Source organism: Gavia stellata, chromosome 13 (assembly GCF_030936135.1).
Source record: "Gavia stellata isolate bGavSte3 chromosome 13, bGavSte3.hap2, whole genome shotgun sequence".
NCBI classification, from domain to species: domain Eukaryota; kingdom Metazoa; phylum Chordata; class Aves; order Gaviiformes; family Gaviidae; genus Gavia; species Gavia stellata.
In genome coordinates, this window is record NC_082606.1 from 22,552,299 (window position 1) to 22,622,125 (window position 69,827).

General features: G+C 52.9%; 1 protein-coding gene across 1 annotated transcript; it reads left to right on the forward strand.

Moving 5' to 3' along the window:
- The first annotated feature begins 8,713 nt into the window (after nt 1–8,713).
- On the forward strand, nt 8,714–55,195 carry SMAD6 (SMAD family member 6). Its single transcript, XM_059823993.1, has 4 exons — nt 8,714–9,554; nt 11,943–11,999; nt 13,814–13,924; nt 54,331–55,195. The coding sequence occupies exons 1-4, from the start codon at nt 8,735–8,737 to the stop codon at nt 54,870–54,872; spliced, it is 1,530 nt and encodes a 509-aa protein (XP_059679976.1). The 5' UTR covers nt 8,714–8,734; the 3' UTR covers nt 54,873–55,195.
- Nucleotides 55,196–69,827: the final 14,632 nt, after the last annotated feature.

Here is a 69,827-nt window from a genome sequence, read left to right on the forward strand (position 1 = left end):
CTGGGGAACCTCCTCAGAGGACAGTCCTGTCCCCATGGGCCATTTGGCCTCTCCTTGATGCTGACACCAGGGGCCAAACTGGAACCATCAGCTCTGGTTCACTGAGCATCCAACCAACAAAACCAACTCGCAGCTACTGGGCCCAGGACTGGCAAGCCCGCTGAAACCTGGGAGTGGCGTTCCCTTGGCTGATACCAACCTCCTGAGCGAGCAGCAGTTCGCAGCAGTTGTCAGCCTGAATCCAGTGTACTCGGCTGGGGAAAAATGGAAAAGAAAGGAATGGTTTCAGGCAGGGGCTCCCCGGCTGGTGGGCGCACGTGGCTGCTTGCAGGTGCTCTGCAAGCAGTGAAGACCCACGGCAGCTCCTGTGTCCCAGCATAGTCCTCTTCAGGTGGAGAAGGTTTCCCGTCCTGGACTTTCACATGAGCTCTGCTCCCTTCTCTAGCACAGACACTCCCTGTTACATCAGGCAAATCACTTTCTCCTGGACCAGCAAAGGTAATTAGATCTCTGCGTCCCACGGGACTCCACGGGAGCTGGGCACCGACGTGCCTCCGAGGGTGCTTCCCACTGCAAGCCCTCCAGATGAATACAGGGGACGTTAACAGCAATTCCTGGCCTCCCCAGAGTGTTGTAAGAAAAAATACGGTGCAGGTAAATTAATAGTGCTTGCACGGGATCGAGAGGGAGAGCGTAAGGAGGTGGTACAGGGAAACTCTGGAGGTTTGAGAGTTGGGTTTGATTAGGCAGCGGGAACTGGCTGATACATCAGATCTCGTCCAGTTTGAGAATCTGCCCGGCTGGCCAGAGAACGGGCTCGCGCGGGAGATGGCAGTGCGCACTGCTGGTGCTGCTCACGCTCAGGAAACCTACTGGCTGCTGGAGGAGGAATAAAAGTTATTGACATGAAATTTGCTGAACCTCCTAAGAAGTTTGGCTTGGGTTCAGTTCAAGTCCAACGGCTTCTCCTTTTTCCCTGGCTGGTTTGCGCCTGCCTGGTCGGACCTGCCACGCGCCTGAGACGCAGCCACACGCAGGCGGCCAGCAGAAAGCCGGATGGGCTGCCGGCAGCACGCACTCACCCATCGCCTCCCCCGTAACGCCGGCGAAGGGAAGCCTCCGCACGCTTCGTGGAGCTCTTCATCCTTTTCAGTGTATGGATAGCTCTGCTTTGCTGAGGTTACACTGGATTTTACGAAGGTGGCTGCCTGAGCCTGCTCGGAGAGAAGTGGTCTTCTCGGATGGGATTTTCAGCACCATTGGGAAAGATGGGAGAAGATGCTCCTCCTGCTTCATGTTTCACCGTGTGCCCTACAACTGACACAAGAGCCGAGGTGTTCCTTTGGCTTGTTCTCTCATCAGAAAGATTGCAGTTTAGCCTAGAAGAAACAGCAGATGCAAACGGTTTGGAAATTGTAAGAGGTCTGTGTCCATTGCTGTGATATTTGCCGCTGTTTCTCCTCCGTGGATTGGATCCGGTGGCAAGCTGCGCCCCGCAGCTCTTTCTGCTTCAGCATCCTTTGCCCTCACTGAGGCTGGCAGCGGATGACTTCAGGCTGCGAAGCCACTGCCGGTCCAGCCCAGCCAGCTTCTCCCTGGGAGCGAGACGCACCTTCTGCCGTACTCCCCAAAGTTTCTCTTTTCACTTTGCACTGCCTGCAATATATAATAACGAGCCTTCGTAGCAAGGATACCTTTCGAGTTGTTCTGTATTTTTCAAATGGAGAAAGTGTGTGAATCTTTGTCTCTGGCTGAATGTGAAATGGTAATGGTGAAATTGTGAATGGTCCCACAAGGCAGTGGGACTAAACAGGGTCCCTCTGGCCGTGTTTCGGGAGAGGGGCAGCTCAAGAGAGATGGAATTACAGCTTTTATCAAGGGGAAAAAAGCCACCTTTCTCTGCGGTGGAGGCTGGCATTAGGTTTGGATGAAGGCAGCCTTTCTGTCCTGCAAAACCAGAGACACCAGTGCTTTCCTTGGATTGCAGCAGGACTTTACTGGGATGGCTTGAGTTTGTTTTCTTACAAAATGAAAGCAGCAGCGCGGGGGATAATCCTGTACTCATGGCACTGGCCTGACTTGTGGTTCAATCCCTGTTTGTCCTGACCCAAAGCAGGGAACTGAACCTAATACCCTGTATCTCAGACGGGTGCTTTCATCTCTGGACTTACAGTCAGACTCTTCCTCCCTGGATAACTTTTTAATTATTTATACAAATTGGCCCAGCTCCACCCAGAAAAGATTTCAAGAAATGGGGCTGCAACGGCCCACAGAGCCGGGTCTTCCCCTGGGACGTGAGAGTCCGCATCCCTGCTCCAAGGAAGGGGCCTCTCCTGGGGTGGGGACCACCATCGGTGGGTGCCATCACCCACTGGTGAGGACCTGTTGGGAGATAATTTTACCTCTGTGGGCTTGACTAGAAATCCAGGCTTGAGCCCAGGCAACCCTTCCAAGCAGCGCTTTGTGGAAACTAGTGGGTGGCTACCAAAAAAGAAGAAAAAAAAAAAAGTTTTGGTTTTGCCAAAGTGACATTTTCTGACACAACAAAATGCGTTGTCAAAAAACTTCCCAACCACTCTGCTGGGAATGTGCTCTTTGCCATCAGTCCCCAAGGCTGGAGCGCTGGGGTGTTGAAATGTTACTACAGCCCTGGAAACTGTGAGTCAGCTTGTCCCCACCCACAGCAGATACTCGTGGGAAGGGCCTTGAAAAGCCTGGAAGCTCAGCAGCTCTTGCCTTGTGGAGTTTCCATTAACCCATTAACATTAATTTCAGGTCCGGTGAAATGCAGTGATTGGCGAATTTCTGTCAGATTTTGTCCCTTTTTTCCTCTGTCCCCTTCCTGATTCTGATAAATTTTGGAGGATATTTAATGTCGACTCGTCCCTAAGCAATTTGGCTGCCGTGGCCCCGGTTCACCCCCCAAGCCCTGCGGGACAGGCTGGACCTGGGCAGCAAATGCAGCACCTGCCGCGGTGCCACCAGATCCGGTGGGGTTTTGGAAGGGGTCACTGGATGGCAAAACTTCCATCCCACTTGGAGGAAGGGTGCCAGTGCGAACCCTCCTGGCTGTATCTCCGTGCTGGGATATAAATGCGTTCACTTGGGCATCTCCTGGCGGGGAGGAGGGTCGTGCAGCGATGTCCCAGCCGCATCGGGAGAAGCCGTGCGGCTGCTTTGCTCCCCGTGGGGATGCAGGCGAAAGCCGCGTGGGTGCCTGCCACCCCTGCCAGCAGCTGGGCAGCCTGTTCTGCCCACACCGCCGGCGGCCACGGTGCGTTGTCGCACACACCAGGGTTGCCTCGAGCGGGTGAGGGTCCGGGTGCCACGCTGCCACGTGCACGCAGGCTCTGTGTGCAAGCCCCGCTGCAGTGGGACATGCAAACCCACTTTTGGGGTGCGAGGTCGATAGGACGTGAGCCGTGCTTTCCGCGGGCGAATCCACCGCGCTCAAGCTAAGCCCTGTTTTCACGCGCACGCGCTTCAGAGCAGCCTGTGCAAACCACTGACCTCAGGCTATCTCAGAGCCATCTGCAAACTGCATTTATTGCCGACTGGAAAACACGTGAAGGTAGCAAATCCCAAGTCTTAACTCAACGTACGGTGACGTTAAACCACCCGTGCGTTCTCCTGACGCGTGCCCTCCCCTGTGTCCCAGGAGTGGTGGCAAAGGGCGGCTACGACTCGAGCCCGGAGGGGCCGGGATGGGCTTTGCCGCGGCTGCAGCCCACCCGGGACAGGGGCACGCGCCGAGGTGGCGGGGTGAGATCACATCCTCCGCACCAAGGGTTTCAAGATGCCGAGGTTTGGGAGCATGGAGTCCAGCGGTTGTGGAATTCTCCATAAAGGAAAAGTCTTCAAACTTTTTTTTTTTAAACTTTGGATTTATCAAAATGCCTTGTTCTGATTGTAGCTTTTTCCATTTTGAAGACGGTCCAAAGTCCTATCGCAGTGTGTTACCGCACAGAATATAACATTTGCAAGAGTAAAATGAAAAGTCGGTTTGAACTGGAAAATCATGGCAATGTCATTAAAACAAAGGAAACGGGACATTCTGATGTTGTCAAAACTTTTTTCTCTGGTTTCTTTCAAAATCAGCTTCCAGCAAAACCAGCCTGATTTTATGAGGCATTTTAGTTTTTGGCAGAGCCCCTCGCTCTGCCGCAGCAGTTTTGTCGTGGGTTCTCTGGCCGGGCTCATACGCCCCGTGCCCCCGTTCCCAGGCGGTGAAACGGGGGTGCAGTGTGTCCCCCAGCATCGGCATCGAGTCAACGGGGTCCCCATCTCAACCCCATTTTCAAGGCATTAAAATAATCTACAATCTGAGCTGTTAAAACATCACTTAAATGGCAATTGTGTTTTAACCTCTGCATCCTTCTCTTTGACTGGAAACGTGTAAGATACCAGTGATAAAAAAAAAAAAGCAGAAAATGATGAGATTATTTTTCCTTACTGAAAACCTGGGGCGCAGCGGTCCATGCCTGCAGGGTTGGGCTCTGCCCGTGCCTTCGACCGTGCTGGCGTGGTCGCGAAGGCAGCGCTGGCCCCTCTCCCCCCTCGCCCCCCCATCCCGGCTGCAGTTTGGCTTTGGGAAGAGGCTGATGCCGCTGCCCTCCCGGCCACCCACCATCCTCCTGGGCCCAAGAGGATTTGGCTTTATATAGTACCTGGGAGATCTGTGTCAGATAAGACTGGCAGGCTTTCAAAAGCTTCTCTCCAGCTTTTGTGCCAAGACCTATAGGATGTGTTCCAGAGCATCTCCCAGGAACGTTTGTTATTATGACAGGCCAAAAAAAAAAAAGGGAGGGGGGAGAAAAAAAGGCAGTGAAAGAGCACATCGCTGTTAATTACTAGAAATCCTTTAATAACCAGCATTACTATAAGTGATACGTGCATTACGACAAGCTCAACTGAGCGCTCTGTTTGTCTTGCCCACGTTAGCGTACGGAACAATGTACTCTTGTTGCAAGAGCTGAAGCGGATGGCACTGCGGGTGAAATCGGGGCTTCCCCCTCGCATACCTGTGCCCGCAGAGATGGTCGGCCGCCCCGGGTCCCATGAAAGCTCCATTGTTCGTCGTGCCGTACTGCACGCACCATGATTATATAGCGTTGGATAAGCAGTAATACATTGCTGGCTGAAATAATAACCTATCCTTAGCTGAAACAGTGCTATATTTAAGATTTATATATATTTAAATGTTGGTAATTGCACATTTGCGACATATTATAATTTGATGACAGTTTGTAAATACGATATTGGAAAGAAAAGCATCAGCTGCATTTCGGGAGGTAAATCTTGGGGTCACGCAGGACAGGTCCATCAATGCAGATTTTAAACAAGCGTTGGAACCTGGGGATGGGCAGGGATCTTGGCTGGCTCCGAGGTCCGGGAAATCCCAATTTCTGCTTCCACGGCTGAAGCTGAATCTTTTTTGCAGCCCTTCCATGCCTTTTACCTGGTCTTTATTCCCTGCCGTGAAAAAGAAGGCTAACAGCGTTTTCTGACCCCAGTTGGACGTTGGCTGACTCGTAAATCGCTCTAAACCGCGATACAGGTGTAACACGTTGCTGCTGCGCGGGTGGGTGAGAGCGCTGGCGTTTAACATGGCCATCCCGGGACATTTCCACGCAGAGTGAGTCGGTACCCAAGTAACATCATCTGGTTTTACTCCCGGTTTGGTTTCTACATAGGGAGGCAGCCGACGGGAGGAGGACACGGGACCATCGATCCCCCGTCCGTAGCAGTTAGGAAACCCAGCGGCAGAGGCAGCAGGTCCCTGACAGGATTTATATGATTTTTTGACATTTTTTAACAAGGCAAACCACCCGTTTCCTAAAACCCACCCAATAAGGGGAGGGAAAAAGGAGCTTTGCCCCCGGTCCTACGGGTCGGTAGGGGCAGAAGTAACCCCAGAGTCAAAGGACCTATTTACACACGGAATTCTGCTGGTGCAAACCTCAGCGGCACACACGGATCGATGGTATAAAGGGAGTATTTTGGAATCCCTCATGTTAAGCTGATGCGCGGAAATTAAGTTTGCCATAAAAAAATTGTACTGACCTAACCGAGTGCGTTTAAATCATGTGCGTAGGTGCGTTGGTGCGGGTTGGGGGAAACGTGACCGTAAGCCTTTGGTTACGGTTAGCCAAAGGTGTGAAGAGGAAAGCGATGAACATTCAGGTTGCCTACAATTTGTTGGCTGAAATACTTTTAGTGTTTCGGTTATGTCTCCAATGTCTCGTAAGTCTGATGAGGAGCGGCTGAGGGAGCTGGGGGTGTTCAGTCTGGAGAAGAGGAGGATGAGGGGAGACCTCATCGCTCTCTGCAACTGCCTGAAAGGGGGTTGTGGGGAGGGGGGTGTTGGTCTCTTCTCCCGAGTGACAAGTGATAGGACAAGAGGGAATGGCCTCAAGTTGCGCCAGGGGAGGTTCAGGCTGGATATTAGGAAAAACTTCTTTACTGAGAGAGCGGTGAAGCACTGGCAGAGGCTGCCCAGGGAGGTGGTGGAGTCACCATCGCTGGAGGGGTTCAAGGAACGTGTGGCCGTGGCAGTGCGGGACATGGTTTAGTGGGCATGGGGGGGTTGGGGTGGTGGTTGGACTTGATGGTCTTACAGGTCTTTTCCACCCGTAGTGATTCTGTGATTCTGTGGGTTTGGGTTGGTTGTTTCCCAGCTGGTCAACCCCGGGAAATAAATGGCCAAGATGTAGTTTTGCTCATCACTCAAGCCCCCGGCCGGCTGATCCTCCAGACACCGCTCCTTTACCTCCTGGGCTCAGCAGCAGGTTCCCACTGAGTCACACGAAGGCGCCGTCCACGCGTGACGGAAAAGCCCCTCTCCCGCCCGCGGGACGCGGGTGAGCGGAGCCCCCCACCCCCCGCGGACCGGGGCCGGCTCCAGGAGCCGCTTCTTCCGCAGCGTGTCCCTGCCGCGCTCAGTGCCTGAGGTGCCCGTGGACTCTCCACGCGGGGGAGTGGGGCCGCCTGAACTCCCGCTGCGGGGTCGGCAAGAAGAACCGACATTTTAGGGGGTTTCATTCAATTTTTTTGGGGGGGGGGGGCGGTCCCGTCCCCACGGGCACCTCCCCAGGGGCACCCTCCCTCCGCCGCCGCCGGCGTTCCCACCCGGCCGCGTGGGGCGGGACGCGACTCCGCGCCGCCCCCCCCGGGGCCGTCCCCCCTTCCCCCGGGGCCGCCGCCCCCCCCCCCCCCGCGGGGCCGCGCCCGGGGCACGCCGCCCCCCGCCGGCGGCCGCTCCCCGCCGCCGTGGGCCCCCGCGGCGGCGGGCGCAGGGACCCGGCGCGGCGCGGCCCGCGGCGCCCGCGGAATGTCTTTCATTCACGGGCACGCCGCGCCGCGCGAGGCGGGAGGGGCGGTGCCGGCGCGGCGTCCGGGCCAATGGGCGGCGGCCTAGCCGCGCGTCACGCGGCGGCGGGCCAATGGGCGCGCGCCGGGCCTGAACTTTTGCCACGGCGGACAAGTTGATACATCGCGGAGGTGTGTCCCGCCGCGGCGGCTCCGGCGGGGGGGAGCGGCCTTAACCCCTGCGCCGCCGCCGCGCCGCCCTGACCTACTTTTCCCCCGGGCGGCCGCGGCGGGGCGGCCCCCCGCCTCCCCTCGCCGGTCCCCGCGGGGCAGGCCGCCGCCGCCCGCCCGCTGGGAGCGCGGAGCGGTGAGGGGCGGGGGGGGCGCCTCGCCGGCGCGGCGGGGCGGGCGGGGGGCTCCCCCCGTCGGTGAGGGGGACGCGGGGGCGCGTGTCCCTTTAAGAGTTCGGAAACTCGAGCCGGTGTTTGCGCAACGCCCGGTGCCGCGCGGAGCCGCCAAAGTGTCTAGACTGGCACATGATGGGCGGCAGCCAATCGCGCCGCCGCTCGCGAGGGGCCCTGCGCGCGCGCCCCGGCCACACAAAAGCCAGCGAGGGCGGGCGGGCGCGAGCGAGCGAGCGCGGAGGCGGCCCCGGCCCCGGCAGCCGCGCGCGCAGGGGAGCGCGGGGACCCGCCGGCGGCGGGAGCGGACCGCGCTGCGCCCCCGACCGCGGGACCTGCGGCCGCGCCTCTGGGATACGTACAACTCACGTGCTGACACCGGCCTCCGCTCTGGGTTCTGCTGCTGGCTTCCCGCTCCTCTGGTGGCTTTTCCGATTTTGCTCTTCATTTTCCTTTTTTTTTTCTTTTTTTTCTTTTTTTTTTAACTATTTTTGGCCGAAGGGGATCGCTGCCTCCGAGCGCGGACCCGGCGCCGGTTCCCCGCCGGGCGGCACCCCCCCCTCCCCGCCCCGTTGTATGGTGGAGCCGCCGAGGGGCGCAGCCGAGCGCTGCCCCGGGCTCTCCCCGGCCCCGTCCCGCGCCCCCGCCGGCCGCCCCCGCCGCTCCCCGCCTGGCCGCGCGTTGGCAGCCGATGTAGGGCACGGCGCGGCGCGCCCGAGCCCCAGCGCCGCCACGGGAGCGGCCCCGCACCGCCGCGGGCGTCGGCGCAGCCCCCGCGGCGCCGTCTATGCCCGCGCCGCGCTCCCTCCCCGCCGCCTCCCCCATGGTGCGGCCCCGCCGCGGGCCGTCGGCGATTCGCGGGGCAGGGCCGCGGGGAAACGAGCCGCCGCGCCGGGCGCTCCGGGCAGGCTGCGAGGGCGGCGGGTCTGAGATGAGATAAAGCCGGCGGCGGAGCGAGGAGCCCCGCGGAGGAGGGGGGGGGTAGCGGCGGAGAGCGACGCGACCCCCGGCCGCCCGCGTGTCGTATGTTCAGGTCCAAACGCTCAGGGCTGGTGCGGCGACTTTGGAGGAGCCGCGTCATTCCGGACAGGGACGGCGGAGATGGGAGCGCCAGGAGCGGCCGCGACCTCGGAGCCACCGGTAGCTGCAAGACCCCGGAGAAAAACCCCTCGGCGGAGATCCGCGCGGTAGCGCGCAGCCTGCTGCGGGAGGCGGAGGAGCGGCGCGGCGGGGCGGCGGGCGAGGCGGCGCCCCGCGGGGACCCCATGGCGGAGCGGCGCGGGGCCCGGCTCCGCGCCCCGCCGCGGCGGGAGGGCGCCGAGGGGGCGAGCCCGCGGCGGGCGCAGGAGAGCGACGGCCGGACGGTGACCTGCTGCCTCTTCAAGGAGCGGGAGCCGGGCGGCCCCCAGGCCCCCCCCGCCGCCGCTGCCGCCGCCGCCGCCGCCGTCGTGGCCCCGCGCAGCCCCGACGGCGCGACCGACGGCGGCTCCCCGGAGCGGCGGGGCCGGGAGGCGCGGTCGCGGCTGCTGCTGCTGGAGCAGGAGCTGAAGGCCGTCACCTACTCGCTGCTGAAGCGGCTGAAGGAGCGCTCGCTGGACAGCCTGCTGGAGGCGGTGGAGTCCCGCGGGGGCATGCCCAGCGGCTGCGTGCTGGTGGCCCGCACCGAGGTGCGCCTGGGGGGCCAGGCGGCTCCCCCCCACCTGCTCCTGGGCAAACTCTTCCGCTGGCCCGACCTGCAGCACCCCGCCGAGCTGAAGCCCCTCTGCGAGTGCCAGAGCTTCGGCGTCGCCGACGGACCCACCGTCTGCTGCAACCCCTACCACTTCAGCCGCCTCTGTGGGCCAGGTGAGGAGCCGGAGGGGGTCGGGGTCTCGTCTGTGTGTGTGTGTCCCGCCCCGACTGGGGGGTCTGGGGCTTCTGGCCCCTTCCGCGGCTTAGCTGAACCCGCGGGGGCGGCCCGGCCCCGCGCAGCGGCGGGGGTGCGCCTGGCCCGGGCTCTCCCTCCCGGGGGGGCATCCCCGTCCCCCGCCGAGAGCGGTTCCCAGCTGTGCTTAACAACCCCTTTCCCCCCCCGCCCTCCGCAGACCCCCCCCCAGCCCTTCGGGCGCGGAAGGGGCGATAACCCGCGGCCCGCTGGCGCCAGCCTGCCTCGCTGTGTGGCGGAGCGGCCGCGGAGCCGGGCTGTGACCGCCGCCGGCTTAAAGCCGCAGGGCCCCGCCGGGCGCAGCGGGGCCGCGCCGGGAGGGGCCCGCGGGGGATGCCCTGGCCCCGGGGGAAGGCCGCACCCGGGGGGGAGCGGGGGCTCATGCCTTTCTCGGCCTTTTCTCTTTTTTTTTTGATTTTTACCGCGGGCAGAGGCAGCCGGGAGGACACCAACCTCCTGCCGACGGTCCCTTTCTTGGCAAGAGCTTTGGCTTTATTGATTTTTTTCATTTATTTTGCAATCCGGGATCCTGCCTCGCTTTGCATCACTTCTTTGAAAGAAAGTTCTGTGCTGGGCGTGCTTCCCCCGAAGATCTCTAGAGGCTGGCAGCAGCTTTTTTTGCTTCAGTCGGAGTAGATGTGCGTGTGTAGGAACTGCGCATTTATTTTCGAAACGGGCACGGTTTCCCACTTGCTTTCCTGCAGCGGTGGTTGTTTTCCCAGCGGTGTATGGCTACCGGCCCCGTGCAGGGAGTAGCAGAGAGCAGAGCTTTTATCGAGTGCCTCCTTATCGTTTCGATAGTGGGTGTCTGTGCCAGGGCCCCACGCGCTCCGACGGGGTGCTGGGGACGGCGGCGGGAGCCCGGGAAAGGCCTTGGTGCCCTTTTCCACAAGCGTTTGCGTTGGCTCCCCGCAGAGACCGTCCGCTCTCGGGGCTCGGTCGTGTTTGTCGCCCCCTTTACCGTGGGGTGACGTAGCGGAGCGACATGAAGATGCCAAGACGCCACGGTGCTTCGAAGAAGTCGCCTGTGGCAGCAGGTCTGGCTCTAGCGTGGGACCAGCCCGCGGTGCGGGTCGGGCCGTTACATCCCGATTGGGACAGTGGCACCACTGTTTCTTACTTTGGGCCTCTTAAGTGCCCTGTGAGAAGAGCATCTTGCCACTGGGCAGCTTCCTCGGTTAGGGGAGATGAGGAACCTTTTCTCAGAAGCAATAAATGACCACAGGCCATCCCAGAGCTGTCACACGGGGGATGCTGAGGTTGTTCTTAATGAACTAACGCAAGCTGAGCTGCAGTTGCAGGGCCAAGTGCCTCGCTTTCGGCTCCCTGTGGGAACTGAGGAGCACACCCTTGTTTCAGTTGTTTGGGGTCACCGTGATGCCATTGACTTTTCAGGACAATTTGTCACTGAAGTCAGTGTCTGCTCAGTGCCGGTGCCATGGTACGGCCCAGCCGGCTGCACACTCCTCAGTTTTAGCAAGTTACAATTCTAGAAGAAAATCACGGCCTTAATTGAGAAGAAAAAACCCCTCTAACCAATGCCAGAAGATGATGGAGAACCTTCTTCAGCCTTTCGCGTGGTCTTGACTCTTACAAGCCCAGCAAGAGCTGGTTAGATGACCCGGTTGAGCAAAGCACTTCCAAGGACTTGCTTAACCTCAAGTGCGTGACCGCTGATGTGCCGCCGCTTAAAGCCGAGCGTACGCTTGGGAGCTTTGCTGAACGGAGGTCGGGGTGAGCGGGGCGGGAGAGGCTGAACGGGATCACGGGAGGCCTCTGCTGCTGAGGCGCTCATGTGCCGAGGGGTTTGTTGGGATGGACCAACGTTGCTTGGGTGGCTTGTTGGCTGAAGCCAGCCCGGCCCCTGGTGTCAGGCTGCGTGTGCCAAGAGGGGAGTGGCTTTTCATCGCCCGACACCCTTCTTCACTCCCTGTAATGTGTTCGGGGAGCAATCATTAAGTCCATGTGTGTTTGAGCCGTGGTTGGAGGGTTGTCTCCCAGCACCCATGATGAAAGCATCACTCTTTGGGAGCAATGTGCCGTTTTGTGTGCTTTGGGTTGTGGGTGCCCGGGCCGGGGGTGTAGGGGAGGACCGCAGCATTTTCAGTAGCAAAGCCCGCTTTGAAAGGTCAAGGTGGAACCCCTGTTCTTCCAAGATTTGGAAAACTCTTGGTCTCGAGTTGCTTCTGAGTGGGTTTTCTTCCGTTGGGTGTTTATAATCTTGGAAGAGTTCCTACCCTGAAAGAGAAAGCGCGAGGGTTTCGTTGATAAACCGGACGCAGCACTAACATAAAGTTTTGTTTTTCCAGAGTCTCCACCACCTCCCTACTCTCGGCTGTCTCCTAATGATGAGCAAAAGCCACTGGGTACGTGTTTTCTCTCTTTTGATCTCCCAGCAGCTCTTTCATGGTGCAGTCCTGGTGTCGGTTTTAAGAGATCCCTACGTGGCACGTCAGGCAAAAGCCAACAAGTCGGGATTTTATGGCTGCTCATTATTTCTGAGCAAGCATCAGCTGATGGGTTTTAAGAAGTAAATGGATGTCAGTTTATCATACCAAATTACCAGGTAGACACATGCATATTTTCCAAAATAATATGAAGCGCTATTTTTAATGAAGGCGTAATGAAAGGTTACCAGACGCCATGTTTTGTCTGCGTGTGTAATCGGCGGGATGACGGAGCGGAGGGGGAGTCGGAGCTCCTGGGTGCCATTTCCATAAAGCCCTGGCTGCGCAGCGCGGTGGAGGAACCGGCTGTTACCCTTCCTCTTATTAAAATGAGACGTAAACTCTTTGAAACTCCGCGCTATATAATTTCTGAACGGCTTTTCACTTTTCCTCATGAATTAAAAAAGCTTTTTAAAAAAAAAAAAGCTAGCGAAAGCAGCTTGGGTGGGTAGGCTGGGCATGAAGTGAAGGCTGCTGGAGAGCCTGGCGCGGTCCAGCCTTGGAGCCGGAGCCTGCGTGGTGCGCGTTGGCTTGGCGGTGGTTTGAATTGGCGTCGCTGCATCCTCTCCGTCCTTTCTCGGTGCCCGCTTCTTGCTCAAGTAAATGGGAAGCAAGGACATGGGAGGGAAGGGAGGAATCCCTCTTGGGTTCCTTGCTGGGATCGGTGCAACTGTGGCCACGTCGGGAGCCATTCCTGCCTTCGTCCCGTAATCGGTGGCTCTGATTTACGGGGGGGTAATGACCGAGGCGAGCTGCTTTCGCTCCCCGTCGGGCACGGCCAGGGAGGTGGCCAGGGAGACAGGCGGGGTTTGCCGGGGCGATAGGAGCGGGACAGCGTGCCTGCCTGTCCCAGCTGCCACCCAGCCCCGCGGGAAGGCGGGAGCTGCCCCGTGCCAAAGGTGAGTCCCTGCCCTGCCAGGCCCGGGAGCTGCCTGCGACGCAGCCGCTGCTGCACCCAGTGCCCGCGTGCCTGTCGCAGGGACCGGCTCCTTCATCCCGGCAGCCGGTCCGTGCCGTGGGGCAGCGAGCAGAGCGTCCTGCAAAGCAAAATCTGCTGGTCGTGGGTTTTTTCATTTTGGGGGTGTTTTTTTGCTGTCAGGTACAGAAGGAAAAAAAAAGGAGTCGTCCCTCCCTGCGCTCCCCCTTCCGAGTTAATTCCCTTTAGAAACTGCTTGTGCTGCAGGGAGAGATGATAGTGAGTGACACGTGACTTTATTAAAACAACAGCCAGGGATTGAAATTTGCTTCACTGGCTGGTTTGATTGGAAAAATAATAGTTAATCTGTGAGCAAACAGTTGAGCACTTAATTAGAGGGGTGTAAGCAAGGGAGAATAACAAAGACTCTTAACTTGTTAAAACAAAGTTTCCTTCGCTTCAGCAAAGAGGAAGGAAGGAAGGAAGCAAGAATAAACAGCTTCAAGAATTTTAATGGTGATAATTAAGTATAGTAACTATGAATTGTTTAGAGGCTTAATGTAACTTTATCCAGTAAGCACCAAGTTCCTACTTGTTTGATCAACTTAACTGCAGTTATTTTTGTGGTCGAAGCAATTCAAACTTTGCATTTGCATGGTAGAGGTACAAAGTTAATCGCTGCCTTCTGGCCCGGTGGAGAGTTTCTCCTGGGGAGAGGTGGGCTGGTGACGGGAAGCAGAAGAGCCACGGGTGCTCACGTAGCGCTTGGAAACGCAGGAGGACTAAAAATGTGTCTTTTTTTTTTTTTTTTTGGCAGATCTATCAGATTCCACGTTGTCTTACACTGAAACGGAGGCTACAAACTCGCCCAACGTCACGCCCGGAGACTTCTCAGGTTGGCAGATGTCTGCGCCTTCCCGCACGCGTGGTCTGCGCCGGGGAGCTGGTGGCTGGGGCAGGGCAGCCGGAGGAGACGGGGGGGTGCGCTGCTGCCGTTGGCTTATATTCTCGGTGTGAAAAGCAGGAAAGCAAGAGCAGCTGTTCGAGTTGATTGTTCGGAGACGTCTGCCCTCCGTGGGTTGCTATGAGATGCTGTTTGTCCGATGAGCGTGCTGGGACAAGTGGGGACGTGTGGGAGGTGGCCCCGGGGCCGCGCGTGCCCCCCGTGGAAGCCACCTAGACCTCGCCCGAGCGCCGGGGCGGTGGGCAGGCGTGGGGCTGGGCTGTACGCCGTCACCGTTTTCATGGCGGGAGCGGTGAGACCGTTTCAAACGATGCTGCTTTGTGGTGGTTCTTGCCGAGTCCGTCCAGCTTGCGTTACCTGTTGGGTCCTGGCCCTACGGTGCAAACCCTGCTTTCAGGAGCAGAGCTCCCACCTACGATGCCGTTGAAGCTCCTGAACAAAGTTTTGCTTAATTAGGTCCTGGTTTTCTGCTCTGCCCCACCCCTGCAACCTTTCATTCATTTAATGGCGCTCTGTAAGGCCTGGGGTGGCTTTACCTGCAAGCAGGTAGAGAGTTGGGGCTTCCGTTTGCTTGGCGTTGGGCTCTGGCCGCGGTGAGCGTTGCGCGTCCGTCCCCTCTGGTGCCCCGTCCCGGGCTGGGGGCCGACTGCGTGGGGGCAGCAGGGACCTGTCCGTAGGGCCGGGTTTCATTTCTGGGCAAGAAATGACCTGGTTAGTGGTCTGAGAGCTAAGATGAAGACAGACAAACCTTTGTCCTGGTGAAGCCCCATGTTCCTCCTTCAGCGGCTGGGGCGGGTTCTGGAGCGGGGTAGGACTTGGGCACCTCAGTGGCCGGATTGCTGAGCCCGTGGAAGGGGTACCCTCGGGGTACTGGTCCGTTAGCCACGGCTTTTCTCTTCTCCTTCTGCAAGAGTTCATGGCCGGTTTGGTGGGACCGGCGACTTGCTTGGGATGTTTAAGCCCATCCCGACTCCGCAGTACTTTAAAGAGCGTGTAAACAGCACGGCCCGCAGTGTCATGGCATGGTGGCGCGTTTCCCTGTGGGGATTTTCCTTTCTCCGTCTCCTTTAAGGTTCTTTTGCCACGGTGCTGCCGCGTGCCGAATCCGGCGTGCCGGCCTGCCTTGCTTTTGTTGTGCTGCCAAGTGTCCATAGCAGGGGAACAATTGATAGCCAGGAGTTGGATCGTTCAGGGTTGTGCTATAATAAATATGTGTTTGCAATTCCTAGCGAACATTCCACGGGCTGGATACGTGTCCGTAAAGCTCCCCATGCCCATGGCTTTTATTGCCACTTGGTAATTGCCATTAATTACAGCAGCCGCGTTTGAAAACCGGGGTTCTAAGGATGTAATGGTTTTGCTTCTCTCACAGCTGAGTCCTTTATGGGACATCTGGTGGATTTTCTGGAAGAGAAGAGAGATTTTAACTTTTACTTGAACAATATAATGATAACATGTGACCGAGATTGTGCTGAAATCGGATACCTCTTCTCCCCCTGTGTAGTTTCCAATGGTGTAACTTTTAATAAGAGTCTGGGGCTGCGTGATTTATTTTTCCCCAGTGCTCATGATTGCTGAAAGAGGATAAGAGCTTCACTGAAGTTAACCCATACTTGTCATCACGGGGAGGTAAAAGGAAAAAAAGCCACTTAGACGCTAGTCTATCATCTGCCCTATTTCCATTTGTTTATTCTCCATTTCAACTTACTTAATAGGTCTGCTGGAAATGTAGGCTTGTGTAAATGATACACAAAGCACGTGGTCTTCCCCGCCTTTTCTTGTGTGTACCGAAGGAGCTCAATGTGCGTTTAACTCCCGTTCCAAAAATAAGTACATTTTGGATCTAGCATCAAGCCGCTACTATTTATTGCTTCAGCTTTGATCATCAAAAAGGTTTTTCCTACTCAAACCGCAAAATTCAATTTTGGATAACAAAGAGAACCATTCTTCTACTGTTACTCGTTTACTTGATGAACTTCTAAACAGGAAGTTTTAGCAAGAAGTGAAAAGATTGTCTCTGTCATATGTATAAATTTAAAAAAACCCCAAACCCTCTTTTTGAAGTAGACCTTTTCATGGCTGTAATACCGCTCTTCAAAGTAGGAAAAAATGTTCAATGAACTAGCAGGCTCGCTATAAAATTCGGAGTAACAGTCAATGCTAACTGGAAGCACAAGTTGCGAGTAGTTGTGCGGATGCAACCTTCTGTGTCGTGACCGGGATCGATGGGTAATACCCCAGAGTCCTCTTCACCTGTGGTTCGGAGCGTTTGGGTCATGAAATGAAGCTGTCTGCCCAAGGATCAGTGTCCAGCCACCGCATTTCCCTCGGGTTGGGGATGCCTCTCATTTCCCAGTGAGGTACAATGGCTTGGGAAGATCTGGGTTGGTGGGAAAAGACACTTGGAGGTGTTTGATCCCGAAGTTTCCATCTTCCGAGCTCAAGCAGTGTCGGGCTTGCGGGAGCATGAAGAGGGGCTCCGTCTTTTCCTCATTAGATTTGTTGCTGCAGCCATGCATGCCTGGGGAGCGGAGGTGAAGGAAACCGGCCGTTTTGGGAGTTGTATTTCCAGCCCAGGTGGTTCCCCCGGCCGGGGTTGTGCCCGTCCCCCGGGTGCCGGCAGAGCCTTGGCCGGTGTTGGTGTCCCCGCGGCTCCCCCGGCCGGAGCTGGGGAAATACCAGGGAAAGGGCGAAATCCAGCAAGGCAGAAACAAAAGCTCAGCCCCGTGACTCATAATTGGTGGAACATTTGTAGTAGGTTTTTTTTTCCCTTCCCCTCAGACTTGGCTCCTCTACCACATGCCAAGAAGCTGCTGTACCCGTTAGACTTGCCAGGCTTGTAGAGGGCTGCGCTGCTGCTGCGGGAACTGGTTCAGTACGGTGGGGACGTGCCGCAGCAGATGTTGCGGGCCACGGGCTTTGGGATTCCCTGCCTTCCCCGAAATCCCACAGGGCTATCTATGCCTCACCTTTCCTGGGAAGGGCCCTCTCTTAAAGACCATGAAACGGCCCCGGCTCCTCGGCGCTCCCCTTGCACAGGCGTGCTGTCTCAGTCTGTCTTTTCGGCTACAAAAGCCCCGTGAATTCCTACCAGGAGTGATCAGAATACTCGTTAGCGGTGGCATTAAATTCTGGAGGTCCTAAGGACCACGCAGGAGGTGGGGTTGAGCACGGGTAGGAGGGTAAAAGGTGGTGTTGCTGCCCAGGAGCCTCCTGAAGGTCTCCATGCTGACTGGCCCATCGCTCCTGGCCGCTGCGGGTCTGGAGCAGCTTGTCCGTCCTCTAGAGACTGCAGAAATATTGGGGCATCGGGGTTTTTTTGGAGCAATAATAAATAAGGATGAGTAACGAGCTGTAGGAGCAGACAGGTAGTGATGGCTGCAGCTCGCTGCTGCCTCGCAGCAAAGTCTCCGGCCGCCGTGCGGACGTCCCGCACCGGTTGGGTGTCTCCATTGAAAATCCTTAACGAAGACTATGCCCTGTGCAGTTCCCTGCAGCAGGCAGTGCCAAGCTGTTACGATAGCTATTTATTCCTCAAAATGAGCCACTCATCACTAGAGCCTGTCTCATGCGTCCCTACATGCCTGCTCGTTACTCCTCGCTTAATTGGGAGTCATACCAGTGTTTGCGCGGAAAGTTTCATTGTTCGTATGGAAATGCCTTTGTGAACCGATGTTGCCCGCGAGGCTCAAGCCCTGTGTGTGGCAGGGTTTTCCGGAGGGAAAGGGCTCCTTGCTGAGCGTGGGTGTCCGTGTCCAACCCTCCTCCCTTTAGTTCTGCGCCAGAGGACCGCATCCTGCACCCGGTCCTTCTGCCGTGGACCGGCCAAGCCGGTGCATGGAGTTAGGGAATGCTCAGCACCGGGTGGATTCAGATGGGAGAAATGAGAGCAGCTTGGTGCTCGGTAATGCACCCAAGCAGAGAGAAGAGGAGAAATAAGTGTTAGCAGGGGAGAAGCGAGAGCTGGGAATGGGAGAAGGGCAGGAGGAGAGTGGGGACAGCAGGGGCTGGCGAGAGGGGTGGCACCAGCAGCAAGGAGCCAGGGAAGGTCCTGCTTTAGGTTTTTCCAAAATTACTAATTTTTTTTTTTTAGACTATGACATAAATTCACTTCCCGTGCGCTAAAACTCTTCAAGAGTTTCAGCTTTGTGGAAGCCATTTGTCACTGGGAATGCGCATCCAAGATAAGAAATGGTGAGTTGGTGGTTTGCTGGAGGAGCGATTGATTCCTCTCTGTGCTGCGGAGCGGTGGGGAGCCGTACCCAAAAGTGGAAGCAGACGCCTGAGTCTGCTCCAAGCAGCTCTGCTGAAGCCTAGGAGATGATGGGCTCTGTGTAGAGTTGGGGTCTGCTCAGTGACTTATTCTGTGTTATCCCCTCCAAAGTTCACAGAATCACAGAATCACTATGGTTGGAAAAGACCTGTAAGACCATCACGTCCAACCACCACCCCAACCCCCCCCATGCCCACTAAACCATGTCCCGCAGTGCCACGGCCACACGTTCCTTGAACACCTCCAGCGATGGTGACTCCACCACCTCCCTGGGCAGCCTCTGCCAGTGCTCCACCGCTCTCTCGGTGAAGACATTTTTCCTAATATCCAGCCTGAACCTCCCCTGGCGCAACTTGAGGCCATTTCCTCTTGTCCTGTCACTTGTCACTTGGGAGAAGAGACCAACACCCCCCTCACCACAACCCCCTTTCAGGCAGTTGTAGAGAGTGATGAGGTCTCCCCTCAGCCTCCTCTTCTCCAGACTGAACACCCCCAGCTCCCTCAGCCGCTCCTCATCAGACTTGTGCTCCAGACCCCTCACCAGCTCCGTCGCCCTTCTCTGGACACGCTCCAGCACCTCAGTGTCCTTCTTGGAGTGAGGGGCCCAAAACTGAACACAGCATTCGAGGTGCGGCCTCACCAGCGCCGAGTACAGGGGCACGATCCCCTCCCTACTCCCGCTGCCCACACCATTTCTGATACAGGCCAGGATGCCGTTGGCCTTCTTGGCCACCTGGGCACACTGCTCATATCCAGCCGCTGTCGACCAACACCCCCAGGTCCTTTTCTGCAGGGCAGCTTTCCAGCCACTCGTCCCCAAGCCTGTAGCGTTCCATGGGGTTGTTGTGACCCAAGTGCAGGACCCGGCACTTGGCCTTGTTGAACCTCACACTATTGCCCTCAGCCCATCGATCCAGCCTGTCCAGATCCCTCTGCGGAGCCTTCCTGCCCTCCGGCAGATCGACACTCCCACCCAACTTGGTGTCATCTGCAAACTTGCTGAGGGAAGTTGGTGAAGGATAAATGTGGATTAACAGAGAGAGGAGAAAGAAAGAGAGACTGAATGGGCTGGAGCTTATTTAAATTATTCCAGATTTTTTTCAAGGCTTGGGAAGGTGGAGAAGTTGCTTGCGGGGCAGTGGTGGGACTGGGGGTGTGGGATTTGGGGAGCAGGGTCCCCGTACCCCCAAAGGGAGGAGGAAGGCGGGAGCGTGCCCGTCCATCCCGGCTGATGACTCAGTCCCGCTGAAGCAATGCCGCTGCTCCAAAGCGAGAGCCGGAGGGGTTTTTCTGCTTCCAGCCATGTTTAGGATGAACTTAAGGAAGCATATTTTAAAACCCACTGAATGGAGAAAGTGAACGTCTCTCTTCCTCTACCCCCAGAAATAACAGACTGCAAGGATTTATGCTAACAAGGAAATTTATGAAGATCCTGTGTGTTAGGAGTAGGAAAAAAAAAAAAGCCTATAAATATGTAGGGCGGATATGTGTGGAAACTGGGCAAACATTGCCCTTTCCAAATTGGGGGAGAGATTGTGAAATTACCTGTTAATAGGGAAAAAAAAAGGTATTTTTCTCATTAATAGGGTGGCAATTTCTTCTGGGGCTGAGATGTTGGTGTTGCAACTTTGTGATGATCGCCTCTGGCTTCGGCGCGTCTCAGTGCCGGGCTCCCACCGTGGCCCCGGCTGCGGGTGCCGGGTCGGGGTGGCAGCGCCGTGGGCTGGGGGCTGCAGGGTGGGTCTGACCCAGCAGCACCGTGGAGCCTTTCCGTCCTTTCTTCCCCCCGTCCTCTTGCAGAAACATAAATCCATTAAAAAAAAAAAAAAGAAGGCAGAGCATATCTGTGCATCCAGTTTAATCACAGACAGATGTTTATTTGGGCCAGTAATGGTTTTGGTTTCCTTTTTCTTTCGTATTTAACTTTAAGTTCGCTGGCGTGTCTTACCCTGCGCAGTCTATAACAATCAGGGTTTGGCTAAAAACTTTTCTTGTCGGAGGAGTGCGTGTGTTGCCAAGAGCTACTTCTTTGATGCAAAAAAATACATCCTGGAGGTGCTTTGTCAGATGTTTTTATATTAAACATTTTTCCTCCATAGTTTTAGTTTGCCAATGGGAAATAAAGTGCATCTATTTTCCAGTGTGCTTCAGAGAGGAATTCTTTGCTCAGTGTGAAGGTTTTCCCCACGTGGCCGTGGACGGCCGTGAACGTTGGAATCCCGATCGGAGAGCGTGGCCGCGCAGCAGCATCCTTCCCGATGGTTGGGAGAACTTCAAACCAATAACCTGCCTTTGCTTTGGGTTTGTTCACATGCAGCTTCTGGCCCTGCCTGGGGCTGACATCAAAGGCAGCGTTGCAAACTGCAGGGTGAATCACGGAATTAATCCTGAAAGGAAGGTGGGGAAGCTCTCGGAGACGGCGTGCCGGGGCTTTCAGCGCCTGTCCCTTTCAGAGAGATGCAGGTGTGCTGTTCTGTTCGACAGCAAACGTCTTTCTGGGTTGGTGATAAATCCACCGCAGCCTGTAGATTTGCAGGAGGGCTGTGGGGTTTTTTGCATTACGTGTGTGCGTGCCGCGGTGGGTGGCTCAGGTGGCAGCTCCTGGACTTCAAATATTTTTTTTCTTTGGAGCAGAAGGGGAAGGGAAGCGATCATTGATCCTGCGGCCGAGTGGGCTCCTCGTTGTGTCCAAAGCCTGGGGACAGCAGTCCTCCATCCAAGAGCAACGTCACCCAGCAGACAGTACTCCGCTTGGGTTGTTGATACGCAGCTGAAGATGCTGTCCAGAGCATTGAGACTGAGCAAAATACACCCTTATTTACCAACTGAAGCAAAAGCACCTTAGATCAAGGCTGGGGAAGGTACTCCCTGCGGGCGGTCGTTTCTCCATTAAAACGCTGCAGGGCATCTTGTGTTGGGCCACCAAACCCAACAGCGGTAGCGTTGAGGTCTACCAGGAGCTTGCTCTTGTAGAGCTTGTGGGTCATCACGCTTTGGTGACAGTACACCTTCATATTGCCACCTGTACCCAATGTCCCGTCTGGAGAAGCAGGAGAGGTGCCGGTGACCCCATCCGTGCAGAGCGCAGGCCTCCGGAAGGAGGATGGAATTTTGGCAGTGGCCGCGCAGCTGTAGAAGGGTTTCTAAGGCAAGCGACACCTGCTCATAAAAATATCCTGCGGGTTATGAGCTCCCAATACAAGCCTTTTCGTCCCCAAATTAATTCAGAGCTGAGCCAGGTTAGTAACGTCGGGAGGGGAAGTTACTTTCGTGAAGGGTGAGGGACCACTGGGGAATTTGCTGGAGATGGGAAAAGAGACGGTTTGTGCTGAAGGTCTCCCGAGGAGGGAAATGAAGATTCTTCTGATGCTTTGCATCCCACGCAGCGAGAGAGCATCATCATCAGCCTGCAAAAGTACCGCCTTCCAGGAGGGAAGGTATCTTCTGGACTGGGAGATGGAGAAAAGTCCCTTCGTTATTAGCTGTACAAATGCTTTGCAAGAGCAACGCCATTCCCCAGCACGTTGATGGTGCCGAGTGGGAGGACGGGAGGGAGCTCCCACAGCATCCTGCGTTCAACTGGGGCTGCTGCATCCCAAGGACCTGCCTGCCCCAAGGAGCATCTTTAGTTGAGGCAGCTCTGGTGACGTTCTTCATCTGAACTGATGAAACAGCGGTGGACTCCCTTCTTCCCATGTTCTTCCCTGCCAGGGAGTCAGTGATTTTCCCAGGGTAGATGGGGCGGCTGTAGCAGAGCTGCGAATCGAGCCAAAATCTGCCCCGTCGCCGTCCGTTGCTTGCATTGCTTCATGTGCAAGAACATCTTTCCTCTTCGATTATTGTGCTGGCTGATACTTCTGCTTTAGCCCTCCAACTCAGAGAGCGCTTAGAAAAATGCGGACAACCAGAGCTGTCCCTAGCCCAGAAGGAGGAGGAAAAAAAAGCAAAACTGGCTGCCAAGAACCTTAGGATCATTTTTCTGGAGTTACACAGACTGCCCGTCGCACAAGGGGTGGAAGAAGGTTGGTCGTATCAATATTTGGCGCCGTGCCTAACGCATTGACAATGCCTCCGCATTGGTGCGTGCGTGCACAGCTCCCCGGCTCTGAAGGAGGATTTGCCGCGACGGAGCCAGGCAGGGTGATGCCCTGAAATGAACGCACCACGGGCAGTATTTGGGGAGCACCGTTGCGTTGCAGGCAATAATACACCGAATTTCTCAGTACGTTTCTGCAGAGAAGGAGCGAGAGTTGCTCTTTCTCTCCCTCCCTTTACCTGGAACTGGGCTGGCTTTTCGCAGCTAGCCGGGATGTTTTCAGCCTCAAAGTTCTTGGAGTAAGTACAACACCCAGATAAAATATGGTTTTGTCTGTGGTTCATTGAGTAGTTATGATGTTTGGCCTTGAATCACAGAATAATCACATCCCTCACTTCTCCAAGCACCTAAGCATCACACTTAAAAAAAAGCAATATCAGGAAGTAAGCAAGTTACTTAAAAGTAAATTAGTTTAATCTTTGTAGCCAAAACATGACATTCTTGCACCCTATTAGGAGTTGGATATGGCTTTCTAGGTAGTAAAAGTTCTTTTGATGTAACTCCGGTTGTGTCTTTTAAACAGCGCGTATCTGATGGTACGTCTTTGTTTGAACTTTACTTTTTCTCTGTGCCTGTGTTTTGCTTTTTAAACGGATTTGCTGAATACTGGACATAGTGTATTTATGACCTTTGAAAATGGTGAATGTTTTGAAGGAGGAATTTTGGCTTCTTATAGGGACCTGTAGAGAGAGGCTTGTATTCACAGTTACTGTAATAGATTTTTTTTGTGGCACTTTGATGAGTGAGAGGTGTTTATAGGCTTGATTCATAACCGAGTTACTAAGGTTTTCCACGGAAATAACTTATTAAATCTGTGGCGCTCACTGAAACGATTGAAGTCTGTAGATTTGCTATTCATCAAAGGCACCTCCTTTCCTGGACTCCAATGCCTAACTCAGCATTTTACCTCTGGAGGATGCTCAGACCTGAAAGGGCTGTGCGGTGTGGGAGCTCGAGACGTGTTTTAGTATGAAAGAAAAAAAAATACCCCAAGACGAACTGGAAAGGAGGGGGAAGGAAAAAAAAAAACAACAAACCCTTCAGGAAAAACATCCCCCATCGTTCGGAGCCGCTGATGGTTAAACCTGGTTTTCTGGAACACTGCTTATTTGTGTGGATTTTACTTTGCTGCTCGACAGCCGAAAAGTACATCCCTTTACTGCTGCTGGCCAGGCTGCTGCAGGCTTTGAAGTGCCTCGAGCCCCTGGAACCGCAGGTTCAATTTACTGGCAAAGGAGACTCGGCTCTTTGTCCTTCCAAAGTGCTTGGGATCGGAGGGGATTAGGCACGCGGCTGCTGCGATTCCCAGCCCCGTCGAGCGCTGCCCTGTGTCCCGCCGTGCCGTGGGCCCCGGGAGGGAGAAGAGGAGCGTGCTGCCTCCCCGTCCTGCACGGGAATCGAGTCGTTCAGCCGTGCAAAGCGAAGCCACTGCAGCGGGGATCGAGGATGAGGAGGGTTCTCTGCTCGTCGAGGTCCAGCCTTGCTCATGGGGCATCAGATTTGGATGGTGCTTGTCCCAGCAGCGGGCTGCACTCTTTCTCCCTCCTGTTTTACACCTTTCCCTTGGTTGATTCCCCCTGAAACTGGGGGGTTAGCCTGGAAAAGAGCATTGCTACGGGGGCTGAGCGCTCGGAGAGGGGAGGCTGATGAGAGGTTGTGCAGCGCACCGCCAGCCCTGCGCTTGGGATGCTGAGAACCGTTGAATTCCTGTTTGTTTTGTTGGGGTTTTTTCGTAAGAACAAAAACATTTCGCATGGAAATGCCTGTCTTGGCTGACCTCTTCCAGAGTTGCTAAGTGCTGACTTGTAATGGCCTTCGCAGCTCCTGGGGCTGGAGCAGGGATTAAACGGTCTCCAGCGTTGAAGCGCTGGAGCGCGTTGCTGCCCCCCTGCCCCCTTCCCGGAGGTGCTTTTCCTTTGGTGAGAAGCCGAGCATCCCTTTGGTTTGTCATCCCGGGCTTTGGTTATGGGAAAACACCAGCAGCGTCAGCGGATATAAATGCAATTAAAACCAAAACCCTGTTCCTGCCCGAGCATCTCCTTAATCAGCCTTTTTTCGGCCGTTTAAGGCAAGCAGCTCATGCCGGTGACGGCGGTTCGCTTCCGCAGCGGTGCCACGTGGTTGTTTCATCGCCCCCATCGCCGGTGCCCAGGGCACTGGGGTTGAGCCCGTATTGGGGTTCAGGCTCGTGTCTCGTGTTGGCTGGCAGCACAGGGAGGCTGAGCCGGGGCTGGTGCTGAGCTGCATCCATCCCGCGTCATGCCCGGGGCGTGCAGTAACGCCGTCCCGCAGCGGTGATGGCGTGGTGCTCCGGAGCGTCGTGCCTCCGTGTCGGGATGCAGCCGGCTGCTCTCGGATGCCAGCGCAGAGCAGCAGCACCCCGTCCCAGCGGGGCCAGCCCAGCCAGCCACCCTAGAGTAATGTACTGCAGAGGTCCGGCTGCAGTCCCAACTCCTTGTTTAGATGGTGGTGAATAAACATACTTCTTTTTTTTTCTCCAGTGCCTAAGAATTAGCTCAGATGACCAGACCTGAATTCCCTCATACGCTACAACCTGTTCCTACCTCTCCACGGGGATGCAAACTTTGGCTGGGAACAGATAGGCTGCGATGCTTCTCTGTGCACTCGGCATTTTGCATTTCAGGTTATAAAAGCCCATATACGAAACCTGCCAAAAAGTCAAATTCCCAGCAGTGCAAGAGAGAGGGATCAGTAGAGAATCAGTGTTTTTCTTCGCAGCAGTTCTCTGTTCCTGGGGGAGCGGGAGGCCTTTCCTGACGGTGCGAGGGCAGCGCAGCCCGCCTGGTCCTGCCCTGCAGCACCCCCCAGCCCTCCCCGTCCTGCTCCAAGCGCGGTTCAAAGCCCTCCTTCCCTCCCGAATGGCAATTCATGCGAGTGCCCTCGTGTCACATTTGCTCTCCCAGCTGGACACCGATGCTCAGCCGGACCCACTGCAGCTTGGCCATCTCCCCGCCTGGGCTTTGAAGAGCTGTGCTGGTTGCTGCCCTCCCCTTCCTCTGCCTGCGTTCGGGTTTTATGGGTTTGGAGATGTTCCTCTTCAGCGACTGAGGAGGATGAGGCTGCCTCTTCCTCGCGTTGGCTGTTGTAGAGGCTGGAGGAGGAGTCGGAGGCTTCATCCTGCTGCAGGGGCATCTCTCGATGCAGGGAGGACCGCACCGGGGATACCTGGGCAGGATTTCTCCAGCGGCAGCACGCTGCGGAAGGGTTTGAGACACAACTGTGTCGGGTTTATCTATGTATTCCATTAGCAGGAGCAAAACGCGCCAGCAGAAAGGCTGTTTTTCAGCTCTTTCCATTTATTAAGGTTTCATTTGCTAAGATTTTTCCATTCAAGGAGCCAAAGAATGTTAAAGACTTTTAAAAAAAATGCCGGCTGCTTTACGCTTTCACACATAGTGATGCAAACCACTGTTGTCGTCTATTTAATAAAGAAAAAAACCATTGACTGAAGGGTTTGAAATAAAGCCCTGTAGGTACCTGCACGGAGGTGTAGCACTTGGGGGTCTGGTTGGTGGGCGATGGTAGTGCCGTGTTTTCTCTAGATTTATTCTACCTGTCTCCAGAGGGTCCTGGAGGGATGGACGTGCTGTTCAGAGTACATCGCTTCTCTCTCCTTTTATTTCCTTTTTTTTTTTCTTTTGGCTGTTAGAATGCATGGCCTATTCTGGGGCGAGCGCCTGGCGCTGGGCTCAGACAAGGGTCTGTTTGTGAGATCCTGCGCCGGCAAAATGCAAGTTTGTCCACTTGGAAGAATGAGGCGGTTGATTCATCTCCCCCCGTGGAAAAAGGCTGTGGGATCTCGGAGCATCCCTGCCTGACCCGTCCCACACCGGCAGCAGGGAAAGCAAACAGGGAGAGTGGTGGCTGGGAACTCCCCTGGCTCTGCTTTCCCTCGCTTCTGAATAAATGACGGTGTCGCTGGTCCCCAGCGATGCCTTTGGGAGCACCGTTGCATCTTCCCCCACAGGCGTTGTGCCCTGAACTCTTCCTGTGGCTTTTATATTTGTTGCTCTTTGAGCCCTAAAGTGAGCTGTATGTGAAAATGAGCTATACGTATTATTTTTTTTCCCATTCTTCTCCTTAAGATCCAGGGAAGCCGTGGCATAACCTGACTTTTGCAAAACGGGAACTGTGGAATTACACTGAGTAGCCGCTTGCCTTGTGCTCAGCGCTGCAGGTTTCTTTAGGGTCCAACACTTGGAAGAGGGAAACAAATGTGTAGGGAAAGGTCTTTACACTAATTAAGTCTAAGCAATAAGCAAAGACTGTGGGAAGTGCTGTACTAAAGTGTTAAAGACGCTTTGAAATATCACACAGACGTAAACGATGCTGGGGGAGGTGACACTGTGTAGGCTCGTGCCCACAGCATCCTCCTCCTGGGCTTGACTTGGCTGGCCTTAGGTTGTGCCAGGGGAGGTTCAGGCTGGATATTGGGAAAAATGTCTTTCCTGAGAGAGCGGTGGAGCACTGGCAGAGGCTGCCCAGGGAGGTGGTGGAGTCACCATCGCTGGAGGTGTTCAAGGAACGTGTGGCTGTGGCAGTGCGGGACATGGTTTAGTGGGCATGGGGGGGTTGGGGTGGTGGTTGGGCGTGATGGTCTTACAGGTCTTTTCCAACCGTAGTGATTCTGTGATGGTGCTCTTGGCTCGCGTCCCGGGGCCCATCTCGGCGCTAAGTGCGTGTGTGTGGCATTGTACAGTCTCTGTGTTGGGGCTTTTGATGGAGTAAAACTGTTGTGACTGTTCTGGTGTTTGCAGGGTGTATCACTTTGGCTGTCCTTGCCCACCCGAAAAGAGGAGCTCTCATCCAGGCCGGCGTTGAGATCAGTGAGCAAAGCTCTGCCGAGTCTCACAGCTAATAGTCACTGGAACTTATAAAAAGCTCAGGCTCCGAGATCAGATCTGGTTGGTTTTGTCTAGTGCAACAACTTGGTGCATCCAGCTGTGGAGAGGGGGAGCAGATGTGAAAACGGGGAGTTTAATGTCTCGGACCCAAACCGTCCCTATAAAATGTGTGTCTGCAGCTGCCGCTGAAGTCTCGAGCTGTTTCTGCCACGGGACTGAAAATGGTAAAATGGAATCCATGAGGTTTTGATTTTGGCCTATTCAAAACTAGAAAACTCTTTCTAATAAGATTTTATGAAGCCCTGAAAACAAGAGGCTGTAGTTTTGAGGGGGACGTAGACGCCTGTGCCGGGGTGCAGGAGCAGCCCTTCGTGGGGAGGCCAGGGCTTGTTTTTCCCCAAGTGTCTCGGGAATTGCTTTTTGAGATCTGCAAAAAAACCCAACCGAACAAAAAAACCCGACAAAACTTTATGAATCAACCGGGAAGCCAGTAAAAATTAGTAGTAACAAGCTCATTTCAATAGAAATGGGTTTGCTGCTCTGCCGGTTGCCAACCATTTATGAGACTGGCTGGGTGCCGGCGAGCAGGGTCCAGCACGCTGCATCCTTCCACCCTCCTGCTGCTGGAAATAATTTGTGACTTAAAAAAAATAAATAACGCTATTGTGGAGCTTGTTTTATGGTTGGGGCCTGAGTTGGGCAAGGGTGACAGCTCTAGCTAGCTCCGGGGTTTGCAAAACCTGGTTGGGGACTTTCTCCTCCATCTCCGGTGGGTTTCTGCTGGGTTTCTGCAGCGCAGGTGAGGACACCAGAGGAGTGTTGCGTCCATGGCACGTTCAGGCTGCTCGCTGCATCCAATGCAAGGGGCAGAGCTGGGTCGGGGCGGCTGTGCCCGTGCAGGGGTGTTGCAGGGAGCGTTGGATGCTGTTAGGTGCCACGGGTTGAGTAGCTCAACGGCCCTTGGCGAAAGCCTTGATGCCCCAGACCTGTCTGCTCACGTCATGTTTTCTGCCCTTTTTGTTCTGTTTCCTTGCGGGGAGTCTAGGGAAACGCCGCGTGCAAGGAAGTGAATCGGTCGGTTAATCCAAGTTATAGCTATAACTAACTCGTTGACCTGCTGCAACCGATGGCGGTTGATAGATGTGGTGGGAATGAGCCCATTGGATCCCTGTGGTGGGACGGCCATCGTGCATCGGTATCTGCCAGCGCAGAGCCCTGGCCCCTGGGAAGGTGGCATTTCCTACGAGCCAAAGCGAAGCGGTTCGGGCAGCCCCTGAGGGGACCAGGCCACAGGGCTGCTCTGATTCTGGGTCCCCATCCCAGGATGGGACCGGTCTGGCTCTTACTCCATCACTCGGTCCCCATCCTCCTGGTTCAGCCAAAGCTGTCAGTGTTCCTGTGGTGCGAGCGCTTGTTCTCATGGGCCGGGGTGATCCTGGGACAAGGGGTGTGCAGGAGGAGACTGTCGGGGTATTTCACATCCCTCAGCGAGCCGGTGATGTGCCGTGTGCTTTGCTTCCCGAGCCCACACCTCTGGTGGGGACATCCCGGCCCCACCGAAACCCAAAGTTGTTTCCCCGTGAGCCAGGTGATGGCTTGTTTGGAGGACCAGACACCAGAACGAGCCCTTTTCTGATTTGGCCCGTCTTTAAATACCGTGGGAGGTTCCCAGGGTGGGAATCCATCCGACTTTCCCATTTCCACTGGGCTTTATTTCAACGCTTGCACGGAGGGGTGGTCTGTGCTGGAAGCTGGTGTCCGTGCCGCCCGTCGGCAAAGCCTCTGTCCCTCCCTGGCAGGAGCACAGGCGTCCGTCTGAAGCCGTGCCAAGCGTTGGGGACGGCCGTTGGTCTGCAGGCAGCCGTGTCGTACCGACGGCCGCCCCGTCCCGTCGGGGTGAGCGCGGAGAGGGGCGGCCGTTGGCACCCCGTTGGCAGCGCGTCCCATCTGTCTTCTCTTCGCCGAGCTGATTCGTAGCTGGCCTTGAAAGATTTACGTCTGTCTCCTGGAAAAAGGGAGCGAACCAGTTTCTGGGATGCCACGGGACGCTCTGCTAAAGCCACTCGCCTGTGACTCTGGAAACTTCCACCCCAGAGGAGAGCAAGGAAATTCCTTTGCGAGTACAAAGTAAGGTAAAGATCCTATGCGCGTGGTGAGTTGCTCTTCCCCCCATTGTTGAGCTATTTTAATGGAAGGGAAATGTCAGCAAAAGCATGTTAAAAAAAAAAGTCACTTGCACATCACTGGTTTGAGAATAAGAGTGCTCTGGGCAGCTTCTTCGCCGCGGAAACAAGAAAACTAGAGTTGTTTTTTATTTCCAGGTAATGACGGCCACATATTTTGAAATAGCCGTGGTCTTTTCCACGTAGAATCATCAGTATGGACCTTTAGAGACGGATTGAATTCAGCTGTGCTTGGAAGGGTCAGTCATTTGAGACTTCTAACATTAAAGATCTTTGCAAATTAGTTTTGCTCTTGCCATGCTGAATTTGTTTGCGTAAAAAAACCTCAGCGGATTTGGTATGTGTCTGTCTTTGAAGGGCTTCGCTTCAAAGGCTGCTTGCGCTTGGTATTTTATATGCTGAGCTCCGCTGTCCGTGAAGCTCCGCTGCTTCGCGGGGAAGCGTCAGAGAATGACTTCGTTAAAACCTGCAGGAAGGAAAAGCTGAGCATAGCTTTTCGAAGCCATCAAGGAAACTGGATGCCCAGAGCTCGTTCCTGATAGGAAACCAGTGCCGGAGCTCCGTCAGGGACTCGCGTGTGCTGGTGTACGATCCGCTCCCCCCATCCCGTAACGCACGCATGAGGATGCACTTAAGCCTTCCCGTGCACTGGCTGCATGGAGGCAAGCGGAGACGTGTATATATACGTAGGTGCGGCGGGGGGTACAGCTGGCTTTTTAATTACCCTAAATGAGGCTGGCACGCAAAACCAGGCGTGCAGAACTGGGGCAGGCTGGCCACCCCGCCGGCGAGTGTTTGGGGCTGGGGAGGTGGGCATTTCGGCACTGGGTGGTGTGGAGGGGGCACCGGTGGCTTGCTTTGCTGCGGCGTTTGCCGCAGCTGCCCGGCTCGCCTCCTCCCAGGGCGTTGGGTGGTTGCGGACACCTTGGGTTTGGTCTCTGTGATTGATACAGTCCTAAACGTGGCTCCCTCCCCACCCCTTTCCTGCTTGCTTTGGCTGCGGACGAAAGGAGCCGGCAGGCGACCTGCGTGGTGTTTGGAGATGTAGGGATAGTTGGTCCCAGAAAATTCAACTGAGATGCAACAGATTTCTGTATCAGAAACAGTGTGGGCAGCGGGAGCAGGGAGGTGATGGTGCCCCTGTACTCGGCTCTGGTGAGGCCGCACCTCGAATGCTGTGTTCAGTTTTGGGCCCCTCACTACCAGAAGGACGTTGAGGTGCTGGAGTGTGTCCAGAGAAGGGCGACGGAGCTGGTGAGGGGTCTGGAGCACAAGTCTGATGAGGAGCGGCTGAGGGAGCTGGGGGTGTTCAGTCTGGAGAAGAGGAGGATGAGGGGAGACCTCATCGCTCTCTACAACTGCCTGAAAGGGGGTTGTGGGGAGGGGGGTGTTGGTCTCTTCTCCCAAGTGACAAGTGACAGGACAAGAGGAAATGGCCTCAAGTTGCGCCAGGGGAGGTTCAGGCTGGATATTAGGAAAAATGTCTTCACCGAGAGAGCGGTGGAGCACTGGCAGAGGCTGCCCAGGGAGGTGGTGGAGTCACCATCACTGGAGGTGTTCAAGGAACGTGTGGCCGTGGCACTGCGGGACATGGTTTAGTGGGCATGGGGGGGTTGGGGTGATGGTTGGACGTGATGGTCTTACAGGTCTCTTCCAACCTTAGTGATTCTGTGAGATCTTTGCAGTCGGAAGCCAGCCACAAGAGATGCAGTTGACTGTAGCTATTATTTCAAAAAAGGTAAACAGTAAAAATACTATTGCCAAGTTTCCCGATTCTTGGCTTGAAATCTATTTTCTTCCAAAAGTAATGTAATCTGGAAAGCAAAAATGCGAGGTCCTGTCTAACACAGTGGCGTTTTGCATGTTTGGATCAGATCTGTCACCAGCCAGGTTTTGTTCACGGTGGGGCAGGAAGCCCTTTCCCGTCCAGCCTGACGTATGCGTGCACATCCCAGCGTGCTGCAAATTTCAGTTGTTCATTTTAAAGTACGTAAGCAGCAGCAGCAAAAAAAAACCAAAAACGGGTGCTGATGGAAGGGCTGTCACCTCCCAGAGTCTTGGGCTGCTGAAGAGAGTTGCTTTCAGAGCTCAACACAAAACCGATGAAGGTTTACATGAGCAGAGAGTGCGTTGTCCACGTTAAATGCAGAGGCTTCGTTCCCGGTGATGCTTTTCGGCTGCCTTATCTCGCCGACGGGAAGGGGCTGCCCTGGCTGGATGTATGCGATACGATCAATCGGGGTTTAAATGAGGACAAACTAACCAACACCAGAACACTTTGGAGAGCTGGAAGATAATCCCAGATCAGCCACGGCTCAAATGGCCTCTGCTCCATCGCTGCCTCGCAGAAAACCGTTTGTTTCTCTCCGCTCCCCCCCTTTTCTCCCTCTCATTGAGATTTCTACACAATATTATCTTAATCCCGATCCTCTCGCCCCTCCTTTTTCCTCTCCCCTTCCCTGCAGGCTCTCTCCCCCCATGCAGGCTGCAAGAGGCACACAATGAGGAGCAGCTGGCTCGCAAAGCGAATTTCCCCTCGGAGGCAGGAGCAAGCTGCGCGGAGGGGCCGGGCGAGGGCGAAGCTGGCACCGCGCGGTGCCGGGGCGTGCTCAGCCCCTGCTTCTCGCTGCCGCCTGGCTCTCCCGCAGCCTCCAAAACGCTTTTTCTCCTGGCTCTGTCCTCTTTGAAACACATTTTTACGCTTGGGGTTTTGGGCTAGCTTCTGAGCATCGCCTGGCTGCCCGTGCGGGCGGTGCGGAGGGAGGACCGGGATGCGGGATGTGCCGCACGGCTTTCCAGCCCGCTGCCGTGGCTCGGCCGCCTCCGGCTATCCCAGCACAAGCTTGCTTTGATTAGAGGTTTGTTAAGACATGGCGCTTAATTGTTTCTCAAGCGCTTCTGCGGGTCGGGCCGCCTGGGTGCAGATCGCTGGGTCTGAGTGCTTGCGGCGTGTGGAGCACGGGAAGAAGCATCCGCTGGGATTTTGAGCTGTGTTTTCCACCCTGTTCAAACACCCGGGAGGGTCTTAGGCATTCAGAGGATGCTCCCAAGGCAGGCAAGCAAGTTGAGGAGTTAACTGCAAGCGAAATTGGTTACAGCATTGACAACTCACGCCTGCCTGCTCCATTGAGTACCAACACGCCTGCTCACGTCCGTCCTTCCGTGCCCCAGGACGGTGCGGGCGGCACGAACTGGAAAAGTGGGGGGTTGGAGCTATAACCTACATCAGGGTTGATGTCTTGGCTCGGGCTCCTCACCTAGGCAGGGGTCTCTGCCGGCTCCGGTCGAGCCCCGCGGATGGCAAGGGGAGCCGCAAACAGGAGCTGACTTTCCCCTGCGGAATCGAGCATCCAAATCCGAGTGCAACGCGGTGCTTCACCCAAGGGGGTGCTCCCGTATCCCCCGAGCCATGAGCGTGAACGGGATCGGACCTCTGCCGTGCGTGCGGCCGTGCGCCCCGGCTGGAGGAGGGGTCGGGCAGAGATGGCCGCGCTGGCGCGTGGTGAGGAAATAAATGGCTGCGGTTGGGTCTGGCGAAAAAACAAAACGCCGCTGCAGTAGGTGAGGGCGAGCGCAGTTACCTGTGGTGGTTTGTTGCCTTAACAGAGGGAAAGAGCGTTTCTTCAGCGCCTGGGTGAGCGCATTCACCTGAAGGAAACAGCACGGGCGTATCTCGGAGCTTTTATTACTTATTTCTCCTTTAAAGTTGCATTTAATGCTTGTGTCGTGAAAAAGCTTGAAATATCATGAAAGGCATGTAACATGCGGGCAGGAGAAACGGTTTTCCGAAGCGCTCTACCTTCATCCTGTCTAAACTGACGGGACAGGGATGGGACCGCATCTCCTCGGTGGGATGCTCCGGTGCCGCTGCTGCGAGTGGTGCAGAGTCGTACGTGACTGGAGACTTTTGTGGTCTCCAAACTGACTTCAGTCGGTGCTCCAAAGGCAGCTCCAGGCGTTATAGGCAGACGCAGACCCAGATTTGAAGTATCAGGTCACCCTGATACCTTGAATTCTTTTCCTCTGGTGAGATGAAGCAGATGGAGTAATTCTCAAGAATTCAACGTTTCAGAGCTTCAGAAACACGGTTTTTCTGGCCAGCTCAACCTAGCAGCTCTCTGCAAAAGGGGAGATGGGAAAACGCTTGCCTACGTGTGCCGGGATGCCTGCGTCCCCCTCGGAGTGCTCTGGCCCTCGCGCCTTTCCCGAGGTACCGTCCAGCCCAGTGGCATTCCTGCAGCGAGCGGGGGGGTGGAAAAATCAAGGCTGGGTTTTTGGAAATAAGGCGACTCGAGTACTCCCAGAGCAGTGCCTCTCTGTTTTGAGTAAGGTTGTGGGTGTTTATTTGAGGGAAGAGCAGCTCAGCCAAACATCCTGCTTTTAAACTTGACTTTGCAGCAGTCGGAAAGATGCCTGCAGCTATATTTGTGTGCAGCCGCCGACTGCCGCCGTTGCGAGCGCTCGTCTCTGGGCACGGCTGGGGTTTGCAGCGCGGGCTTAGGAACAGGCTCCCATCCTTTTGGGGCTTCTGCTGCGTTCAAAGCTGCCATTGCCTCGTCTTTGCGCTGGAGAAGTGCTAGCCCTTGTAGCACGCGTCCGTCAGGATGTCCAGCGCCGGGCGGGGAGCTGGGCGTCTCGCGGGGCTCTGAAAATCCCACCCCTTCCCAAAGGAGGGTGTTTGAGCCCTGAGTTTTGAGACAAAATAAAAGGCAGTGGGAACTGCCAAGTTTGGGGGGGCGAGAGCTTGGTTTCGGGTCAAAACCGCTGTGGGTTTTTTTTCCCCTTGTTTCAATCCCAAACGCAGCCCTGCCAGAAACTTGGCTCAGCTTCACCAGCAGAATTAGGAACGTATTTATGTTTCGGGGTTTGTAAGGAAAGCTGAAACCAGGTGAGTTTGGCCGAGGCCGGGCTCTCGCCGCGGAAGGCACGTGGGCTGTGCGCCGCTCGCCCCGTCCTCTACCACGGCTCCGTGCTGTGAAGAGGAGCAGAGCAAGGACGTGCAGGAGGGAGGGCGCAAGCAGGTCTGATTTTTGTAGACGTCTTTCTTCGCAACAGGGCTAAAAAGGAATCGATGCTGTGCCTTTGACGTTGCGCACGAGAGGAAACCCTTTTTCTGCTGATGCAGAGACCCTTTCGTGGCTGGGATGGGTCTCTGCTCAGCAGCAGCCTGGGTTTGGCCGTCGCAGGGTCCTTCAGGAGGCAGGAGAAGTTAGTGACAGCTAAAAATCGCTTCTGAGATAAGGGATGCGTGACTATGAGTTGTAACTTTACCATCTCCTGCACACCACAACATCGTGCTTTTTCAGCCCCTGGTTCCTTTAAATAGTCCATTTAATCTTAATATCGTTTAATCTTACGTCAGCCACTTTGATTTTTGCAAAGCTGGAGCATGCTTGTAGCTGTAAAAGACCATCGGGATATCTCATTTACCTTCTTCAAGGCATGGGGTTGTGCTTTGTTTTTAGCAATACTGAAAAATACTGAATTCTGAGGATGTCCTTTAGATACGCAGGTGCAGCTAAATGCCACCGATTACACTTGAATTTTGTGTCTGCAGGTGGAGGGATCCACTAATGCATTTACATTCACAGTCCCATTTCCAGCTTGATTTCACCTCCAGAGTAACCTACGAGGATGACACATCACCCGTAAGATTTGAATTACCTTAGTGAGATGTTGCTTTTACGTGTTATTAAAGAGCTGATAATTTGGGGGCCATTTTGATGCTGTCTGGGAGCAGTCACAGAATCACTGAGGTTGGAAAAGACCTGTAAGATCATCAAGTCCCACCATCACCCCAGCCCCCCCATGCCCACTAAACCATGTCCCGCAGTGCCACGGCCACACGTTCCTTGAACACCTCCAGCGATGGTGACTCCACCACCTCCCTGGGCAGCCTCTGCCAGTGCTCCACCGCTCTCTCAGGAAAGACATTGTTCCTAATATCCAGCCTGAACCTCCCCTGGTGCAACTTGAGGCCGTTTCCTCTTGTTCTGTCACTTGTCACTTGGGAGAAGAGACCAGCACCCAACACTCACAGTCCTCACACTTAATCTTAGATTAAGACAGATGTCCATGCCTGAGCTGTTCTAGATACTTAACTGCAGTCAACAGGGAGAAAAAGCCACTTGTAGAGCAGAATTCATCTACTCTGTAAGGGAGAAGTCTAAAAGTCAGATGAGTTGTGCCCCAAAAGTGCTTATTTCTCATCGTTTGCTGCTGGGGAGTGCAGCCGTGAAGGTCTGGGCTTGCCCACGTGGACCCGCGATGCCGTGATTTACCCTTCTGTCAGCCGAGGGGATTTGGGTGGTTGCGAGGCACGTGAAAGAAAAAAAAATAATCTATTTTTAAAAGAGGGAAATGTACCGCGCTGGCCACTGAAACCAACAGCAACGTTCTCTGCGACTTCAACCAGCGCTGGACTATCTCCATTGTTTATTAGCGGTTGGGAGCATGATGTCATGGGCAGAAAATAGCGCCTGTTGTTATCAGAGTAAAAGTTTAATTTCTTGTAATCTTTTCCTGGGCTGCCGCCCCTTCCAGCCTTCCCCGCGGGAACCTGCGAGCAGATCTCCAGCCCCTTCCTGATTGTTTTTCCAGCTCCATTACACAACGCGCGTTTGTTTGGTTTTGCAAATTGGTCATGAGCAGTGTCAATAGCTGGAGATACACAGAAAGGGGAATGGACTTTATTTGGGTTTTAGGGCCTTCAAAATGAATAGTGCCAAAATAAATATGGAGTTTTATACTGGGACGCGCTAACTAAACAGCCCTGCGAGCTCGTGGGGAGAGGTTCAGTGGAGTACAGCGGGGATGAAACCATCCGCGTACCCTGAGCGTTGAGCGGGACTTGGGATTCATGAAGGCTAATGTCCCCTTGGGTCTGGGTTGTTGTTATTTGTCTTTAATGATGGATTTACAAGGAAGCAAGAACATAAGGGCTGGTAACAGCATGCTGGGTGACTTAGCCCAGTTACCTTCTGTCTTTGGAAACCGCATTATGTTTATCAAGCTCTATCTTAAAAGAAACTCAGATTTCCATTCTTCTGCTACTGCTGCATTGTCTTGCGACAAAAACCTTTCCAGTGTTTCTACTCTGAATTGACTCATGGCAGTGTTTCTACTCTGAATTGACTCATGGCACGTTTATCCCCATTTATTCTGGATCTCTCTATAGTTACGCGTTGCTTTAAGCTTTGTGGCATAGGTTGGAGAGAGCGGGTTAGAGCATCGTTGCATCACGGGGCTTGAGCGTTGTGCTTCGTGGTTGCAAGAGTTGTACCTCCTCAACAAACTTAAGGACTTTAGATGGGCACCTCAGCAAATGAGACATCCCAGGTCTGCATGGGCTGAGCACAGCTCCATAGTCACTTTAAAGCTTTCCTGGCATCTCACGTCATGGTGGCAGCAGGACACCGCTTTCCTTGCCATCACTGTTGTCTGCAAGCGTTCAAATGACCTTGGTGAGACGCTATCGCTGGGAAGCAGGGGATGGCCAAAATATCTGTGGCCGGACCCTTCCGCTGGATGCAGTTGCATCGTTAAAAGAAGGAATCGCACGCGAATTTTAAGCTTGCTGGAGCTGTTGCATGGTGCTGATGGCAGAGCCGTAGTCCGTGTTCGGATGAGTAAGGCTGACTTCATCACTGACGGCAGACTGGAATGGCCCGAGCGTTTCTAAAAAAGACAATTTGAACGCCCAGGCCAATTTCTGCTCTGAGTTACAGCTGTCTAAATACAACCATGGTGAAGTCAGTTGAGTTACTTTGAATTTCTGGTCAATATTTGGAGCAGAACCTGGCTGTCCCCATGTGCAGTGTGGAAGAATTTATTTGTAAGAAAAAGAGGAAAATATGATGGTGGTTGGAGAATAAGTGTGGGTTGGAGAATAAGAGTTGGGCTACTTTGCTCATCATGAATTTTTACTGTCCTGCAAGAACTTTCCCTTTAGACAACAGGTTGCCTCAAATAGCTGCGGTCGCTTGCTGAGGGCACTGGGTTATGACAACAAATAAAAGTGAACGGCGTTGCTAGAAATGTGAAGAATGTGAAAATGTTTAAATGATTTAGTACGAGAAAACTTTATTTAAACATTTAATCGAAGAGCACGCTTTCATCTTTAAAGCCTCGGTGTTTGAACTCCTATCCAAGTTTTTTCCGGACTTTCTTTGCACTTCATCACATACAACAGAAAGCAGTGCTTTGCAAAGTGAATAAACTTCCAGTTCCCCGTTTCCATTTGTTGTTGTCGTTGCCTCAAACACACCTAAATTATGGTAAAGACACCGTTCCGGGGAAAAACTGCTAAACGTGTTATTTGCTGCATTCAGTAGGAAGATCTGCATTTATTTTGAAGAATCGAGCTGGGAAACACCATTTCCAAGCAAATCTCGTGAAGCTGCACGGCTTTCCATATGGAAACCACCCTGAATACAGATGTGTCAGTCAGCAGAACATCTTTTTTTTTTCTAATGCAAGGGAATATTCACCTCGGAGAAGCGCACCTCTGCAGACAGCACTCACTGGAGCGGCTGCGGTGGGTGGTTGGCACAGGTTTGGTTGCAGTCATCTGTGCCGGTGAGGGATGCAGAAGTCGGCTGTAATGAATTAGGCTTTATTTCAAACCTGCCACATGGCATTTGGAAAAAAAACCAAAAAACATTTGGTTGAAGTGGATGCGTATTAGTAGATGATTTTGGGCTTACTTTCTTTTTGCCTGTATGACATTAAATCTGGTGCTGCATTTCAAAGCGAAAAATCTCAGGACTTCTATCCATAGTGCCGTCCGCTTCGCAGTAACTGTAAATAGATTTTATTTAAAAACGGTGACACTGGAGTTGCACTTACTGCAGTGACTCGTTGCACATAACCGCGCTCCATTTTGGGGGGAGCGAAGGGGATCAGCTTAGTAATTATTTCCGTAAGATTGTGACCTTAGGGCCCCTCGGGTCCAGCATTAGCATTGGAAATGTCCCTGTTTGTGTTCTCAAAACCGCCTAAGCGTGCACCGCTGCGATGGCCTGCCGTGCTCTGATGGGGAGATTTATGCTTCCTAAGTACATTGTAAAAATTTTATAAAGTAGCTTAAATATTTACACAATAAGCATTTAAGGAAACAGTTACGTCTCTAAAGGAGCTGCTGAGCCTTTAGGTCCATCAGACCATGGACATGGGGGATTTTTTAACTGTCTGACCTCCAGGAATTTCTTTTTTTCACCTAACTGTTTTTAAGCAGACAAACAAATGGAAACTTCATACACAGGAACCTATAAATAATGTTAATGACCTGGCTTGTGTCCTCAAAAGCCAGGAAATTTAGGAACATGACAGCGAGCTGGCCCTTAGCTCGCCGAAGGGTGGAAAGCGTAGCTGGGAGGAGATGGTGGCAAGGACAGCGCGAGTCCTGGGGGTGACACGTGCGCGTCCCCAAGCAGGGAGGCGCGGTGGCCGCAGCCCCCCAGCCCTGGCAGGAGGCACCTTGCTGGAGGTGCAGCGACTGCACGTGCCAGATCTCGTCTCCGCGCGGGGTTTGAGCGATGACTTGCAGCCCTGGGGGCTCCTGTCACGAGGTTTGGGGGTTCGGGTGGTGCTGACATCGTGGTTTGTAGGTGGCTGGTTGGACACCGGTGCTCTTTCTGACACGCAGGGCATCCAAGACACGGGCAGTCGTTGCACGGTGGTTTTGGGGGAGGCGTGAGCATCTCCAGCACTTCCACCCTGCCCTTGCAGTGACTCTGATTATCCAGTCCTGCACCCCTGCAGCATCCTGCCCGCTGCTGGGTGCGGAGATGACTGGCGCCCCGCGGCTGGACGTGACTCGGGGGGAGCTTTGCCGGCATGCAGGGCTTCGCCTGCTCTGCCTTGCGCTTGCCCCACGATAAGCACCTTTCTTTTGCTCCCCCATTCAATTCTGCAACGCTCCGGCGATGCCGTATCCTCAGCGTGCCTCCGAGGTGCCCGAGCACCTTTTATTTCTTGCTTCCTCCGGCACGGCTGCCTGTCGTTCAGCCTGAGGAGCTGCGGAGTGCTGCAGTAAGACGGTGGCTTTGCAGCCGCAGGTGAGGACGAGCCGGCCAGCCTTTGCCTTCGTGGACGTGGTAAGGAAGATGCGAGGGTCCGGCCAGGGGTCCTCCACTTGGTCTGCATCGAGGAGAGCGGCCCAGAGCCCTCGGGGCGGCTGTTCCCTTTCATTTAGGGCCCCCTTGGATGGCAGTGGGTGAAAACCTCGCTGCGCTGGCTTGCTCGGGGTGGGTGCCTGCCTGCTCCCCTCCCCGCTGGCACCCACCGCCCCTTTCTTTGCGCTTCCTGAGGTGCGTGGGGTTGGTTGGGTTGGGTTTTTTTTTTTTTCCTCCTGCTCGCACGGCAAACGGATGTTTAGATCAGAAAGGAAATAGGATCGCTGTTTTCTCGGCTCCGCATGCAGCAAACAGCCCTTCAAAATAACTCGGGTGTCGTAAGTGCCAGGAAAAATAGTGAAGCCAGAACGTTGTAAGCAAATAATCAGTCTTTCTGTTAAAGGTCTCCTCTTCAGCTCTGAGTTTGTATGTCGGACCGGTTGTTTTTAGCATTTGGTTTGAGGTTTTGCAATTCTTTTCAAAGCGAACAGATTCAGTATGTGCCGGACGAGAGATTTTACTGATCCCAGAGTGCTGCTTCCAGGTGATTTCCCTGGGACAGCAGAGCTTTCGGGTGGGAAACTGTAATTCCTGTAGTTCGGGAGCTGACATTTGGAACCCCAGTGCTGGGCGTTACCCTGGAGGCGGTGGCCCCGCAGGACAGTGCCCTCCGGGGTGTCCCCGCGGTGGGAGCCCACCCAGCCGGGCAGTGCCTGTCCCCGTCCCCTGCGGGGACGGCTCCTGCGGAGGCTTTTGGCCAGCGCTGTGGGAAGAGCAGAGCCTCGCCGCGCAGCCCAGCCCAGCCCGCCTGAGTCACCCCGGGCAGGAAGGGCTCTCGGCAGGTTTGGAAAACTGGCTGGAAGGGCAGGCGATGCCCTGCCTGCTCCCTGCCTGCTCCCTGCCTGCTCCCTGCCTGCCCCAGGCGATGCCGGGGGCGGCCGCACCTCCGGGCTGAGGTTAGTCCTGAAGCTCTGGGGCTGAGGGTGGCTTTGTGCGCGTGGTGCCACGACCGCCCTGAAACGTCGGTCCCAAAAGAAACCCCGAAAGCATCTCCCTGCGGGTGAGCGCCGCCGTCCTGCTCGGTAGCGGGACACATCCTGTCCCTTTAGGGACTTCTTTGGGATATCCGAGCCAGGAGCCCAATTGCTGCCACCCGACCCGACGCTCGGCACCCAGACCCGACGGGCACCCGTGCAGGACCACGCTGCCTGCCTGGGATGGGGTAGGTGCCACCAGCCCTTCGCCGGGCACCGGCCCCTGGCTGGCTCCCGGTCTCGTGCAGGGGAGCAGGACGTGTTTAAAACGTCAAAAGTGATGAAGTGTCACCCGGACTGAGCTGTTTCCCAGAGCCGCAGCCATCTCATCCCAGCTTTCGGCTGCTCGGCCTCCAGGGAAAGGGCTCGGTCCGTGCTGGCTTGGAACCGCGGGCTGCAGACCCATGGGGGTGCACCCAAGCCCGCTTGGCTCCGACAGACATTGTCACCCATCGCCCCCCGCCCCACCTCCACGCAGGCATCCGGCTGCTCCCGTGGTGGAAAACCCCGGATTTCCCAGGTTTGGTGGGTTCGACACAGAGGGAGCAGGGCCGGGAGCGGGTCCCGCTCCCTGGGGAAGAGCTCCGTAGCGTAATGACTGTGGACGCTGCGGTGCGCTGAGGTGGGGAACAGGGGGAACAGGTACTTTTTTTTAGACTTTATTTTTTCGTTTGGAAATGCAGCCTCTTGCAGTCATGCTGTCACGGTTAAAATAAGGTTTAAATTACAGGGCTGGCTGTGGCTTTTTCCCTTTCTTTCAGAATTTTTGCCAACTTGCAATTTACTTAATGAAATCCTGCTATTTCGTTTAACAGGGATATTTTTTGCAGATGTTGATTTAACCCAGCTTTATAAAATATGTGAACTGTGCAGTTTCTTTCCTATTTTTAACAATTTAAGGATTCTAGTGCAGGAACTTGACAGAGTTTATAACGTCGATAGCATTGGTTTGTTTGTACCGTGCAAATACCGGGGTTGAACGATGAGGCTTCCGCATCATCCGCAGCCCCATCAGAAATAGTCAGCAACGCTGCGATAATGAGCAAAAGTTGTCCGAGGTGGGAACTGTGTTGCTCGTAGGAGCTTTGTGAATGTATTCCTGCAGAATGTCTGACCCTGATTTTACACTCAGTTATTCTTCGGGATTCTTGCAGGGGGATTCTTTGCATCTGTGTGGATATTTTATATATATGTATGACCTGTAGGAGAATGGAGAAGAGAAACGAGTCTCTTTTAGGCTACTGACAGGCTGCCTTTTTAATGTCTAGTACCAGGTGTATTTCCCCCCAATATGCCTTGCTTTATTCTTCAAAATCAGATTCCCTTGAGGGGAGGGGAAGAATTTGACGTTTCTCTTCCAGCGCTGGGCTGTGTTCAGGGTGCGCAGTCTTGAACTCGTTAGCCATAACGAAGTGTTCACATGCTCCGTTAATCTCCCTGTCCTTGATTTACAAAGGGCCTGACCTGCTCTCCTTCCCATTTTCCTCTTGATGGGAAAGTCGTTTACTTTGGTACTTAATTTGCAGAGTTTATAACTGCAGCCTGTGCATTCCCCCCCACGAAACGTCTCGTGGAGGAGTTGCAGCCACGAGCCCTGCATAGGCCGGACCCGAAAAGGTTATTTTTAGCTTTAAATTTCAACTGTCCTGTAAGAAAGAGGAGAGCTCGTCCGAGAAAGGTGGGAGGGTTTTTAATCGGAACGAAGACCCTTCCTGCGCTCCGCTCTTACACCCGCAAATTATTTTAGCTGGGTTATATCGAACGAGAGTTCCTGGCAGTCGGGAGATGCGGAGCTAATGCTGGCAGCGTCTCTGCCGTCCGTCTCTGGCCGTGTCCGTGCTATAACTCATTAATCCTTTTTTCTCTTTGAACATCCCGAGCGAAGCTGGAGTATCGGGGTGTCTGGGATTCCTATTAGTGCAGCAGGACAGGATGTATCCCACGGAGTTGTGTGTGTATTTTGGTATTTTCCTATTTTTTTCCCCCTTTTTTATAAGAAACTGTGGGTTTTAGAAATGAAAACAAGTCCTTCTTGGCCAGGGAGGGTAATTAGCGTGAGTCACCTCCACTCTCCATGTGCAAATACAGGGTTAGGAGTTTTGTCATCTGGGAGATGACAGTGAAAATGCTTTCGGGGACTTTTGGAGGCCACGCGTCGCTGCCTCGCTGGGCTGCAGCGATGCTTGCGAACGTTGTGGATTTCGTGCAAATACATTGGTTTTCATCCCCCATCCCCTGCTTATCCCTTGCACAAATTTTCTTGCTGTTTATCTGAACTTAAATAGATTTACAGCGCCATTCCAGGGAAGAGAAAAACAACACGAGGTATGTTTGGTCTTTGGGGGTGATCTTATCCCAGGCTAGCAGAAACGCATGCCCTGTGCCGCATCTGCTCCTCTGGGTTGCTAATTTGTGGATTTTACCGAAAAAGGGCCAGGAGATCCCTCCCTGTGCATCCACCACGGCACACCAAATGGCACAAGGGCTATTATCCACCGTGTTCACGGCGGTGTAGGTCCTCCCGCAATGTGTAGGCATCCTCGCTGCTTCGGCTCTGAATGCGAGGGACCGACGACGGGGCTTAAATCCTGAGGTGCTTAAGTCATTGTTTAGTCTTTGCTTTAAGTGGGAGTAAGAGCCCATGGATGCTGGCCACGAGCAGTTGTCAGTGGAGCGAGCTGCTTGCTTGGAGTAAGGGCTGGAATAGACCCAGAAAATGTTTACACATAAATACATGAACTAGCTATCGGAAAATCTGGCGTGTGTGGGTGCACACGCATGCACGCATCCCTCTGGACGTTCCTCCCCGCCCGGCCGCAGCCATGCAGACGTGCGTGCGTGTGCGAGCCGGGGGGCAGGAGCCGTCCCCGTGCTCCCCACCAGCACCGCAGGACCCGGGGACCTGCCTCTGCCTCGCCGGCCGCCCGCCTCTGGGCTCTTCCCACAGCTGCTCCCACTGCATACGGACTCCATCCCCATTGCCTTTAATTCTTCTCCAACAGATCTGAGCCCCAGGACCTCCCCATACAGGTTTATCCTTTCAGTGTGACCAAATTGGCTTGCACACCGGGGGGATTGTTTCCTTGCAAAGGCCACGCTGGCACCCAAAATCCTTTAATTCCCTGTAAAACTTGGGCAAATCCGCCACGAGAGAGGACGTGAAGCAACCGCAGGCAGCGTGACGCGGGGTGGTGACCGTGGAGCCGTGGCTCCCCGTCTTGCGGGGCTTGCTCAGACAGCGAGTCTCGGGGAGAGCTTTATCTGGAGAAGGATCTTGGGCTTTGGCCAGTGAGAACAAAGCCTGAATTTCCATTTCGCTCTCAACCCCTGTCTGCTGCCCATATATGTGAGGGCACTGATACCGTGCTGAGAAAAAAAGCCTTTTTTAAGGATGCTGCGGGAGAATTACCAGGCGAGGGGAGGCATCAGCTGGAGCCCGTTTTGGGGAGCAGAGGATGGGTCGGGATGGGGGACCCACAGCCGGTCTGGGTACCAGCAAGCGTTCGGGATGGAAGTCCAAGGGTTTTGTTCTCCCAGCGGTCCCAGGCTTGGGGTCTCGCGGCTGCCCGGGGCCGGACTCTGCACCCAGCCGGCCAGGGAGGAGCAAAGCGGCTCATTCCCAGACCGTATGGAGAAAAACATTTGATGGACTCCTGCTCTTGGCCCCCGGGCAGCCTCCCCAGCCCGGCACTCCTCCGTCGCAGCTTGTTTTCCAGGTCGGTGATAGTTTCCTAAAGCTTTCTCAGTCCTTGATATTCGCAGTGGTATTGGCATCGAGCCGACAGACATCTGTCTCCAACGCCTCGGTCTTCTCTTGAGGATGCTGCTTGTGGCTGCGCGGCCTCCTCGCTTCAGAGAAATCAGGGTGGCCTTGGGTTTTTTCAGCCCGCTCGCTGCTTCTCACGTCGTCTGCCTCCGCTCCGAAGCCCCGCGGCTGGTTCTCAGCCGTAAATCCGATAGAGGTGCGATAGCAGGGCGAGGCTGGCTTTGGTCTCGCTCCGGAGGGAACGGCTCCGGCTGGAGCACAATTGCAGGCTCTCAAAATATATCCGACGGTGACGTTTTATTTGGTTTTGCTTTGATTTTCCACCCAGAGAAGCATCTCCGCTCGTTCTCTGGTTAGTAAAAATAGAAGAGCGCGGCAAAGCTGCCGCAGTCACAGCCTGCTTCGTTTCCCGTCTCCTGTGCAAGCTCTTAAGCCCAAGGTGTCCAGCTTTGCTGGTGGTTTTGGGGAGCAGGTTTTGCATGGCCAGCCCGGGACATCTGAAAGAGGCCTCGTGTAGGGGAACCGCTGAGCATTTGCCTTTTGGAAATGCCAAATTTTGGGTGTTACCGGAGGGAGCTGAGCTGTAATTCGGGGTTGGGGCTGTACCGAGAGCGGTGTGAGTCGGTGACGGTGTGCTGCCTGGCTGGGTGGCCTTCGCAGGACAGCCCTCTTTGTTCCGAGGTGCTCGATGCCCTTGGACTATCTAACAACCGGAGGGAAAAAAGGCCTTGGGTGCTTTTTTAATCTGCTGCTTTTCTCCAAAGGAGGTGTCTGCGTCAGGTGTCCCGTGCTGGGTTAGCGGTCCTGCTGCCGCCGGGGATGCCGGGGATGCTCCGATGCTCTTAGCCAGCAGCGGGGAGTCGGGAGGCTTGAACATCTTCAGGGGCATCTCTGCAGCCGCCTCGGCGACGTTCTCGCCAGGTCAGCGCCTGGCTTCCCGAAACAGCTCCATCACCTCCGTGTCCCCTCCACCCTGGCAGAAACACCTTCATTTAATGCCGGTGTGAACCAGGCAGGGCTTGGTTCGGCTACAGCCCGAGCCTCGCGCCTCTGATCCGGCGCCCTCCGGTAAGGCGATTCCCAGGGAGCCGAGTCCAGCATCCGATGTGCTCTGCCTGAGAGGCGTGATGGAGGCGGAAAGTGGTGTTATTCCTGTTTCTCTTCAGAGGGACGTGCTAATTAGTTTCTGCTTTTAAAATGCTTTGAAGCGCTCAGCCGAAACTCCTATGAGCGAAAACTATTATTATTTATTTATAACATTTTCCAGAGCCTCTCCTCCACCGCGGGATGCTCCCATTTGCCGCAGCTCTGGTCATTGAGCAGATTATTTCCCTCCCCGAGGGCATCAGTCGAGGTGTCTAAATTTGCCCAAAATTGCTCTGCAAAGCCAAAACAGCTTCGAAAGGGAGAAGAGCTCAGGAGGTCCCACGGGATTTGGCCAGCCCAACTTCTGCCCACCAGCCCAGCCCAAGTCGGATGTGGTTGGCGTAGCCGGGATTGCGGCAGCCGGCCCCCGGATTAATTAATAGCGAGGGCTGGCGCGGCGCCAGGCGGGAGCGGCGCGGGGAAGGGAACGTTGGACGTTGCCGCAGCGGCTGAAAGGGAAATCTGCCATCGGGTGATTTATGGGGTGATTTCTCCCGGATTCTCAGTGTTTTTCAGGCTCTGGGAATAAAAAACAAAAAGGAGACTGCATACACGGTTGTTTGGAGGAGCTGAAAACATGCGAGTTCTCGACCTAAAAATGGAAACGGGATTTTTTCTCCATTTTTTTGCCCCAGCATCCCCCACCTTCGCAGTCCTGCCCTGCAGAAGGCACTCTGGGAATGAGGCTTCCCCCTTCCTCCCGTCCGGTGGGTGCCTCGCCCAGCTGGCAGCCGGAGGCAGAGGAAAAAGCCAACCCCGGCTAGACGATGCTCGAAAGATTTTCAGGAAACCTCCCGATTTTACAGAAAACCAGCTAGTGGAAACCGTCCCCCCACCCTGTCCCTGCGTCTTTCACCAGCTCGTTTCTCTCCCCATTTTTTCGGCTGGTTGGGGCGCAGGGTGGGGACACCCACGGCTGGGCACCGGGGATGCTGCGGGTGCTCGGGGAGGTTCCGAGCATGACCCCGGGATTTTGCCGAGCTTGGACTTAACCCGGGGCTGGTTTCCAGCAGTGGAGAAGTCTCAGCCAAATTCTGGTTGATGACAGGTCTGGTGCTTTCATAATCGGCAGCCAATGTAGGTGATTACGTTTTGGGCTCCCTTTGAAGGTGTATTTACATTGTTGTGTTAACTTCTACATGCCAGGTATAAAGCGGCTACGTGCGCAGCCCGGGAACTTAAAAGCGATGTATGTGCCTGCGAAAGCTGTGAGTAAGGGAAGCTGAGATTATATGGAGGCTGTTAGACTCAAAAACAAAAAAAAAAAATCACCTAAATCTCTGCAAACACTGGCCTTTGGAAGTAGTGCATAAAAATGTCAGTGAAAAATACCTGAGTTGGGCTTTTCCACTTTCCTTACTTTCTAGGACTTTTCACCCGTGGCTGAAAAGGCCTTTGTAAACCGTGCAGGGGAGCTGGAAAAAAACCTGCTAAAATACCTTAAAACCATGTTCTGGACTGCGTATTTAATGGCCAGAGAAGCTATATTAGAAACAAACTCCTTGAATTTAGCTTGAACATAAGCTAACTGATGATGGCTTACAAATTTCTGGGCAGAACAAAACATGGTGTGTGTTTTTCTTTGAAGGATATAAAAAAATTAGCATGAGCTGATGGTTTTGCAGAGTGGTTTCTTTTATGCAGAGAAAATTGTTTTCATCCTAATTCTTGGCATTGGCTCCTGTCCTGTGTTGCTTTTGTTGCTTGGGCTGCCATGGAAATGTCCCCCTTTCCTCCCAGGCCTCTCCACGCGCCTCTTCCACCGGCTCTGTTGCCCGCCAGACCCTTTTTTGAACTAATTTAATCAATTAACCCAGTGCAAGTGTTCTTCGGAGTTAATAATCTACTGGGTTGACGAATTAAATCGGTTCATGGAAGGAGGCTGGGGAGCACCAGAGCTCTGCTCCAAGGTAAAGGCTGGAGGTGAAGGAGGAGGAAGAGGAGGAGGGGAAGGAGGAGGGGGAAGGTGCCTCCTCCGTGGTGGCAGCGAGGGCTCTTTTCGACTGTCTGCGGTGGTGTTGGGTTTTGCTGGATGAGTGAGCTGAACTGGTCTCTGTGGCTGCACAACAGCCACCTCCAACGTGAAGAACGTGCCAGGAACCGTGCTGGAGTTGGAGGAGTTGGGACCCTTTTGCGCCACAACAACGGTGACACCAGATTAATTGTAATACGAAATCACACTCTTATTTTCCAGTGGAGGTATGAGCTGGGCCGAATCTTAACGTCTCTCTCAGCGGAGCAAACCAACAGCCTGGAGAGAGTTTGATGCTCTGCGGCGTGGGGAAGGCCGAGACTGCTGACCTCAGCCATCGGCTGGGGAGCTGGTGACAGCTTTTCAGGGCCTCTCTGAATCTGGGAGCCAGTTTGTCTTGGTCAAAGCTGGGACATTAAAGGATCCTCAGCTGCTTCTGGGCCTTAAGGAAAGGAAAGTCCGGGAAGAAGCCTGTGGCTGTCCAACCTCGTGCTTGCACCCAACTGCCTTCCCCTTGCACAAGTGTGTTGTCCTTCCGTAACGCACAGCTTCTTGCTTCATTGGAGAAACCAAGAAGTGATTAGAAAAATGGACTAAACTGTCCTTGTCCTCTTCAGGACGTTCCCTGACTCTCGCTGGGGGAACAGCATGGAGAACCTCCTGCTGCCTCTGCTCCTCCGGTGTCCCCAGGGCCACCGCAGGACGGCGGCCCAGGTCCTGCCCAGCCTCCTGCCTTCGTTTGCTGGTGGGCTTGGGCTGTTGCCTTAAAGACAGATGGTGGGGACAGCCTCGGAGCGCTCCCGTGGGCTGACAGAGCGGCCGCTGGCCAAGACGTGGCTCACCCATGGTGCAGCTCCTCCAAGGGTGGGAAGGTGCCTTCAAAGCCCCACCCCACCGCTCCCAGTGAGGATGGACAGACAGGTGGTGGCCGGTTGGTGGCCCTGTGTCCCCAGGGTGTCTGCGTGGGGGAGCCCTGTGCTGGGGACGACGCTCGGCTTCTCGCCGCTCCGAACGGGCAGGCTCTCGAGCCGGGGGTGGTTGCAGCGTGGGGGCTCTTGGGGGGCCACGGTGATGCATTCCAGCTGAAACTTGTAAGGCAGAGGTATTTTAAGTATATTGGCTTAACAAAATGGTTGAGAGCTTTGCTGGGGCAGATTGACAATTAATTTTTTTTTTTTTTTTTTTTTTGCAGGGCCATAAAAATTCCATTTCTGCTGTGGAAGGTTTTAACCCCTTCCTTACCCTGGAGCTTGTTTCTAAGGGTATTAATGGGGGATTATTTTAATCGATGGCTCCCCGGTGAACTGTTAAAAGACTTTTGGGAAATGTGCCTGTTCTTTGCGCCGGGCTTTTTATCTGGACCTTGTTCACAGTGGCCTGTGTATGGCTATAACCATCCTGCTTCTACGCTCCTGTGTGTTGGGTAGTATAAGCATGTGTCTGTGCTATGGCAGAGGGGAGAAAAAAGTCTGAGCGTGTATCTAATAGTCTAAAGGATAAAACTGAAGAAGGACCTTGGGCGTTGAGACAGGATGTAACTGAGCTCCATGGCCAGACGCAGGGGTACGGGAGGGTGGGACATGAAAATGGGGTGTGGGCTGAGTCGGGGGGACACTTTTGAATAGCCCCCTTCATCTCTTCGGGTGCCCGGCTGAGAATTCGAGTCCCCATCACGTTCGGAGCAAGCGGTGATTTATTTTTTTTGTACACGCGTGGTCTTCCCTGTGCGCACCTCTTCAACATACTCTGAAAAACCCATGAGCCGGGTTTGGGGTGAGGTGGGGAGGGGGGGGCTGGCCTCACCCATTCCTCACGGGTGGCTCTGCTTGGGAAAACAACACGGCGCCGCTTGTGACCATTTCCTCAGGAGTCCGTGCAAAAATGGGAATATTCCTCAAAGCGCTGCCGCAAACTTCACTCCTCACCCCCGTTGCCTTGCGCAGCAAGATCTTACTTGCAGCCCTGTATTGTGGGGGGGTATTTGACCTGCTGAGAAGAGGTTTGGTGGCTTCGGAAGAGCCGAAGCATGAATCAGAGATATTTTAATTGTGTGTTTTGTGATCTGCCCATGTTTTCCATCCTGCTTTTAAGTGCAACATCAAGCAGTGGGATTGTGCAGCATTTTGTTTTGGAAAAAAGCATCTTTCTTTTCTCTTTTAATCCACTGCTTTGAACTTCACGGGCATAAAGCACTGTCAAAGCATAAATAATCTAAAACCTCAAGTTATTTTCTTTACCTCCACACTCTGCAGGGAGCGAAAGCAGCAGTGCTGCTAACACCGTGAGGATTTACAGTATTTGCTCTTTGCATTTATTCCCGTACCCGGATTCCTTCTGCCTGAGCCATGTGAGACTCTTTTCCCGTTAAGTTCTGGTTTTGATTCTCCGTCTTGCCTTCCTATCTTGTTTTTTTATCTCAAATTGTTTGAATTTCCTTTTGGATGGGTCTGCTGCGAGGCATCGCTGCAGCGGAGGAAACGGCGACTCGGAGGAACGAGTAAACAAGAGCCAGAGTTTCAGCCCGTCCATCAGATCGATAAAGGTGGCTTTGATGGAGGAGATAGCCCTGACGCCAGCCTAAATGTAGCTGTTAGAAGTTGTAGCTGCCTACAATGATAGTTGTTAAAAATGCGGCGTATACCATTGAGGGAGGCACTGTAGGACTAAAATATTTTTCTTTCTTCAAAAAGAAAGCTAACAAGCCTGCCTCTGTTCCAGCAGAAAGGGGGGGAAAAAAAAAAAAGAAAAGAAAAGAAAAAAAAGTGGGGTTTTTTGTCTGTGCATAAAGGGCAGCATGGAAAAAGAGGAGGAAAAAATGGAATATTTATTTAAAAGGCAGAGGACATGCTTTTCTGCCGGCTGCCCCTGCGGTCTGCTGAGTGGTAGTGGCTAATAGCTGGAGGCGAAACTAATACTTGGCAGGGGATAAGACACAGCGCAGGCCCCCTTGTATTAGGGGCTTGCTAAAGTGCTTGCTTTATGTCAGGGCTGCGAGATGAGTTCATCTTTTCAGGATTCGGTTGAGTGCGCTGGGAGATAAAAGGAGGCAAAGGAACCCACCGTGGCACGGGGAGCCGGCAAGGGGCAAGGGCGGCGGTGGATGGGGCTGGGGGAGAGGAGGGACCCTGCCGAAAGCCTTCCGGAGGCAGAGGCTTTTCGGACGAGCCTTTTAACCGTCTCCTTCGGGGTGGTTTATTTGCCTGCGGGCCACGGGCAGGTTGCTTTTGCAGCTGGTGCATGGCTTTTAAAGCCTTTCTTCAACCCTGGCCAGGAAAAGTGGGGTGGAAAGGAAACTTCCAGCTGCCTGATGTGCAGTTACCTAAAACTCACGTCCTCGCCTGTTTGAAGGAGCACGGGACATCTCCAGGAGTCCTTCGAGCTGGCAGAGCTGTCACTGCCGGGCAGGAGCTGTGACGGGGTGACGGAGATGAGAAGCACGTTGGCTTCTCCCCGATTTCACCCCCTGAGATGCGTGCATGTATGGATGGACTGAAGCCCATGCCGTAAATTGCATGGAAGCAATTTTAATAAGGCTATTTCAGATGCATGAAAGCAGGAGGTGTAAAAAAACCTTCCCCTGTTTCCAGCATGTGTGTAGATTGATGATTTTGCCAAAATATTTGCCAGTTCCTGGAAAGCAGAGGTGGCACCAGGGATGGTGGCACCTACAGCGAGATGTTCTTCTGGAATAGACACTGGTTTCCTCCTGCTCTGCTTTCCCCCGCTAGGTATGTTAATTTGCAGTAAACCATGGGAAACACCTATTTAAATGTTTATTGCTGACTGTTCCCCTAATTAATTCAGCTGATGGGGAAACAGGAGTTTTGAAGTTGTCCCGTTCTTAGTCTGTAAGGGAAATTCGGGGGCTGAGTGGTAGTTTCTAAAAAATGTAGTAACAAAGCCAAGGTACCTAATGGGCATGCAGGGCTTTGTGGAGGTTGAGAGGTTAAACAGATGCAGAGCTCCGTAATTGCTACCAGCCTCTGGGCCCGGCAGATGAAAAGCTCTGAGCTTGTCTGTAGTCCCTCAAGTGGGACAACAGCAAAATTTAGCGTTTGAGAAGAGTTTTGGAAAGGCACTAGGGGCATCTCGACTGTATGATGTGCCACAGGCAAGATGACTGTGGAAACTGGACGCTGTGGGAGGTGTATCTGCAGATGAAGCTCAGTTGCTCAGTACCTTTTCTTTCCGCTGTTGCGTCATTTATGAACGACATCTTGTTTCACCTCTTTAAAGAAAATCTGGAACTATTTGCCATAATGCGTTTTAAAGAGCAAAATGCGCTGACCATCTGCATGGTGGTGAACCAAGGGGTGTTATTAGAGAAGGTCAAAAGATTTTCGTCCATGCCAAGCTGTTGATTTCAGGGGGTTGTACAGGTGTAGCTAAGGATGGTCTTGCTTCAGTAACGTTCAATTAGATAAGACTGTTTGGGTCAGATTTGTGTTAATGCCGTAAACTTGGTTAACGTCATTTTTTGCAACTGCTGCAGAAATACTGCAAAGAGGTTCTAAAACTTTTTATTGCCAGTTTCATCACAGTTTCTGTTCTTGGTGGAGATCTTAGTGCACTACATTGGCACTAGGCAGCTGGCGGGGTTCTAAACCAGAATTACATTTGAATCTTCTCTTCCTTCCCTAAAACTTCATGTTCGCATGGCTGGTGCTTTGCAAAGCATCGTGAGATGCTTCAGGAAGAGCCAAGTCCAGTCTTCAGTATTTAATGATGTGCTTGCGTACAGCATGTCCATCATGCACTTGCCGATGAAGTCATTACCCTTTCGGAGCAAGTTGGGTTGTTCGTTGAACTCCCAGTGATCCGGATGCAGGAGGGTCATTTGAGATTGCAAAGGAAATACAGTTATTGGCCAAAGAGTAAGAATGGGGAAAAAACTTTGGGTTTGCTGATTTTTGTGCTTAGCAGAGTGCAGCATTAGGATGAGCTTATTACAGAGCGACTCCGAGTGGTTTTCACTGAAGACAGCTCAGAAGCACAGACACAGAGATCCATAGGTGTCCCACACTGCCGCAAGGGCTGTGGCTGGGGGACAGGACCTGGTCCTTGGGGAAAGAAACCCAAGTTTGCCTCACCCAGCTCCGGGATGCTGCCATTGCTCTGACCAAGGGTCTTCACCCATTTCCCTGCAGTGCAGAGCCATTAACTCTGAATTTAAGGGGCTCATCTCCCCCAGTTGTGGTCAGCAGGGCTTTTCCCGTGCCTTTAGGAGGCCCAGGACATCACCTCCTGTATTAGGTGGCATGAAGTTGTTGGCTCGCTCTTCCATGAAGATTGCCGTAAATGCAGGGAAATGGTGTTTCTTTTCCCAGTGGGGTTGAAGTGTCTGATTGCTGCGGTGTTTCCTTCCCAGTTCTGGATAAAATGCGCATCAAACCGAAAAGGGGCTGTTGGCGGCCGTGCTGGGTGCTGAAAATTATTTAAACAGATGGTGGGGGAGAAAGGGAACAATCTGGCATTTTCTGGGGGAGAAAGGGAACAATCTGGGGTGGTTTAGACCCGTGACGGGTGAAGGGGTCAGTGCAAGACGATGAGCATTGCCCACGGCAAAGGGCATCCCGCTGCCCCGCTGCCTCCCCGACTGCCCAATTGCCCCTCCTTCCCCCCATCTCCCTCCCCTTAAATTTGTATAGTTACAACTCAAGTTAAACTCTAACAAAGCCGCTTAATTCAAAGATCGTTAATGGGGAGGAGAGCCCGTTCCCCTCCAGGGTAATTTGAGCCTGAAAAGAAATGGGGCTGTAGGGCTGCGCTTGAAATCCGGTGTGTCAATAGGGTCTCTGAAGCAAAATAATGGCATCACCCCGCGTGCGAGTTAATCGGACATGATGGCACGAAGGCAGAGGGGTCAGCAGGCCGCAGGCGCGTGATATATTGTCAGAGAGCTTAATGCCGGGCACGGAGCAGGGCTGGCTCGAAGCAGAACTCCTTGCTTGAAATCCCAGGGTGTTTTTTTGTTAACCGGTGTGGTAGGAGCAGGAGTGATGTTCAGCAAGGGGTTAATTCACCCTCTTCGGGGCTCTTTTAGGGCTGAGAGTTCCCATCTTCCTTCTGGAGGCATCATAAATTCTGGAGGCGTCATAAATTAAACAGATTTCTGGCGGTCTGTGTCCCTCCCATCTTCCTTGAATGTAATTCCTAGAAAGAAGAGACATTTCTTATTGTTCTGGAGAGTTCCAGTGGCTTTGTAGGAGGACATGTATAGTTCATAGCAACTACTCCCTCGTGGCATGAAATGCCTCCCCCTGTTTCATGTTCCCCGGGGGAACATCAGCATCCCTGTCAAAGAATATTACACAGCAGAGATAACTGTCAGGTCAGTCATCCAGGCACTTCATGGACATCCTCTGTGTTTCAGCTCAACACAAGATGGCCTTTGAAAATGGGGGTACACCACCACAGCAATGCTGGAGGGGCTCGGGGACCCGCCAAGCTCAGGGGTGGCTGAGTTGCAGTGGTACAGTATCCATGCCGGCTCTTGGTGGTAGAAATGCACGTATCTTGAGTACTCAGGGTCCCGGCTGCTGGACACAGGATTGAACATTAAATTAGGGAGAGAAAGAGGCGTTGAGCTCCCATGGAGTTGGTGGGTGGCCCATTGGGTCACCAGCCTTTGCTTGAGCCTTCTTTCTTGGTAGCATTTGACATAATTGAAGACGAGCTTTGCGTTGGAGACGGACTTTGGATTGAACACGGGCTTTGGGTTGGAGACACGCTTTGGGTTGAGGACAGGCTTTGGGTTGAAGACGGACTTCGGGTTGAACACAAGTTTTGGGTTGAACACAAGTTCAGTTCCCACACGAGCAAAGCCGATGGGTGGGAAGAGCCAATTGTATACCCTCCATACCTGTCTTTTCCCAGGCAGTCACAACAAACCCTGACTCTTCCTCTGCTTTCCCCCACAGATGCCAGTACGTCGCCCGATGCCGTGAAGAGGAGCCATTGGTGCAACGTGGCCTATTGGGAGCACCGGACGCGCGTCGGCCGCCTCTACACAGTGTACGAACAGTCTGTCAGTATATTTTATGACCTACCTCAAGGAAATGGCTTCTGCCTCGGACAGCTAAACCTGGAAAACAGGAGCGAGACTGTGAGAAGGACTCGAAGTAAAATCGGCTACGGGATTTTACTTAGCAAAGAACCAGACGGTGTGTGGGCTTACAACCGCAGCGAGCATCCCATCTTCGTCAACTCCCCGACACTGGACATCCCCAACTGTAGGACTTTGATAGTGCGCAAGGTGATGCCGGGCTATTCCATCAAGGTGTTTGACTACGAGAAGTCCTGCCTCTTGCAGCACACGGCTGATCTGGATTACGCGGACGGGCCCTACGACCCGAACAGCGTGCGGATTAGCTTCGCCAAAGGCTGGGGGCCGTGTTACTCGAGACAGTTTATCACGTCGTGTCCTTGTTGGCTGGAGATTTTACTCAGTAACAATCGATAACGGTCAGCCTTTGACGAAAGGAAAAAGAAAAAAAAGACACAGACTATCCCAAATATCATCTACCTAGATTTAATATAAAGTTTTATATATTATATGAAAATATATATTATACTTGTAATTATGGAGTCATTTTTACAATGTAATTATTTATGTATGGTGCAATGTGTATATGGACAAAAAACAGAAAATGCACTTTGGCTTATATAATTCTTTCAATACAGATTTTTTTAAAAAAGAAAAATTATACAGCAAAAATAGGAGAAAGCCCTAATTTTGATGTATGGTTTTTTTGAAATATTATTAATACCCAGACAAAAAGCTAATACCAGTCACTCATTGATAATAAAGTATTCGCATTATAGGGGGGTTTTTTAATTGTCTTCTTTCCCCCCCCACCTTCCTGAAGTCCGCAGCAGCGTCTTCTCGGGCGCTCTGCAGTCGGGGGGGGTTCCAGAGGGGCCACCGCTGCCTCCCATCTCAGCCAGGACCCTTAGGAAAACAATAACTGGGTTGCTGGCTGCCTGCAGTTGTCTCCAAGAGGAGGGTAAATGAGGACAGTTCGAGAGCCAGGGAGCAAGCGGAGAAGGTGAGAGGAAAATCTCCCATAGCTGTTCGTGCTCAGGGCTCCGGGATCTCTCTGATAACACAAAACATGATGGGGACATCGTGAAGATGAGTGTGCATAGTCATGTTTCTGCTAATTGATGGGTATCAGTGCTGGTGGGAAGAGCAGAACAGGCCGTGGCCCTAAAAGCTGCCCAGTAGGACCAGTTTGCTTTATCAGCCTTGCACAGGGATTGTCTCTCTGAGCCCGGTACCTCCCGGATGTGTTGGATGGTTGAGAAACAAATGGTGATTTTGGACAGCTCATGGTTGGGTGGATCCTCAGTTGGAGACACCATAGCATGGCCTGAATTTCGGGAACACCTCCAATAACTTGAAATAAGGCGGAGGTGAGTTGGATGAGTTTGTCCTGTAGCTCTCCCAGTCTGGCGTCCAGGCAATAAACTGATACAGAATTGTTTGGGAAGAATATATTTGCTCTGAGGAGCGGTTGCAGCCAGATGAAGTCCTGGTCAAATGAGCCAATTTACTCTCTCTGGAAATGCTGGATAAAATCAGGCCCTTTGCTGACTTCTGCGTGAGCTTCGTTGCTGTCAGCGCTGTAGCACCCATGCGCTTGCATGAGCAGGTTGGCCGTTGTCTGGCTTCGCTTGGTTAGTAAAGTTATTTATTGCCGGTGACTGGCATTGCCAAGCCTTAGGGTTCTGTTACAAATCCCTGTACATTTGTTTTTCATGAAGTCCCGGCCTTCGGAGTCCGGTGACTGCAGGAGCACCTCAGCTTTCAATGTTACAGGGGATGTTTTTGTAGCCCTCATATTTGCAGAAAAAAATATGCAATGAGACCTCCTTAATGGCTCAAACCCAGACGGAGAGTAAAATAGAACATAAATTTGCTATTCAAAAGCCCTCCCGATGCATGTCAGGGTCATGCATTTTGGCAACCGGACCCGGTGTTTCCCCAGCAGCCGTGAGTGAGGATGGGGAAGGCAGGGACCGCGTCCCACCAGGGAAGGGGACCGCGTCCCACCAGGGAAACGCGCAGACCTGGGGTGGACGTTGGGGAGAGATGCGAGCAGGGAATGTCGCAATGACATTTCCGCAGTCATTTTTCAAATTATAACCATACTTGATATTTAATTGGGACCACATTGGTTGAGTTCATGCAGCATCAGTATTAATACTTGACATCATTAATTTTTGTTTGTGTTAGAGCCATTGTTGTCAGGGAACGGTGTCAAAACATGTCACTATCGTTTAAAGCCAGCTTTCAAGAGCTTTGCAGGGTTTTTTTTATCCCCTTTGGCTTAGATTTGGTGTGGCCTGCCATACCACCTACATCACTCACTGTATCACTTTCACGCAGTCGGTCAAGAGGCCATTTTTATGTTTGGGGGTTTTTTAAAGGGATTTTTGTTAATACCGTCCTCATTTTAACTGGGAAGAACCAGCCAAAGGCTGAGTTGCTTCTCCCCGTTCCCTTTTCTCCTCTTTCCCGACATTTCCCAACACTACCCAGAAGGTTTTGCATTTGCATCCCAAGCTGGCTGCTCCTTCCTCCCTGTCCTCCTCCTCCTCACGTGCACACACGGATGCAGCAATGCCGTCATTTTCCACTTTCTACCGGCTTCTTCTGTATTTTGGACAAAATAGCACTGAGGATGGACGTTGTTGTTTGCTTTTACACCACCCACAAAAGACCTCGTCCAGTGCCCGCGGGAGCTGTCGTTCACGTGCCGTTGGTTTTCCCTAACTTAACTCTTCGCATTTGCAGCGTGGCCGGGCACCTTTCAGCTCCGTTCCGGGTTTGCATCAGCGAAAGGATTTTTGCGGGTTGAAATGTGAGGGGTTAACCTTGGGGTTTCCCTTGTGCAATCCACTGATTGTGCTTAAGTTTTCTTTTATTATTACTCATGCGCTTCCCCAGGAATAAATCTGGAGTTTTATTTCAGTTGACAGCAAGGCTTTAAAGGGAATAAAAAAGGATTTTATGGTGAGGCAATGAAATAAGACATCAAGTATTCCTTTCTGTCCCATTTCTCCCCTTTAATACCTTCCTGTAATCATTCAAACTTAGGACCCTTTAAAGAAGCTTTTAGGACTTCCAAGCTATTGAACTCCACGCTGGACCCTCGCAAAGCCTCAGCTGAAGCCTTCCCCCCGTGATCCCCCCCACTCGGTTTGAACCCGGGGGCTGTTCGGTGACTCGAAGTTGGCACTTGGAGCAGCCCTTGGGGTGGTTGCGGATGCTGGGCACTTACCGCAGGGAATTATTTCCCTGCCAGGGCTTGCGGGAGCAGCTGGGCATCGTTGGGTTTTCCTAATGACCTGATGGGTCTCTCATGTGCCCACACCCACAGCTGCTGCTGTTTGCTCCTCTGCCCCAGCCCCTATAAAAACAGGATGGCCACAACCCCCTGACCCTCTGGGCAGCCTCCAAATGTGGTTCCTTCTCCTTCCTAGAACAGTCATGGTCTTCCAACGCCAGAGGTAAGTGGCATGTTCTCATTCCTTTAAGGTCTCTAGCAGGTTACACCGTGTTAAGGGCAGAAATGAAAGCGGTCCCATGGCAGGAGGGTGCTGGGGTGTTTTCACCTGGGCTGTGCTTGGACTGAGCTCCTGTTGCTGCTCTGGGTGCTCTGATACTGCGGTGCTGTAGGGTTTTGTGCGATTGTTTTTGAGTTGGAGCTGGTTTAGCTTTGTCCTTCCTTTGGGAAGGTTGTTGGGTCACCCATGCGGCTATATTATCAGTGAGGGCTTTTTTGGAGGGGTGTGTTGGGCAGTGCAGCAGGCAAGTGCTTTTTTTCCCCGTAGTAGTGCTGGGACACCCGTCATGCTGCTACAGGGGTCAGCCGCTGAGCTGCAGGAGCTGGGTGTGCCACCACGCAGCATGGCAGCATCCCTGTAGCACCCTCTGGCCCTGCGTGGTCAGAGGAGACCCAGGGACAGCAAATCCCTGAGCAAACACACCTTTCCACCTGCGCTGAAGGGCTTCAGCAATGCACTGACCTTGGAGTTTGCTCCAACTCATTTGTATGGAGAGGTTGTAGTTTTGTTGTAGGACAGGGGTGTTGCATGGGTTTGGTGCCTCCGCTGACCTTAGCTGGTGAGTCTCACCCCTCCAAGGCAGTGACTGCTTCTCGGGTGGAGCTTCCCCAGACCACAGCCCCCAAATTTCCTTGTCAACGAGGAGCAAGATCTTGATCCTGCAGAAGAGCCTGGGATGAATGGTCTGACTCACCCTGGCTGCTTTATGGATCATCTGTGGAGGTGGTGGGATGCAGAGATGTTCTAAGGTGTTACCCAGGCAGTGAAACTCCTAGGCCACCCTTATCTGTGAGTGCCAAAGCATTGACAGAGGCATCAGCTGGTTCCTCGTGGTGTTACGGGCACAGTGAGGAGGTTGAAGGCTGCACAGTTTGTCATTGGCTGCCCTGCGCCAATGACACCCAAAGTCTACGCAAGTGGAAGTCCTGAATTATTAATTCTAGTATTGGACCTGAGTCACTATGGGCTTTGATTTGTGGAGTGTGTTTATTTGACAAGATCCTCTTAATTTGAGTGATACTGCGTTTTAAAACTGTCTGTGCAATAGGCTGATGAGAAGCAGCCAGTTGCTGCTGGTAGGTCTGAGAAGCCGCTGCTTCTCCTGCGCGAAGACGTTCGTCATCCCTCTCCTTGATGTTCATTGCTACTGTGACTGAGAAATACCATTTACCAGCCAGAATGGAAAAGAAATGAATGCTAAAAGGAACAGCATTTTAAAAAGAGAGGCTAAGATCACTTAGTGCACAGGCTTTGCCGCAGTTCTACAGGGTCTGTCAGTCTTTAGACTATAATCCTCCTTCTCAGGATTTTATCTCCATAGTAGGAGTGCAGGGGACTTGTTCAATGCATAATTAAAAGCTGAGTATTGCTCCCCATGCATGGGCTAGCAAGGAAAAAAAATCACTGCTAGCACAGAGGAAGGAGCTGGAGGTTTGTCTCAGGGTGCGATGCTGCTTGACTTCGTGGTCGTTTTAAGGAATGGAGTATCTCCAGCTCTTTGGGATGTGAATTAATGTTTTTAACAGAGCAGCAGAGTTGCTGAAGTGCTCGTATGTGTACCTGCACTTCCCAAAACTTCAGTGGGTGCTATAGGCTTGGGCTTTCTGCCTGCTCTGGTGTTGTAGCCAGGTAGCTTCAAGCCAGCGGGTGGGATTGAAGTGAAGGAAGAGCTTTAACAGCTGCCCAGGACATGGCATGGTCCTGGGTCAGAGGATGAAGCAGCTGCGTGGTCGGAGCTGCTGCTCTCCCAGTGCCTCCGAGGGGTGTGAAATGAGCCTCGGGAGCCAGAGTTGTTCTGACAAATGCCAGGGCCAAAAATCCAATGTCTCACCTGGCTAAATGACCCTGGGGAGGGAGCCAGCTGCGAGGATGGGACTGGGGGCTGTGCAGAACTGCTGCCGGTGCCGCGCGGTGCCTTGGGTTTTGAGCTGTTGAATTTGGTGAGTGGGGTTGGTGGTGAATCCGCTGCTATCTGTTTGCCCTGGCTGGTTTTTAAGCTCAGTGTTCTGAGAAACTGGGTGTGGGGTGGCTGTGGAGCTGTGCTGGGGGGGGAGAGATCCTGGTGCCTTCACCCCGTTGCGTCCCTCCTGTCCCTTGCCTGAGCTGTTTGGGAGCAGGAGCTGCCTCATGGGTGAACGTGGATCCGGTCTGGTGGATGGCCAACCTTGACCACAACCTTCCTAGAAAGCAAAAATAAAGATTTATCTCCATTTCCCCTCACTTGAGGTGGACTGAGTTGCTGAATCTGGCAAGCCCTCAGGAAGGGGAGGTGTGTGCTGGGGGTGACATGGCATTGCAACGGGGTCCGCAGTGTCACTTGGTGCTGGGTGGCACCCTGGGGCTGGTCCCTGCAGCCACTGTCCCAGCACCGGCACCCCCAGACTGTGTCCAGGAGTCTGAGACGCCGTGGTTAACTGCAGAGCATCCAAAGTTATTCCCTGTAAATAACTCCTTTTGCTTTCCTCAAAGGTCTTATTTTCCGTTTGGTGCGTGAGGAAGCATTGCTTGCTGCTTTGTGGATAATCCTTTCTATATTCCTGATTTATGTATGTGCTGGTGCGATGCACAAAGTAGCATCTGTGCTATATACACTGTGGGAACAACCCAAAATTGCTCTGAAACTCGACTGGCTTACAATTATATTGGATTCTATTAAATTAAAACACATAGCACATATATTACACAATAAACCACAGCTATTTCATGGATCAAATTAAGTTTTATTTGGGCAAATTACAACCTTTCTTACAGTTGGGCCTTTGTGAAACCATTCCTTTTTAATAAAAGCAGGCATTTTTGGCAAATGCTCTTTAAGTGTGCATTCCCAATAATTGCATATACTGTTGCTATTCTTTCTGGGATCTATGTGGCTAATTATCTTCTGTTTAGGATAGGTTCAAATGAGCGGTATCTTCCCTTTCCTCCTCCCCCACACCTCCCTTCTGCTGGAATTTCTTATTGCTTTCCATTTTTATTAGCTTGGCTATGGAAATCAGCAGGAAAAAAAATCTTCTCCTCGTTAAAAGCCGGAGTGCCTTTCCCGGAATTTCTTGGGGAAATGTGACTCTCGCAGCCACCCTCCGGCCCCGGCTCGGGGGGATCGGGGCTTAGGGGACAAAGCTGAAAGCAAACCTCTGAGAAATGAGATGAAACCCGGTGTGTGCAGGAGGGAGCTCTGGGAGGGGGTGTGAAATGCATCCCATTTGTGGAGGCTCCTTATTAAACAATTGTTTTGTTTCTGCTACAGCCTTTTCCCGCACGGGGACAGCAAGGGGCATGCGGGATGGCGTGCCAGGCCCTGTGAAGTGTCTTTTGTGATTGCTCATCCTCAGAGGTTTTGCTAAAATCAGAAATTGTGGGGATGGACAGACAGGGTGGCTCGCTCCCACGTTTCCTGAGGAAACTCAGTTAAAAAATAAACCCCATCAGCTACTCTCTAGTTTTGAGAAGTGCTGCTCTGCTGGTTTTCCTGCCTCTTGCTTTCCGTTTGCTGTCGGCCCAGGCTTATAGCTACCAATATTTTCTGGGAATAATTTTTCCCACAGTATTTTCAGCCTGGACCAGCAAACAGAGGAAACATCCTAAGTGCAGTCGTCTTTGAGTAACATCAACGCGGCTTCTAGACCAGCGAGACAGATAAACAGCGGGGCAGCACCAAGATTCCTGATTCCGGAATGCATGGCACAAGACCTCTGCAAATTTTAGGTTGTGTTTCTTTACACGGCAGCACCTCTGGGTGTGGGAAGGGTGCTCAGCCTCTTAGCCGGGTGGGACAGGGATGATGGAGCTGTTGCTGTAGAAGTCCTAGCACATTATGTAAAACTTCAAAGCTTTCTGTCAGTTTTCCAAATCCTTCTGGGCACTATTGTCAGAAGATCAAGAACTATTATTTAGCCTCCCGAAACACATCTGGATACTGTTTATGGGATTGTGTTCGGCATGATCGCATCTGCGGGAGGGGGTTAGCACTGGCAGTGGGAATTGGTCTCGGGGATGCCAGACTGTCTGCTGCCAGGTCCCATGGACCAGTGGCATCTCCTCATCCTGCTTGCAGCCTGCGGTCCCGATAAAAGGTTCCTTGGAGCTATTTGTTTCCCTGTTGCTTTACAGCTGCTGCCAAGTGTTTGCTCAGAGGTTCCTCATCTGCATGGTGGTGCTTCCCAGCTCCCTGGAGTGTGAGAGCCCTGTGGGTGCAGGCTACCTTGGCACCCTCCAGCTGCCAATTTGAGTTGGGTGACAAGCTGATGGCCCTGTGGCATATGTGATGGGACTGTCTGGGTCCTCTGCAGTTCCTGCAGAGAGTGGACATCAACCTGTGACACAGGGGAAAGAAGAAATGGGATTATTCTGTCCATATAAGACTCCCAGAGACGTCTTTATTGTTGGGTTTTTTCCAAATAATAAATTGAGAGCATCTCTGACTTGTTGCCTGCTTCCCAGTATGGGGTTGCCCATTGCCACTGCTATGTAGTATGTGATTGTGGTGCAGGAGACATTGGCACTTGCTTAGTCCCCAGTGCCTCTGCACCAGGGGCCCGTGGTGGGGCAGGAACCAAATGAAATGGCCACAAAACCTTTTCCGTGTCCTGCCTGTGTGACCACAGTGTTGGAGGACTATGGGGGCTGTGTGGCCATGTCTCTCAGTTGCAGTGGCAGGAGGCCACAGCCTGGCTCTGTCCCCAAAGCGTGTCCTCCAGCCTGGCATCGCAGGGAAGAGCATGTGCAATGGGAGGAAACATGGATGGGAGAGAAAGGGAAGAGTCCCCAAAGCATCCCTTGCAGCCTGGCTGTGGGTTTCAGAGGGAGAAGATTCTGTGCCTTGTCCCTGGCTGTCTCTTCCATCCGACACCCGTGCCTTCTATCATCTTCCAACTTGGGTTCTATGTTTTAAGCTGTATGATGCGCTCTATCTCAGCACTGGTCTGAGATGGGTTGTGGTGCCATATGCAGTGGGATGGCATTTGGGATGTGCGGCTTTACAGGCGGGGCGGTAGGAACTGCTCTGGGGAGCGAACTGAAACGCCGACTGCGGTTAAACACCACCATCTGAAGGGCTTCGTGTGGAGCATGTGCTGTGCCTCCTTCCGTGGCAGCAGGGATGTCTGACATGCTGCTGTGTTCGCTTTTGGGATGCAGAATTGAAACCACAACCCATTTCTGGGAAGATAGACTATGAGTGTGAAGTGCTTTCTCCCAAAGGACACTGGGAGGGGAGGGTGAGAAGAAAACCCCCACTAGTCTCTGGAAATTGCTTTCCTTCCTCTTTGCCTTCCAAAATAACATAATTAACAGAAATAAACTTCGCAATGCCGTTAGTTTTGAAGGTCTTGTATGCCAAGCTTGAACATGCAGAGCTCAACTGAGCAGGCGCTGAGTGCTGGGAATGGTTAATTATTACCCAAATGGTGTCTGAGTTAGTCTGAAAGGACTGAAGAATTATGAAACTGTAACGAGGGAGGCCCATTCTTGGCAAATGCTTACGTGATTCAAATGCTGGGGAATTCAGCATGTTTTTCTTTCTTCTGAGGACTTTGTAAGCCAGCCGATGGTCCAGATCGCATGGTGGGGATTGAGCTGGACTGTCAGTCCAGGGGACCTGGTGCTGTAACAGCTTCTGCAGTTCTCTGTCACAGCAGCTGTTTAAAAATAGCTTTGGTGAGTCAATAATTAACCCATTGTTACTTCTTAAAACTCCCAAGTGTGTGAATTTCTGGGTACAATGGTTTGGTGCTGGATCTGTAGGAGAAGCTCTCTCTATGTGATGTGTTTGGCACTGCTGCAGCTGGGACCTTGCAGTGGCCCTCTGCTCACCTCCACAGAGGTCTTTGCGGACTCTTTGGGCTCACGTATGTACAGTTTTCACAGAGAAGGGGTCAGCTTTCCTCTGGAGAGCTCTTTGGCCTTGGAAGACCAAGAAAATAGTTAAAACGCATTAGGTGTTTTGGCAGAAACTCCTTAGTTTTTCTGCTGAAAGTCTGAATTCTGCAGAATCTTCCTTTCTCTCATCTTCAGACCATGTGTGGTCCATGCCTGGTCTCTCCTGGATCTTAACCTGTTTGTGCCTGCCTGGGAAAACAGAAGTCATGGTGCCTCAAGAGCTTCTACCTACTCCAACCCCTCCGGTCTATGCGTGAATGGTTGGGGTTCAGCCTCTTTCAAGCAGGATTTCAGTCCCAAATCTCAGGGCAGAGGTGGTGGTGAACTGTCATATCAATGGAAAGTAGTCTCTAAAGGTGATTGGTTCTGAAGAGTTTGATTTGAACAGTCCCTGTTCTGAACTACTGTGATCTTTTTGTCTCGAGCTCAGTTCACTTTCCCCCAGTTCAAATCTCTAAAGTCTCATAAATAGATAAAGCTGAAAACTGAAGCATATGATGGTTTAGAAATCCTTTAGTGACCCATGCCCTGATCCTTTTCTTCAAGCTGCCCCACAGAGCCCAGGGCCCCCCCAGCCACTCGTGGGGCTCCCCCAGTCCTGACCGTGCTGTGGAGCGGAGGAGGCTCCCTGCAAAGTGACGCTCTTTGGGAGCTGAACCCTGGGTATGGGGAACTTTAAAAAGCCTTTTTCCTCCTGCAGATGTTTTTCCTCAGTTCTAGTGAAACAAGTTAAGCGTGTGGGAATGCCTTCAGTGCTCAAATCTTGTGGGTTTGATGCCTTTCTTTCTAAAATATCACTCATGCTTCTCTCCCTGCGCTCATCTGGTTTTTAGCTGCTTCATGTGCAGCTTTTCAAGGAACAGTTGCACGTAGATGGTCAATAAGACTGTTCTGCTTTGCTCAAAATGTCTCCCATTAGGAAAGTCCCTGCTGAGTTGTCTTTCCGCTGCATGCGGTGAACTACATGAGATTCCCCTCTGGTCATTGCTGCTGGTATTTCCTAAGGGCTAATCCTCCCCCTCCTCCTCCAGTTGGTTTTGCATTTGCAGAGTAATTCCCTGTAGGACCTATGCTCTGCTCTGGAAAAGGGCTGGAAGGAGCCTTTAACTTCGCTGATCTAAAGTACTTCTGAAAACTCTCTGCTTCCTCGTGGGTCTGTGTAGTCCTGGTGACAGGCTGCTCTGGTGCTGGGTTGGAGCCTCTTGGACAAGCCAAGGAACTGTTCCTTGGAAAAACACACCTGTGACATCTGGGGTCTGCCTCTGTGGGTTATGATACTTGGCAAGGGAAAGCAGAAAGAGGTTCATAAGAACCCTTGAGATGCTCAAGGTGTTGCCTTAGTTCATTGGCTAACACTTTCCTTCTTAGGTTGGAGACAAACACTATGAAACAATGTAAGATGAAGGCATGAGTTAGAGCAGGAGACAAATCCACCTGTATCTTCTGGGATCAGTGGTGTTGGGAGCAGGATGCCTGGGTGGGGTGCAGCTTGCTGTGTGACCTGTTGCTAGGCTCTGACATGTGCATGGTGATGAGCTAATGAGTTGGATCAGCAAGCTGTTAGCACCACCAAACTTGGATCTGGAGGGTTTCATGTGTGAACTGGAGGATGAACTCTCAAAGAAGCATCCAAACTACTTCTCCAGAGAAAGGATGCCCAGAATGTTCTTGCAAATCAACAACCCCCTTGTCCTGTAGCACTGGAGTCCTTGTCTGTCCTTCCTGCTGTAAAAATCATGAAGAAACTAGATCAGAACCTGATCAGTTTGAAAAATGCTCAGCTTTGCAATTTTCATCTACAGCTTGGTCCAAAAGGCTGCAATCTTGCAAATTGTTCCATCGGATCAGAATTTTCTGATCAAAAAGTATTTATTTTTTTAAAGTCCTGGTCTTTCTTTGTAGTTCAGCTGATTGTTTTAGTGTTCTCTGCTTTTGCTGTTCCCTCCCCTTGTGTCTGTGGGGAAAGACTTGTGGGATCTGCACACAGTTAGTTGCCATGTCCGGTTTCTCCTGTCTTGCATGTAAAGTTATTGCAAAGCCCAAGAAGCAGGGTAAGAGACAGCAAAATGGACGTTCCGCTTCCAGGGGACCCTGTGTTTAATAAAATGAGCATATTTATTTCTATTATGGGCAACCAGTGCCTACTAACCTTGCTTTAGAAATAACTTTTTACAACTTATGCTGTGGCGTGCTCCTTGTGCCCGGGCCCTTCATGCAGGGCAAGCCACTGCTGGAGCTGTGCTCTGCTCTGGCTGAGAGTGTCCTCCTCTGCACCTGGGCTTTGGGCATTGAGGTGTCGCATCCTTACATGGGTTCCCTCTCCCTGCACTTGCCCACAGTACTTCTATGGGCACAAAGTGCAAAGGTCCCACTGGTGTCCTGCACATAAGCGTCCAGCAGTTCCCATAGGGAGAATTTCCCTGCAGGAGTGCAGACCTCCATCTGTGGGAATATGATGGGAGACCTTATTCTTCCTCTCTGCTTCCCAGTTTTATCAATGCCTGAAATCTGACATCTCGCCCAACTGGGTCAAACCTGTCCCCTGTGCTGGGTTCAGTAGGCAGTCCTTAAATAAGCAGGATTTATGCTGCTGTTGGTATAAGTAACATATTAAATTGCAGTGCATGTCTAGTAACTTGGGCAGGAAGCCTCTCAACATCTGAGGTGACTTCGTGTGTGGTGCCCTGATAGGAACTGACCTCAATATTTCTTTTCCCTTAAAAATTGAGAGCCATGCCCTTGAATTCTTGCATCAGTAAATGTCTCGCGAAAATGCGTGTATGAGCTGGTATCAAGCGAGATGAAAAGGGGCTGCGTGATGATTTTTGGAGTTGGCCAAGACAGTGGTACCTTTTTACTCTGCAACAAGGCAAGCTGAGATGAAATTTCCAGAAGGTTTTTGATATCAGATTAACATTCATAAACTTTGGTTTATTAAACGTAAAAGAAAGCTGTGAGATAAGTTTTTTATGTGATGTTGTGAAACATGTTTCCTTCAAGACAAGCAGTGGCGTGCGGAGGGGGAGGTCAGAGCTGCTCCTTGAGTAAGACTTGGGCAATCCTCCCTCTCTCACCAACCTACGCTCCCCCATAAGAACCCCCCCTCTGTGTTTGAGCTGACTTCAGTACAATGCACCGGAGAAAGGGAAACAAAGTGAAGTCTTGAAAAGCCTCCAGCCGTCACCTCTTGGAGCAGTGGTCCTTGAGTCAGTGGAAAACGTCTGCAAAACAATTCTGAAATCCTCCATGCGGGTGGGAAAAAGGTATAGGGAAATGTAGCAGATGAACTTTGAAAGCTCAGCCTACTACTTACAGGGTTGTGAATGAAAACTTCTGTGGCAATGATGAACAAGATGTTCCCTTATTTTATAAACACCTCTGGGGTTATTGCTTTAAGATGAGCTGGGAAACATTCTGTTCCCTCCTTCTCTAGACCTGCTGTTGGTAACCTACCCCTCAGGTGGATCAAGGAGTGGGAAGGACTTGGAGGCTGGTATTTATCTGAAGCTCTGGACGATGCTGCAAGGCATCATGTGTACACCAGTTCACTGCACCACAAGCCCCATGGTCAGAGGTGGGTTTGGGCTGCACTTTGGGTAGACCTGGGTTTGTTACTGATCCGCTGCCGCTTTGCTGTGCAGCCTCATGTTCCATCCTGACTCAGGCCTGGGCTGGACTGATGTTCCCAGGCACAGTGGGGGTGACACCACCAAACTGGGAAGCACCAGGGCATGCAAGGAGAGCCCTGAGCTCACCATGGAGTTGCACCGGTGTCAAGGGACTGGGTGAGCCTAAGGGGCCGTGATGCAACTGCTCCTTTGTGGCATTGCTCTCCCATGGTGGAGGATGTCTGAGTGCTGGGAAAGCTGGTGATGCTGTGCCCACTCCCTGCCTGGCCCCAACATCCATCCTGGCTGAGCAACGCGGGTCCAAGGTCTGCATCCCCCTTCAGGGCTCTGGCTGGATGCTCCCGCTCCTAAGAGGTCACTTGTGCGGAAGCAGGCAGAAAAATAGCACGAAGCAGAATTGCTGCTCGAGTTGCTTTTTCCATTAAAAAGAGAGGGAGGGAGAAACATCAAAATAATCAACCCCCTGCACCCACAAATCCTACCCTTGTCTCAAGTATTAAAAACATCCTGGAGCTGAGACCATGCTTGTGCTCCTCAACACGGAAGGAGGATTTCTGCCAAGACACTGACCCCTTGTGGATTTTCCAAATGTCTTTGCATTTATTTTTCTCTTCGAAAGGCAAAAATCCCCTTTCAGACCTTTGCTTGGTCCCTTGCAATCCAGAGCTATCAGAAGATTTATTATTAAACGGAGGCTCCAGGGTGATTTATGAAATTACAGCTGAGCCGTATTGTGTGCTGGTTACAAATTGCAAAGATATTCCATGGGACGTAAGCTCCAATGAGCACGGGATATATTGCACTACGGGGAAAAGGGGAGCTTAAAACCAGCTGGCTGACTGTAACAGCTAGAGCCACTTCTCTTTGATGAGAAGATGATATACATCTGGGTTTAATACAAAACATGATGGACTGACACCAGGTTTTGGAATATCTTATACAAACTGGATAAGTTTTGCTTGTGTTTTTCCAGAGTTGTTGCACCACTTTGTTCAAAGTTATATTCCTTTTTCCTGCTGTTTCTTCACGTGTTAGTGACTCCTTGTTCAACTTCACAAAGTGCTGGGGATTGTTTCTCACCGCTTTCCAGAAGAAGGTTTCTCCGCACTCTTTGAGGGCACACAGAGTGCTAGGCCTTGAAAAAGACGATGCTGCCGTACCATGTGTGGAATCACTGAGTTAAATTGGCTACCTATAAATATACCCCAGATGTTAATAGGAAAGAGGAAACTGGAACACATTATCAGGAAGGATGTGTCCTCCTGGGAGTAAATCCCTCCCATGGAGACCCCTCCTTTAGCTGTTAATGACTGCGCTTCTCCAGGAGAAGTCATCTGTGAGCCCTGTTGTAGTGGGTGCGAGATATATTAAGGACACCCCTTACAACCTCCCAGTCAGTGGGAACTCCTGGCGAGCCAGAAGCGATGGGTTGTAAAGCTGTGTTGCTGCTCTGAAGATGAACCCAGTGGAGCTATGCTGGCTGACAGCATCTGGTCTAAAATCTGCCATCCACAAAGGCATGTACTGGCCAGGTCTTGGTAGCCCATGAGTAGGAGGAATTGGTGAATTGACAAGATTCCTTTCAAGCGCTTTGATCCAAGAGAACAGCCAAGTGTCTGTGTGAGCAATCTCATGTTTTAGCTTGTTGTAAGTCCACGGCATTTTTATTTAACTCTCTTGATTGGGTAACAGATCATTTAGCAGTGATTTTGTTCACTGGCCTGGTTGAGTATAGCTCTTAGAGCTGACTTTTGTTGTGAATATTTAATGGCAAGTCTAGAATTTCTTATGGTTTTGGTTTAAACTGGCTGTTATGAATAACTGATCCTGACATGCCCATTTCCAGTAAATAGTCCTCCAAGTCTGAATGCAACTAAACTCACCTCAGTCTTCCCCAAACTTTACAGACTGTGTCTGTGGTTCCCTGCTGCAACATTCCTGGGAAGCACCTATAAATATCCACTCTGAGTAGAAATCCTGCTTTCTAGTAGTTGATGGCAGAAGTACTTGCATTCCCCAAACCAGCTGCTAGCCCTCCGTTTTGGGAGGGAGCAGGTTGCATCCTTCCTGCTCCACCTCTGTCTCCTGCATCTGGAGGAGCTGTGCCCTGGGTAGGTGCAACCTTCCAAGCCTAGCTCCTCACCCTTGAGCTTAAATGGACAAAACCTTGGAGAATTGTCCCCACTGGAAGCTGCTAGTAATAGTTTTGCTTTCTCATTTGTGGGCCAACCTTTGGGTGGCAAAGTCCTTGTGCCTCTGTGGTTGGTATGATCCAGCATGTTCCCAGAGCTGGCTTCAGGCCAGGGTGCTCCAGCTCCCAGAAGATCCTGTTTCAGTCG

Excerpts from the sequence above, each read along its gene's own strand:
- SMAD6 (XM_059823993.1), top strand. The coding sequence starts at position 8,735 with ATGTTCAGGTCCAAACGCTCAGGGCTGGTGCGGCGACTTTGGAGGAGC. Across the intron at positions 9,555-11,942 it reads CAGCCGCCTCTGTGGGCCAG|AGTCTCCACCACCTCCCTAC; the intron begins GTGAGGAGCCGG and ends TTGTTTTTCCAG. Across the intron at positions 13,925-54,330 it reads TGCGCCTTCCCGCACGCGTG|ATGCCAGTACGTCGCCCGAT; the intron begins GTCTGCGCCGGG and ends TTTCCCCCACAG.